Genomic DNA, 72,089 nt, shown 5'->3' with positions numbered 1-72,089 from the left:
GTGGAATTTCCATCTTTAGAGGTTTTTAAGCTGCAGCTTGACAAAGCCCTGGCTGGGATGATTTAGCTGAGATTAGTTCTGCTTTGAGCAGGGGGTTGGACTAGATGACCTCCTGAGGTCCCTTCCAACCTTCATCTTCTATGATTTCATGATTCTATAAAGGTAAGGTTAATTCCCTTCATTTCTTCACAGCACTCACATTCTAAGTTCTTCTTCTCTTCCTCCCTCCCCTCCTCACATCTGTTCTCCCACTCTCCATGGTGCATCTTGAGAACTGTAGTTCTTCAACCCACAAAGTGCTCCGCTCACCACTGGATGGCACCACTTCCTGGGGTTCTGGAAATTAGCTCAGTCATGCTGATGCCCCTTCCAGCAGTTGCACGCCATCACTCCATCTCTCGCTCTGGTCTGCAGCACCTCTCTCACTCCAGGAACCACAGTGCCCTCTTTGTGACTTGGCCCTCGCCAGGTCCCTATTTGTGTTTCCCCTACAGTCCATCAATTCTCTATCACTCCCACAGTGACTCAGGCAGTCTTCCCATTCACTGCCCCATGCCTGGTCTATGCCATGCCTGCCCTCTATTCTGGGTTCTAGTCCAGGGACTCTGTGCTTTCCTCTCCCAGCCCTCACTGAACCTTCCCTGGACTGCTCCCTACAACACCTGGTTCCCCTCCTTGCTCTGGGTGTACCGGCGTGTAGCCGGGAGGGGTGGTCCCCCTCTGAGGAGGACCCAGAGAGGGAGCCAGACCCACCCTGGCTGATAGAGCCCTCCCCCAGGGAAGCCCTGACGGAAGCAGGTGGGCGGGTCCAGGCCTTTAAAGGCCCCAGTATCCCCACCTGACAGGAAGCGGGGGGGGGGGGAACTAGGCCTTTAAAAGCCAGGCCGGTGAGCTCAGTTAGAAGAGAACAGCTGAGGGGGAAGGACACATCTCCTCCTGAGCTCCTAGTTAAGGCCGGGCCAGGGAGCTGTGCTGAAAGGGAGCATCAGGCCTTAGCCCCAGCCTGGGGATCCGCGGAGGCCTCCCCCGAGTACCCCATGGCCTGGGAGTTGGAGGAGGGCCCACCAGAGGACCCCAAGGCCTGGGAGCTGGAAGAAGGCCCATTGGGGCCCCCCGCCGACTACGAGCCTGAGGAGAACCCCCCTGAGACACCTGGGGCCTGGAAGCGGACCCGCCGGAGCAGTACAGATCCTGGGACCCCGAGAACTTACCAGCCCTGCCTGAGGCCTGGGGGCCACAGGACCTGGAAGAGCTGCCCTCCGAGGACGAGTCCATGGAGTTGCCCGAGCTGCTGCCCGTGGATGAGGAGGGCCTAGCAGGCCTACCACACCCCAGGGACCCAGAGGAGGCAGGTACCGGGGGTTTTGGGGAGGAAGAAGCCCATGGATAGCCGCAAGTTAGTGGCTGAGTCAGGGGCAACATGGGCGGCATGTTGCGGCCGGAGCCCCGCCGACCCCGTGGCAAACACCGTTGCCACTGCCAGGGCCCTGGGCTGGGACGCAGTGGAGACGGGCGGACCTGCGGACCTGCGTCCCCCTCCCCCCTTCCCTACCCACCTTGAGGAAGCCTTCCCCGCCATACTGCTCTAGAGAGCGGACTGCTTGCCTGGCCAGCCCTGCCTGAGGGCCCGGCGCTAGACTGCTTGCCTGGCCAGCCCTGCCTGAGGGCCCGGCGCTAGACTGCTTGCCCTGAGAAGGGCACAAGACTGTTCCCGGTGAGAGGTAGCCGGGAGGGGTGGTCCCCCTCTGAGGAGGACCCAGAGAGGGGAAAACCTGGACGCTGCTCCCCGGTTCCAGGAGCACGTCCACATGGCTCCAAACACTCCACCCTCTTCCCAAGCAATGACTACCCTTTCCCAGCAGCAGCCCCTGTCTGTTGCCAGCTTCCTGGCTCTATAGGCCCTGCCTGTTTCTGCACAGCTGAACCTGCTCGCAGTGAGCTCCCTGGCTCTTCCTCCAGGTGCAGCCTATGGCATTAATAGGCCAATCTGGCCACCTTAACCTCTTCCAGTCCTGTGTGGGGTGGTCACCCATTCACGGATCCAAAGCTACAAGAACTATGTAGAAACATACTTACAAATGCAAACTGGTAAAGGTATCTTCACCTAGCTAGATACAACACAACATTTCCTGAATACCAGCCCCATTTAGGCCACACTGCCTCCTCTAAGCATGGTCTTCAGAGCACGAATGCTCACAGGATAGGTGTTCAGAATTCTTTTTAAGGAAGAAAAGGACAGAAGGGTTTACTTTAAGGCAGTGGCAGTCAGACTTCAGTGGTTTAGGAGCCAAATTAGTTCAAGATGATAACTTAATTGGTTAATAACATAGTAAAAGCATCCTGACCGGTTAATAATTAAATCACACAGTGTTTTAATATCAGGTGCTGCAAAGAGCAACAGGAAACATATTAAAGAGCCACTTGCAGCTCGCAAGCTGCCATCTGAGCATCGCTGCTTTAAGGGATAATGAAATATTACCCAATAGGAATGTTCATTGACGCCCTTTTCTCCCTATTAGAAAAGGAGGGGGAGGAATAAAACCCAGACCCAAAAATGAAACAAAAAATTGTAATTTTAACTGAAATAAAGTTAAAATTTTGTTTGGTTTAACTGTACAAAAAACATTTTAAAACCCTAAATTTTTTTAAAATTCTAGTTTTCCTTTAAAAGGATTGATTAATTATTTTTCAAACTGCATTCAATATTTTTGAATTTGGCAATTTCACGCATGTGCACTAAAATATTTTCATCCCAATTTGTCAATCCCGCTGTCTTAAATAGGTGTCTTCGCAGGGTTTGTTACAGATGTCTGAGTCAGGGAGACCTTTGTTAGCGCCAAACACCCGTCAGATCTGCAGCTCCTGAGCTCCACACAACCAGGGCTCTATTGCTGCCCAGTTCTATAGCTATGCCAGTCTTCAGCTCAGCTGTTGTTCAGTGAACTTTCAAACACCACTGCATAACGTGGATGGAACGTGGCATTTCCTTACTTTTCACCTCTCATATGCAGTGTCCTCTTTACTTGCAGTTAAACAGAGATATAACTGTAGTGGAGGCGGGGTTATAAAATATGACATTAGAATTGACAGCACTCAGCGCCTCTATGGATCCTCCCAATCATTCAGTAATTAATCTTCATAGCCCCAGAGTATGTCAGTTTATCTCAGTGTTACAGCTGGAGAGAGTGACGCAGAGAGGTTAGATGACTCCTGACTCCTATTTTACAATTAGCCCATGCTCCTCTACGAAGAAGAGTTCATTTCCTTTAAAACGGTGCTTTAGTAGCATCGTCTAGAGAGGGGTTCCCAAACTTTTTTCTGAGGCCCATCTGTGGAGCTACAATAGGCTCTGCAGCCCACTACTAACACTTCTTGAGGAAAATTATTAATTTTAATTACATACATATAAATTACAATACTGTAAATAAACAATGTACACGTCCCTTTTTCTTTTTAATGTAAACCATTGTCATGATAGAAATCCCTAGCAATATGCATTAAAAGAAATGCTTCAAGATCTTTGAAACCAAACAATTTTAGTAAAACTACACTTTAAAAAAAATGTTGATAGCAAAATGTGATATTCAGACAGGCAAAACAGAAATTTCTATAAAACTGAACAAGAAGCAAAACAACATTAACAACATTGTTAAAAAACACGTCATTATTTGTTGATTTTACCAGAAAATAGTTGTCCAACTTTGAACACTATATTGTGTTTTCAATTTTTTATTTTGTAGGGTAAAATCTGAATTTCTGTGCTGTGTAAGTAAAGACCCAACCCTACTCTCTACTAATTAAAAAGAATCAAATAGTGACAATAAAAATATAAAATAAGTTATATTGTAACACACTGAGGCAACAGGTACTGATCCGATCTGGTGAAGGAGACTCCAAGCATCAGGCATATGTCATCATATTTTCTTACCCCTTTCTTTGTTTTTGGTTGGCTCATTTCATGGAGCTGGTATGGGACTTTCAATATCTTCTCCCCCAGTGCACCCTTCTTGTTTTCGAAAAATAAATCGATCCATGTCAGATGGAAATACCGCTTGCTGTTTTTTACAGGTGTAAACGGTGGACTGTGTACATTGCTAAGTTACCTTGTAGTGAAACAGATGGTTGTACTCTTGAGAATTGAACTTGACATAGTGCAGCTTGTTTTTGAGAGAAAATAAATTTTTTCTCAAAACTTTGTCCAACATATTTAGCTCAAAACATTACATTTATGTTGCTTTTACTTAGATTACATGAGTCGCATGGAGTTAAAGATTTGCTAGGAGCTCCACTGGAGAATGTAGTTCTGCTGGTGGACGAGCCATGACTGCGTCGCGGCCCAATGTTTGGGAACCCCTAGTCTAGAGGACAAGGCTAGATATGAGGAGCATCTTAGTTCTAACCCTGGCTCTGACACTAACTTGCTGTGTGGCCTTGTCCAAATTATTTAATTGCTTCTTTGTAATCCAGCTTCCCACATGGAAACCAAGCACCATGATAGGGCATGTACCTAACTTCCCTGTGTGTCACATGCAGAGGCTGAATTAAGAGATGTCTGGGGAGGAAAGAACAGACAAGTTCTTAGGGAGGGGCTCAGTCTGAGGCAGGAAACTGGGACTCAGACTTTATGCCTCTGTTTACAGCTCCCAGTGAACTCAACTGCTCTGCATGGGTGGGGTCAGAGCTCTCTCCTTCCTTTCCTGCAGCATGTGAAGAATTTTAGGAGGACATATTTTGTCAGTGATGCATCTGAGGGAAATCTGCTCCCACTAGGTGGGGTGTCCAGAGGTTCTGACACCTGAGAGGCACAGCATTCTTGAATGCTGGGTGACCATGGCTACGGGTGGATGGAATGCTGCGAGAGAGATCATTTAGTTGATGTTCAGCCTCTGGCACAGAAATCTCTTCTTCTGAACACCTTGGTGGGTTTGTAAAACCCTTGAGGTTCTTGAAGTTCAACTGTGGGCTATTACTGGTTTATTTTGACATTTTTCTCTCTTTCCTGTCAACAAATGGTTGATTTTACGACATCCTGGATTTTAAATTTACTTAAGCAGGTGAAAACCTCACTGACTAGCTCATAGGACTATTCTAAGTACTTCTCGAAGGTGTGTGGAGAATTCTCTGTTCATGTTTATACAACACACGAAAGATGCTATTGTTACTTTGTAAAAAAAGATGTCGGGAAACCATCCTATAGAATTCTTTTTACACAGCAACTTCATTATATTCAGAAAAATTATTTGCATGCTACAGGGATCCGAACAATTCTATTTTTTCATAGCACTCTGTTTTACTCTATTGAAGTTCACTATAAAACTGCAGGTTCCACTGAAAGTTAGATGTAATAAACTAAGGAGGCATTCATTGTTCAAGACCAATACCACAGTAGTGGAGCATATATTCAGCTAAGGTGGTTTTATTCTGAGGTTTTGTACATCAGCCTTACGGCATGCTTTATGTGGAATCTTTACCCTGGAGGATGCCAAACCTTGTAACATACACATATGCATACTGGTTCACCTCTGCATTCCTTGAAATGCAGACACTTGTGTTACTGCCCTATTCTGCTGCTGTTACATGACAGCATTTGTTCCCTGATTGGTCCCTGTGTACTAGAGCTGTGCAGAGGGTGGAAGTTCTGTTTTACAAAGGATTTCAAGATTTTAAAGTTCCTATCACCAAGAGACATACAGGGAGATTTCGAAATCTACTGACTGGGGAAACGGAAGGGAAGGCATTAAATTGAGGAGCAGGCGACTTAAGCCATAGAGAAGAGGGATGGGGTCAGGATAGGTCTTCCACTACCTCACTAAAAAGACAGAGGAAAGGACACCCGCTTACCGACAGTGTTCCATAACCATAGGGGATGCGACCAACACCAGCGAGAGACACTTAAACAGCTCCTAAGAACATTATGAGTACCGTCTACTCATTAATTGTGCTTGTTAAAACAGTCGACGGGGACCACAGGTGAATGCACTGAGTGTGGTGGGATGCGGCAAACAAAAATGAGAAGACACCTTTCCTGTGTTTTTTTCCCTTTAGAGGCCAGCAGAGGGTTATGCTGCTTTGTCTCCTTCCATTGTGGATAACCAAAAGGTGATCGTCAACAAGCACAATGAGTTTCGGATTTGCCTCTGACTTTTTCTTTGATTATAAAATGAATGTAATTCTGCTAAATTAATGCATTGTTTAACTCCACCATTGCAAAATAATTCTTCCCTGTAATTCTTTGCCACAGTGCATGTAATATTCCACAAAATATTTAAGCCAAAGAATGTTTTCAGTTTCCTTTCAATTAAGCTTTGTTTATACAAATTACCTCCCTTTCACATGAGCAACAGATTAATCAAAATGTGATGTGAAATCACTGAAAAAATAACAAACAAGGAAAGATACATGTATTACCCTTACACATGTAATTATAATAATAATGAGATTGCAAAGTTTCATGTTCCTTCTGCTCCTCCTAACAATATTGTAGTTGGTCATTAGATGGCGATAGTGTTACACCTGAGCAATGGTTACAACCTACACAAGGGTATGAAACACATTGTATTAAAGTATGAAGAATTCCAAAAGCATTATCATTTAGGGTCTGGTGCCTGATATGCAGGGTGTGTTGCAATGGAGTGCTTTGTATTTTGATGAAAGAACAACATATCATAAGATGGGGGGTATTTAGATCATGCTGTAATTAGCGCCTGCCAATTGGAAAATACCCCCATATTTCAAATTCTTTGTGCACTATGTTAGGTGCATGGGGATGAGTTTTGAAAAGGGGGCAAAGAGGAGAAAAATGAAGTTATTCCACCCACCTTTCCATAGTACACCTACACAGCCAAGATCAGGGATGTGCATTGATTTTATCCATTGTTAGATCAGTCTTAAGCTTAGGCCCTGGGCCGCTGATGTGCCTTACAAGCTTTCCAAGCTGGTATGAAGGGGGCCATAACTAAGGTTTTTGCTCCTCTACAAGATTTAGCTGAGAACTTAATCCTCACCACCATAGTATCTGAGCACCTCACAACATTCCCTTGAGGTCAAGAAATATCATTGTCCCCTCTTTATCAATGGGGAACTGAAGGCTAGATAAACTTGTGGGCCAATTCTATGGCCATTGAATTCAATGAGAACCCTTCTATTGATTTCAGTGGGAGAAGATCAGGCCCTCAGACACTGAACCAAGGCCATGATAAGATTGAGGTGACATTGGGAATTGAATAGGGGTCTCCAGATCCACAGATCAGCCTTTGAACCTCAAGACCATTCTTCAACACCATGCCTGGCCCATGGACAGGCACACAAGAAATAAGTCCTTCTTGTAAAATATTGATCTGAAAACAAAATGGATTCCAGAGAAATGTCAGCTCCATGCTAAATAACATTTTCTAATTGTCTGCTGTGGAAAGGAGACAAGCACCACAATGAAGCCCAAGATAGAATCAAACCAACAGATGGTGAGAGGATTTTTGTCTGTTTGAAGGGACTCAACCCTTAGGCTTGATTTACATCAGTGTGGGTCAGGAATAACACCACTGAAAACCCATGTAAGTGAGAGCAGAGTAAGGTCCACCTTCTCTAAGCAGAGGCCAAGGTTTCCAAAAGCAAGTAGCGATATGGAGTGCTTCAGCATTTCGCACCCAACTTCAGTTGCCTTCAAGGGTTTGAATTTTCAGAAAGCGCCAAACACCTCTCCTCTGAAAATCAGACCCCTTCAAGGTGACTCAGATTGGTGCAATGACCGATGTACCCCAAATTGCTAGTCACTTTTGAAAATGCTAGCTAGAGTGTAAGACTGATAGCTTAATTCAGATGGCAGATTTGTCCCTCCAGCTGGCTTTAAGTGATAAAAGGAGAATCAGATGCAGTCATATGAAAAATCTCATCCCAACTTGATCGGGGCAAAGATCATGCCCAGGCTCTGAGGAGGAAGACACAACATTTAACATCATCCACTTTCCATGTCAAAGACAGAAGAAGAGACTTGATCACTAACATAAAAAGTTCACATGGAAATTTACTGAGAACTAATCACAGACTTGCAAAAAGCTGGGCAATGGGAACGAGAAAGGTGTATTCAACCCCTACAGCCTGTTCAATCCAAAATAGACACAGAATATTACATTGGGACCAGTCTAATTCTCTTTATTACTCAGTTACTTCCTGCCCAGCTCGCCACATCTCACTGAGGAGAGTTCTCGGTAGGGTAGAGTACAGAAGATATTCATAGATTTTAAGGCCGGAAAGGACCATTAGTTCATCTAGTCTGACCTCTTGTAGCACACTCTGACAAACCCTGAACCAGACAGGAAAGGGTTAAACACCAGCCATGGACTCCGTTAGCTCTGCTTTGCTACACCTGTGCTGGGTATTAGGCCTGGCAGATGGACTTAAAAAGGAGAGAAGCCCACTAGTTGGGGCTTGAGGGGTAAGGAAGTAAACAGGCTGCTCCTGTGTGGGCCAAGAAGCCTGATTGAGTGTAGGAGGCCTCTGATGATTTGTAGGAGGGTGGGGTTGGCCCAGATCTACTAGAATCCAGAAACCTGTTAGGTGTTAGGACAGGCTGTTGCAGCTGGGGGCCTGCCTGCTAGCAAGTGGGTTGAAAGCTGAGCCTGGCTGGGCACAAGATTTTTTTTTTCTGGTGTTCTGGTGATATTTGACTAAGGGACTCTGTAAATCTGCAATGGATTGAACTCTCTGAAGCAACTTGGCCAGAGGCCTAAGCCACATCTACAGTGCAAGTGGGCTGAAGACCATGTAGGGAAACTGAAATAGGGTTGAATACAAAATATGGCTGGTGAGTAGGAAATACTCTCTCTTTTCCCACCTCTGTTCATATGTACTATCTCTGAGAGTGTGAATTTACCACTAGGATCCCTAGAAATTCAAACTGGGGATTAGATTCAAAAGTGAGGGTCTGGTGTGTGTCTTAAATACTCTGGCTTTAAAATATGCTTCCTTCAGTGTTCACATAAATGTTGTGTAGGTTTCTGGTGGAGTATGGGGCATGCAGCCAATCCTAACTCCTATCCTTTTATTCCCAAATATGAAACTCCTCCATTTCAACTCAGTGCCAGTGACTGATGTTCTACAAACTAGGGCGCAGGTGAAATGAAGGAATAATACAGGTAGAAATCTGCTTTTCTGCAAATATTTCATGCTTTAAAATGGCAGTTTTTCCCCAGAAAATGTATTGCAGAAGAGACACACTTTAAAAATCAAGTTAAAGTTAATTTTAAGATGGGGAAACTTCTGTAAGCATTCCAGAGGGGTAGCCATGTTAGTCTGTATACAGTGAAAACAACGGGAGTTCTGTAGTACTTTAAAGACTAACAAATTTAATTTCAGCAGGCATAAGCTTTCATGGGCTTCAGCCCACTTCCTCAGATGCAGTTGGTAGAAATAATACAGCAAATATTGGCAACATATATAGGAGGCAACATATACATTCCAAGGGCATTGACAACAATGGGGCAGGTGTATGAAAGCAGGGTACTTGAGGCCTAATGACAACCATTGAGTAGGAGGTGAGAATGGGTGATCAGAGCAAATTACTACTTGTAATGAGAGAGTCATTCCAAATCTCTCTTTAAACCCAGTTTGAATGTGTCAAGTTTGCAGATAATTTCTAACTCAGCAGTTTCTATTTGAAGTTTTTTTGTAGAAGTATAGCAACTTTCAGGTCAGAGACAGAATGTCTTCGGAGATTGAAGTGTTCTCCGACTGGTTTATGGCTGTTATTATTTTTTATGTCTGATTTGTGTCCATTTAATCTTTTGCGAAGTGATAGTCCAGTGTGGCCAATGTACATGGCAGAGGGGCATTGCTGGCACATGATGGCATATATAACATTAGTGGATGTGCAGGTGAATGAGCCCCTTATGGTGTGATTGATGTGGTTAGGACCAGTGATGCTGTCACTAGAGTCGATGTGTGGGCAGAGCTGGCAACGGGGTTTGTTGCAGGGATAGGTTCCTGGATTGGACTTCCTGTAGGGTGAACCTGAATGCACCTTGTGTTGAACAGCAGCCCCTCCAAGGAACATGGGCTTTCTGACTCCAGTTCCACTGAACATTGTACTTGCTGCAGCAGAAGGAGCTCTTGAAAGTCTGCAGCATGCATTCTCCCTCAGAGCCAGAAATAATTCTCCCAAATGCATCTCCCATGAATTTCTGCAGCCATAAGATGATTCCTTGCCACATCTCCAGCATAATCAGCTTCGGTTGGAAGAGCCATGGCCCCAATTGTTTTGTGTACCACATGCTGGGTAATAACATGAGAGGAATCAGTGTTTACTGACTTGAACTGGCCCTTTATTAAAGGAATGACTTACTGAGCTGCTGCAGCTGAATATTCTAGCCATCTGCATGCAGACTGATTTCCTGGTGCCTTTTCCAAACCCTTCTATCCAAGCTCCATGCAGGTTGCTACATCTTTCCATTTAACAAATTTACTGTTGTGTCATTTGCACAACTGCTTAATTACTTTTCTGGGCTAGAGGTTACTAATACATAGATTTCCTTGGGGATGTGTCCTGTGCTGGCAGCCCATTTCCGCCTGTTAGACCCCATATTCTTTCACGTGTGCTAGTCTTCAAATCAGTCTCCCACTTCTTACTTGGGCTACCACTGTTGTCGGAGAGAGTTGTTTCCAAATTGTTGCCACCTTCCTTTGGTTGAGAAATGTCCTGTTGCACTTATGTATTGTTTGTAATTTTCCTGCCAGTATCTATCATTACTGAGAAGGTGGAAGGTCTGACACAGGACTAATAACACTGGGAGCAAATGGTAAAATGCGTTCCTGGAGTAGAGCTGGCTGAAATTTTTCAGACAAATAGTTTATTTGCTGAAAAAATGCATTTTTGGCTCACCCGAAATTATTCAGATTTTTGACACAAATTTGCAAAATATTTTCAGTCCCCCAAAATCTGTTTAGGACTGAGATGCCATTCATAAAATGAGGGGAAGTAGGATTCATCCTCATAACTTTTGGCTGTGGTTAGGGCACTCATCGTGGATATGGGAATTGTCTGGGTCTGAAAAAAGCCAAGTGAACAGGAGTATAAGTCGAAAAAACCAAGCTAACTGAAATTGGCACAGAAAAGTGCTGATACTGCAAAACATATATATTGCCAAAATATTATTAAAATGAAAACTATGTAGTAGGTATAGGAGGTACCAAGATACTAACTCCCTAACATGACACTTTGATGAATAGAAATGACTAAAAGTGATAAATGGAGTTGTTTTGCCCAAATCAGCCAATTAACGGAAAAAGGTGGCATTAGACTATGTCAAGAGGGTAGCAACTACCTATGTCAAAGGGGGCAGAACGAAATTGTATGAAACAATGTGTAAAAGAGGGTGTCAGAGGGAATAATATTGTCCTGTCTAGGGGATAACGGAAAGTCCCGCCGTTGGGCCATGGCCATTGTAACGCCGCCTATACGAAACTGACCCAGAGATACTCTGTAGGTCACTTCTTATTGTGCGGCAAGCAATAAACCTGGCCTGGGTGCCTTCATTGCTCAGCTAATCCGTAGTCGTGTCGATTCATTCGATCGTGAGAGCCGTCTCGGTTTCCTGGCCAGAGATGGGACAGCATCTACACAGGGACACACGCACGCAGCGTACACTAATAAGCATCAGTGACCAGCACACCGTACCACAACAATGTGTTGCAATTCCTACTACAAACATGTGGGGGCGGGGCAGGTCAGGCACAGAGAGTGAACTTTGTTTGAATTCCCTGATTTTGATACCTTAAAGAAGGCCCTTCCTGTTATTTGAATTGAAGTTCTGGGTCTGTTGCTACCTGATCATAATACTTTGTTGCACTGAATTGCTTAATAAAAACTAAATAAGTACAGCATAATCAAGTCAGTGAGGAATCTTTTGTTCCATTTTATTTTCATCCCCTCTAGTTGATCAAATTTAGCTAATTTTGAAGTTTGTGTATTTTCCTGCATGTTGTTTACTGTATAGTAGCCAGAAGAGACTGTACTCTATTCTCCTACATACTGCTGCTGATACTTAATAGCAATGTTTTCCTATCCATGTGTAGCTCAGTTTGAACCTCGAGACTCCTATGCAAGAACTCAGTTTCAATAACAATTGCAATATTAACTTGTATATAGGTGGGCCTATGGGGGGGTCCCAGTGGTGGTGTGAAAATGTTTACATTATGAGGCTGCTTTTACTAAGTGCAGAGGGCCAGTCTGGACTAATTAACAACAGTACTGTTGCGTTATGACTTTTGCCTCCTAACAGGGACTTTTGCACATGGCAGTATTCTGTGTTGTCAGTTCTTCTACTACTGTCTCATGGATGTTTGTGCCTTGTGCTCATTTTTACATGGAGGAGAGCATCAGAGGCTAATGCTCTCAACAAACTATGAAACACTTCTGCCAAAAGAGAATCTTGTTTTCCTTTGTGAAGTTCCTTGAGAACTGTCAGACCAGAATCAGGTGGTCTAATGTCTGATAATATTTAATAGTACTAAGTGTCATCGTCTTCTCCATTGTCATGAGGGTTTTGGACATTTAACTTCCACCTCAGGAAAAGGAATCCTTTTGGATATGACCTTTAACTTCTTATAACAAGTGATCCAGAAAACAGTTCAGGCCATACCCACCTCATCTATCACTTTATCTGGCTCATACCCCTTAACAGTTTCTAAAATTTATGACTTCTTCCCTACAAGCTCCTTAGGTATTTTTATATTTCCTTTGCATTCTGTTATCTATAAACAAACAAAAAAACCTAATGAACGGAGAGACGTCAATGCCATTTACTCATTTTTGGCATGAAACATTTAGCGTTTTTATTTTGAAGCCACTCTTTTGCTTGGAATGTGGTAATTGTTTTTATTACCTCATCTGTCCCTTTGTCTGGCTCATGTCCCTTAGTGGTGTCTAAAATGTATGAGTTTTTCTCTCCAAGCTCCTTGGTTATTTGATCTTCCATCTGAACTCTATAATCTAGTGTTTCATTTCTGTCTCTTCCATGACCCAATGACAATAAGTGATCAGGGTGGAGCTCTCTTCTAATTACCTTTCCTCTGCTTTTGTATTGTGACTTTGCATTCAGGGCTGTTCAGATACAAGTTTTTTCTTTCGTCCATTATGGAAAAGAGGCACGACTGTGAAATCTGGGTGTGAACATTCTGAAACTCGGCAAGCATCTGTGTTATCCTTCTTAATATTATATATGACCCTGTTTCTCTGTTAGATTTGGTATTGTTACCTGTCTGAATGCACACTCAAAGCAAAGAAGGCTGTAAAGGGGAGTTGTGAAGAAACCCAGGAAGGGTAAACAATGACGCCATTTCAAAAGAGTTAAGATCACGTCTTGCCCATCAGGGAAGAACCTACCTGACTGGCACCATCCAAATTAGGATATTTTTATCTTCCCAAGATTGCGTCTGAGAGAAAAAGACCCTGAGCAGTTTAAAAGGTGCCTTTGCAGAAAGGGAGGGGGAAATGGTCAGCTCAGCTGGAAGCTGACAGAGACAGTCAGCATACACTGAGGATGACACACAAACTGCTGGACTGAGGACCTGGTTCGGCAGCAAGCAAGCTGTAACTTGGTGCCCAGAGAGACCAGGAGACACCAAGATTAAGTCATGTCTAAGTAAGGGCTGGGGGGGAATGCTAAGCAGAGGTAAGACAATATGTTCAGAGGTGTCCTTGTTGTGTTAAATCTGCTTTTCTGAGCTCTGGGTACCATTTGGGTAAAATAAATCATAATTTATTTTGGAGAAACTGCTTGTGTGTCACTGCCTGCTATTACGGACCATGGGGTCCCAGCCAAATTGGACCTGCTAGGTAATATGGTTGACACCCAGATAGGTGTAACACAGACACCCAGTTGGGGAGTGGTGGGATTGCACTCTAGGCTCCCCCTCCACCAAAGGAAAATGGCAGTACAGGCCTGTCAATGGAAGGGGATGCACTTGGGAAACAGAAAAAGGGTCTCAGAAGGGGCAGCCTGCCCAGGGACCAGGACAAATATAGGTTTCATTTCAAAACATTCCTCCCACGGTGACATTCTCAAGCACCCCATGGTATCCTAGGAAGATGCTTAAAAGGTGGGTGTTACTGAGTGCTTCCTTCTACCAATGAGTTCATAATCCCTAAACCAACAATCAGTTGCATCTTTGTTTTGAAAAATTTAAAGCAAAATGGACTGTGGATGGGATTTTAAACCACCTTTTACACTGAATGGCCTTACTACATCCTTTGAAAAAAGCAGCTGTATGAAAACCACTTACTATGAATCTGCTGTAAAGTTAAACATATCCACTTAACAGGAGTTGCTTGTACACCAGAAAAGGCTTAAATATTTTTGAATATGAGTTGCCTGAAGGCAGGTAAGGTGAAAAACAGTCTTTGAAACATTATATCCAGTATAACATCTTGAGAAATGGAGTGTCAGGGATTTTTTTCTCTGTTCATAGAATGTATTTTTATGTACTTACCTTCTAAATAATGGCATGCATGTCATTTTCTGTGTGGATCTGTGATGTATTTATTGGTATGTGTCAAAGTTATAATGACATAATTCTGCTTCCTATGAAGCCCTGATTCAACAGGAATTAATAGCACGAGACTTTCCTTTATAGTTCTGCTTTGGCCATAGAACAGGCACATGGGCTAAGAGATAAAAGAAACTGTGGCAGAAAAGTGTCTTATCTGTGGAAGCTTATGTAAGAGCGCTTAAGTTTTGTGGACCCAAATGAAATAAGTAACTAACTTAAATGATAAGAATATTACATGTCATGTTTTGAACATATGCCTTAATGTAAACTACCAGTCTGATGGCTTATGTCTAATTAAGAGCACTTGGAATTTTTAAAATACACCAAATACTGTATCAACTCCCCTTCCAAAAAAACAAACAAGCAAAAAACCTAATGATCTGAGAGAGAGAAACTATATTTTTGTTTCATATTTTCCAGTACTAGTTTGATCCAAAACTTGGGAGCCAGGAATTATTGAGTTCTAATCCCATCTCTGACTGGGATTTCTGTCCTCATGTCCCATTCTTTTTAGTTGTTGAATCAATTAGAACTTTCAGTTTGTACATTGGTGTCAATTTCGACCTGACTCTTATCCCCTACCATCCCTATGTAATAGTGCACAGAAAGCTTTTTGGTGGTGATAGCAGTGTTTAAGAAAATGGAATTAAAACTAGGATTTTTGTCTGCATCATCACCTGCTGGTTCCTCACTGCCACTGAGAAATGCAGACGTAGTATCACAACAACACACTGACTCGCTGAGAGTAACCCAACAATATTGATATACCGTCTAATTACCACATATAGTATCAGAGAGTGCTCAGAATCCACTTTGAATACATGTGAGCACATCATGGTAGACAGAGCTGGAAAACTGTCAATGATACCATATTCCATTGGAATAGGCAGGTCTATTGACGTCATAATGCTTTATGATATCAGGTCAATGTGCCAGAATTTGCTTTTAAAAAGGGCAGGGGCAGGAGCTGGAGAGGAATGCTGATAGTGTCTAAATGTCCAGTTAATCTTTTTTGGAATGCAACTTTTAAAATGAAGCTACATTTTGTTTTGAATTTTATTATTTTCTTCCATCACATTCCATTATAATATCATGATACTAAATTAAAAATGCAAAATCAAAACAACATACTTTGATTTTGTCAAAGAAACATGACCCAAAAAAAATTGGGAGGCAAGGAAGGGCGCGGAGATTTTTTGAAATTTCCGGTTCTCACTCTGGTTTGGAACTAACCCAAACATTAAAATCTTGAAATCCTTTGTAAAACAGAACTTCCATCCTCTGCACAGTTCTAGTACACAGGGACCAATCAGGGAACAAATGCTGTCGTGTAACAGCAGCAGAATATGGCAGTAACACAAGTGTCTGCATTTCAAGGATGGCAGAGGTGAACCAGTATGTATATATGTATGTTACAAGGTTTGGCATCCTCCAGGGTAAAGATTCCACATAAAGCATGCTGTAAGGCTGATGTACAAAACCTCAGAATAAAACCACCTTAGCTGAATATATGCTCCACTACTGTGGTATTGGTCTTGAACAACGAACGCCTCCTTAGTTTATTACATCTAACTTTCAGTGGAACCTGCAGTTTTATAGTGAACTTTCATAGAGTAAAACTCAGTTTTACTATATTAAAAAATAGAATTGTTCAGATCCCTGTAGCATGCAAATAATTTTTCTGAATATAATGAAGTTGCTGTGTAAAAAGAATTCTATAGGATGGTTTCCCGACATCTTTTTTTACAAAGTAACAATAGCATCTTTCGTGTGTTGTATAAACATGAACAGAGAATTCTCCACACACCTCTAAGAAGTACTTAGAATAGTCCTATGAGCTAGTCAGTGAGGTTTTCACCTGCTTAAGTAAATTTAAAATCCAGGATGTCGTAAAATCAACCATTTGTTGACAGGAAAGAGAAAAATATCAAAATAAACCAGTAATAGCCCACAGTTGAACTTCAAGAACCTCAAGGGTTTTACAAACCCACCAAGGTGTTCAGAAGAAGAGATTTCTTTGCCAGAGGCTGAACATCAGCTAAATGATCTCTCTCGCAGCATTCCATCCACCCGTAGCCATGGTCACCCAGCATTCAAGAATGCTGTGCCTCTCAGGTGTCAGAACCTCTGGACACCCCACCTAGTGGGAGCAGATTTCCCTCAGATGCATCACTGACAAAATATGTCCTCCTAAAATTCTTCACATGCTGCAGGAAAGGAAGGAGAGAGCTCTGACCCCACCCACACAGAGCAGTTGAGTTCACTGGGAGCTGTAAACAGAGGCATAAAGTCTGAGTCCCAGTTTCCTGCCTCAGACTGAGCCCCTCCCTAAGAACTTGTCTCTTCTTTCCTCCCCAGACATCTCTTAAATTCAGCCTCTTCCCTGTGTGTCAGGTGCAGTTAGGTACATGCCCTATCATGGTGCTTGGTTTCCATGTGGGAAGCTGGATTACAAAGAAGCGGTTAAATAATTTGGACAAGGCCACACAGCAAGTTAGTGTCAGAGCCAGGGTTAGAACTAAGATGCTCCTCATATCTAGCCTTGTCCTCTAGACTAGGGGTTCCCAAACACTGGGCTGCGACACAGTCATGGCTGGTCCACCAGTGGAACTGCATTCTCCAGTGGAGCTCCTAGCAAATCTTTAACTCCACGTGACTCATGTAATCTGAGTAAAAGCTACATAAATGTAATGTTTTGAGCTAAATATGTTGGACAAAGTTTTGAGAGAAATTTATTTATTTTTAAAAAAACAAGCTGCACTATGTCAAGTTTAATTCTTGTGAGTACAACCATCTGTTTCACTGCAAGGTATCTTAGCAACATACACAGTCCACCGTTTACACCTGTAAAAAACGGCAAGCGGTATTTCCATCTGACATGGATCGATTTATTTTTCGAAAACAAGAAGGATGCATTGGGGGAGAAGATATTGAAAGTCCCATACGAGCTCCATGAAATGAGCCAGCCAAAAACATAAAGAAAGGGGTAAGAAAATATGATGACATATGCCTGATGCTTGGAGTCTCCTTCACCAGATCGGATCAGTACCTGTTGCCTCAGTGTGTTACAATATAACTGTTGTTTTATATTTTTATTGTCACTATTTGATTCTTTTTAGTTAGTAGAGAGTAGGGTTGGGTCTTTACTTACACAGCACAGAAATTCAGATTTTACCCTACAAAATAAAAAATTGAAAACACAATATAGTGTTCAAAGTTGGACAACTATTTTCTGGGAAAATCAACAAATAATGACACGTGTTTTTTAACAATGTCGTTAATGTTGTTTTGCTGCTTATTCCGTTTTGTACAAAATTCTGTTTTGCCTGTCTGAACATCACATTTTGCTATCAACATTTTTTTTAAAGTGTAGTTTTACTAAAATTGTTTGGTTTCAAAGATCTTGATGCATTTCTTTGAATGCATATTGCTAGGGATTTCTATCATGACAATGGTTTACATTAAAAAGAAATGGAGACGTGTACATTGTTTATTTACAGTATTGTAGTTTATGTGTATGTAATTAAAATTAATAATTTACTCAAGAAGTGTTATAGTGGGCCACAGAGCCTACTGTAGCTGCACAGATGGGCCTCAGAAAAAAGTTTGGGAAACCCTCTCTAGACGATGCTTCTAAAGCACCGTTTTAAAGGAAATGAACTCTTCGTGAGAGGAGCATGGGCTAATTGTAAAATAGGAGTCAGGAGTCTTCTAATCTCTCTGCATCACTCTCTCCAGCTGTAACACTGAGATAAACTGACATACTCTGGGGCTATGAAGATTAATTACTGAAAGGTTGGGAGGATCCACAGAGGCGCTGAGTGCTGTCAATTCTAATGTCATATTTTATAACCCCGCCTCCACTACAGTTATAACTCTGTTTAACTGCAAGTAAAGAGGACACTGCATATGAGAAGTGAAAAGTAAGGAAATGCCATGTTCCATCCACGTTATGCAGTGGTGTTTGAAAGTTCACTGAACAACAGCTGAGCTGAAGACTGGCATAGCTAGAGAACTGGGCAGCAATAGAGCCCTGGTCGTGTGGAGCTCAGGAGCTGCAGATCTGACGGGTGTTTGGTGCTAACAAAGGTCTCCCTGACTCAGACATCTGTAACAAACCCTGCGAAGACACCTATTTAAGACAGTGGGATTGACAAATTGGGATGAAAATATTTTAGTGCACATGCATGAAATTGCCAAATTCAAAAATATTGAATGCAGTTTGAAAAATAATTAATCAATCCTTTTAAAGGAAAACTAGAATTTTAAAAAAATTTAGGGTTTTAAAATTTTTTTTGTACAGTTAAACCAAACAAAATTTTAACTTTATTTCAGTTAAAATTGCAATTTTTTGTTTCACTTTTGGGTTTGGGTTTTATTTCTGTTGCTTTCATTCTTCCCCTTCCTTTTCTAATAGGGAGAAAAGGGCATCAATGAACATTCTTATTAGGTAATATATCATTATCCCTTAATAAAGCAGCGCTGCTCAGATGGCAGCTTGCGAGCTGCAAGTGGCTCTTTAATGTTTCCTTTGGCTCTTTGCAGCACGTGATATTAAAACACTGTGTGATTTAATTATTAACTGGTCAGGATGCTTTTACTATGTTATTAACCAATTAAGTTATCAACTTGAACTACGTTATTAACTCATTTGATGTAAGAATAATATAATTATGATTGATAAATATTTCCCCTGCCATACTTAAATATGAATAGTACTACAGTAAATGAAGCAATGAATGCACACTACGGTGGCCGATCAGTGGTTCAGAAGCCAAATTAGTGAAGTCTGAATGCCACTGCCTTAAAGTAAACCCTTCTGTCCTTTTCTTCCTTAAAAAGAACTCTGAACACCTATCCTATGACTTTGATTTCCAGACAGTGTATCTTCCAGGTGCCAAGAACACACTGCAGATTGTCTGTCTTGCCCATACCTTGTCATGATGGTGCACTAGAGAAAGTTGATGAAGAGAGTACCATTGCACAAATCACTTCTACAACTCAAGGAGTGATCACTATCTCAGAGGAGCAACAGCCATGAGAGAAGTTAAGGTATTTCAGGACCTAAAGACTTAGTCAATTGCTGGCTTTACAAGACCCATGACACCAGAAAACTTGTTACCCTATAGACTTGTATCACATGAGCTGTCCCTTGTAAATGATCAGGTTTGAGAATTTATAGTCTTGTGTCTACACTTCTGAGAGAAAGATTGATTCACCTTGTGCATGAAGGACATCGAAGGACATCTGGTGCATGAAGGGATGTATCTAACCAAAAGATGATTGTGACAAGACTTCTGGTGGCCATAGATAGATGAGCATGTTGAGGAAGTAATCAAGAATTGCATGGCTCGGGCTAGTCGTAATAAGTTACAGAAAAACTTCAGCATCCTTCTCATACCAGTTGACTATCACAACTGCCATGGGAGAAACTGCCTCTTGACATAATGAGACCATTTGAAGATCATTTTATTATGCAAATGTTTGCCATAGTAATGGGAAGGTGGCCAGAATTTACATTCGCTGGAACGGTTATCACTGAGATACAGATTAAGTTCATGTTGTCAGCCTTCTCCTGAGAAGGATTTCCCAAGGAACTGGTAACTGACAACGGAATGCAATTGATGTCTGCTGAAATGCAGCAATACCTCAATAGCAATGGTATCAAATAGCAAATGGTTTCTTTATAACATCCAATAGCTAATGGTCTAGCTGAGAGAATGAACAGACCAATGAAAAACATTTGCAACTTAGCAGTTTGCAAATGATACCATGGAAAGTTTTATGTGAAACACTGTTTACAGGACCACCCCACACTCAGCAACAGGAGTATCACCCTTTTAATTGTTAAGAGGGTTTGGGCCTATATATTACTTGTTACCTGTCAAGGGCTTACCAGTTTCCTTTTTCAACCATACCTTCCAATGAAATTACTCATGAACGTGTTAAGAAAAACAAGAGCAATACAGACAGAATGAAGATTTCAAGAAAGGTGCTAAACCTCACAAGTTTCAGATTTAAAGATTTTGTTCATGTGAAGCTGCCATTCAGACAAAAGGACATTCAAGATATTCATGTCCTTTACAAATAAGGGAAATCTGAAGAGATTCTGCTGTGTTAATAGATGGAAATAAATGGAACACTTCAAGATTGTCCACAGCTCATCAAGGAGCAGCTGAAGGAGAGAATGCTGATTTCCACCTTGGACCAGAGAATATTGATGACTCTGATAGTGATGATGGCCAATCTATAGTAGTGGAAATTGCTCCACAGCCTACTCTCATCACTGCCTTTTCAGGTGTTAGAAGTGTGAGACAAAGGGGACTGCCTAAAATATTGGAGGACTTTGTTACTGAACTCAAGTAATGATTTGAAAGTGACAGTTGAAAGTTATACAAGTCTGTTTTAGGTGACAAATCTGAGGAACTGTCCCAGATTGAGGTATCAGAAGAGGAGGTTTTGGAACAAACTGTTTAATTAAACAGTAATAAGTTACCCGGACCAGATGGTATTCACCCAAGAGTTCTGAAGGTACTCAAATGTGAAATTGCAGAACTACTAACTGTGGTATGTAAGCTATCATTTAAATTAGCTAGCCTTCAGTCAACTGATACAGAAGCTGATGTGATGCCAATGTTTTTAAAAAGTCTGTTTTAAAGAGGTGATTTCAGCAATTACAGGCCAGTAAACCTAACTTCAGTATCACACAAATTGATTGAAACTATAGTAAAGAACAGAATTATCAGACACCATAGATAAACACAATTTGTTGGGGAAAAGTCAACATGGTTTTTATAAAGGGAAATCATGCCTCACCAATCTACTAGAATTCTTTCAGGGGGTCAACAAGCATGTGGACAAGGATGATCCAGTGGATATAGTGTACTTACATTTTCAGAAAGTCTTTGACAAGGTCCCTCACCAAAGGCTCTTCAGCAAATGAGGGAAGGTCCTCTCCTGGATCAGTAACTGGTTAAAAGATAGGAAACAAAGGGTAGGAATAAATGGTCAGTTTTCAAAATGGAGAGAGGTAAATAGTGATGTCCCCCAGAGGTCTGTACTGGAACCAGTACTGTTCAACATAGTCATAAATGATCTGGAAAAAGGATAAACAGCGAGGTGCCAAAATTTGCAGATGATACAAAACTACTCAAGATAGTTAAGTCCAAAGCAGACTGCGAAGAGTTTCAAAGGGATCTGACAAAAGTCAGTGGGCAATAAAATGGCAGATGAAATTCAATGTTGATAAATGCAAAGTAATGCACATTGGAAACATAATCTCAACTATACATATAAAATGATGTGGTCTAAATTAGCTGTTACCACTAAGAAAGAGATCTTGGAGTCATTGTGGATAGTTGTCTGAAACGTCCACTCAATGTGCAGTGGCAGTCAAAAAAGCTGACAATCTTAGGTATCACTATATGTAGATCTGGTCTCCCCGTCTCAAAAAAGATGTATTGGAATTGGAAAAGATACAGAAAAGTGCAAGAAAAATTATAAGGAAAAAAAGGAACAGCTTCGATATGAGGAGAGTTTAATAAGACTGGGGCTTTTCAGCATAGAAAAGAAACAACTAAAGGCGGATATGATAGAGGGCTATAAAATCATGACTGGTGTGGAGAAAGTAAATAAAGAAGTGTTATTTACTCCTCGTAACACAAGAACTGGGGGTCACCAAATGAAATTAATAGGCAGCAGGCTAAAATGAACAAAAGGAAGTATTTCTTCACACAGTGCATAGTCAATTTGTGGAACTCTTTGCCAGAAGCTATTGTCCTGGCCTTCACTATAACAGGGTTCAAAAAAGAATTAGATAAGTTCCTGGAGGATAGGTCCATCAATGTCTACTAGCCAGGGTGGGCAGGGATGTAAAACCATACTCTGAAGTGTCCCTGGCCTCTATTTGCCAGAAGCTGAGAATGGCCAATGGGATGAATCACTTGATGATCACCTGTTCTGTTCATTCCATTCTGAAGCACCTGGCATTGGCCACTGTCAGAAGACAGGATACTGAGCTAGAGGACCATCGGCCTGATTCGGTATGGCCGTTCTTATTTCTTAATGGTTACTCTAAAGGTGGAGGTTGTATTGTATCTAGCTAAATACGGATAGCTTCACTTGGCTTCTGTTCTTGCCATTGGCCTACTGGGTAACCCTGAGTAAGTCTCTGTACCTCAGTGCCCCAATGGGGATAATGATACTGACCTCCTTTGTAAAGGTTCTTGAAGTCTGTAAATGACAAGGCTATATAAGAGCTTGATATTATTATTATTATTTATTTTAGTTTATTACTTTTTGTTCTTTATTGAACTGCATTTGTCTTTAAAATGCAAGCTCTTTGGGGCAGGGATTTGCTATTGCTTGGTACAGGTTTTACAGCATCAGGTACTCTTGTTAGACTGTATTGAAAAAAGCATTATCAGTTCATACAGTCTAGGTAATTTTATATTCCATTCATAGTTCTGAAAACTGAACCAAGGGGAAAATCTCTCTTTAAAATGTCTACTGTACAATCACAGTTTCTCTAAAGCCTATGGTGACTTCTAAAGCTTTGACATAAATAGGGGAAGCTAGTGACCTGTACTCTGAATCTCCAATCCAGAGAAACATGCACTAGTTGGGATTATGAGTGTGAAGCATTTAGCCAGCCTACCTGTGAAACTGGCTAGTATTCATATTCCATACAACCCTGGAAGGCATAAGAATTCTGGTTAACCTGCTGTTTGCTAACGAGTATGCTTATTGTGAGCTATGCTGTATTAGAGAATTATTATTAAAAAATTAAACAACTGATAAGAGTTAAAAGTTTATATATTAAATGAGGTTCTCAGACATTTTGAATCATTCTTGTAAGTTTCACAGGTAAAGTAGATTCATAGAATCATAGAATATTAGAGTTGGAAGGGACCTCAGGAGGTCATCTAGTCCAACCCCCTGCTCAAAGCAGGACTAACCTCAGCTATATCATCCCAACCAGGGCTTTGTCAAGCCTCAGCTTAAAAATCTCTAAGGATGGAGATTCCACCACCTCCCTAGGTAACCTATTCCAGTGCTTCACCACCCTCCTAGTAAAAAACTTTTTCTTAATGTCCAACCTAGACCTCCCGCCCTGCAACTTGAGACCGTTGCTCCTTGTTCTGTCATCTGCCACCACCGAGAACAGCCTAGCTCCATCCTCCCTGGAACCCCCTTTCAGGTAGTTAAAGGCCGCTATCAAATCCCCCCTCACTCTTCTCTTTTTGCAGACTAAACAAGCCCAGTTCCCTCAGCCTCTCCTCATAAGTCCTGTGCTCCAGCCCCCTAATCATTTTTGTTGCCCTCTGCTGCACTCTCTCCAACTTGTCCACATCCTTTTTGTAGTGGGGGGCCCAAAACTGGACACAATATTCTAAATGCGGCCTCACCAATGCCGAATAGAGGGGAATAATCACTTCCCATGACCTGCTGGCAATGCCCCTCCTAATGCAGCCCAATATGCCATTAGCCTTCTTGACAACCAGGGCACACTGCTGACTCATATCCAGCTTTTTATCCACCGTTACACCGTTATTGTGTGTTATAACCACAGGGTCTGGACATTTTGGCACACATGAATTTACTTACCTTGGTTTTGTGCTGTTTTCTACAACACAAACTGGATACTGGAGTTGCAAAAAATCATGTGCTCATTACTGTGTGTTTTATTATATAAAGAAAACAGTTAATCCAGTGTTTGAATAACAAAGTCAATTAGGTTTCCATCTGCTTTTTGGTTAAAATTGAACATAAGGTTTCTATTCTTTCTTTGTTTTTCCTGCCTTTCCCTGTAAGATGATTGATTTACTCGTAATTTCCTAGCTTTGGCAGTCACAATGTTTAGAGATACTCCTTTCCTCCCCTGTGGTCTGGGTCCTGCAGTGCTTATGCAGAAAAAACTCACAAGGGCTTCAACTCTCCCTAACTGAACTAATTTTGATCATCCAGTCATAACTTTGCAGAAAGCCTTGGACATCACAGAACTCAATTCTAAGTATATCTATCCCTAATGAAAACACAGCACAGATCAGTATACATGAAGTACACTAGATTTATTAACGGTATCCGGAGGATATTGTACTGGGAAAGGAGAGCAATGCCCTAACCTATTCCCATTGAAGTCAGTGGAAGCATTGACTTCAGTAGAAGCTGGATTAGATCTGACCAGCATAATTAGGAGTCCCCATCTGAGACTGAGGCCTCTTTATATTAAGCACTGTACAAACACATAGGAAAAAGTGAAATAATACAGTGGAACCTGTCTTAAACTGCCACTCAGGGATCCAGCAACAATCAGTTGATGCACTTCAAGTAAAGAAAGAGTGCTAAGTGTGGAGTCAGTCCTGTTCCCAGCCAAGTTAATGGGAATGCTGCCATTGACTTCAGTAGGTACAAGACTGGATCCTAAACTTAGGGACTTTTTGTGAAGGGCTGCTAAGATAACTGTTTGCCCTTATACAAGTTTCACAATATTTCTTGACAACAGAAGTCTTACCACCTTAAAATGTTGCCTCCCATGTTACTGTAAGAGACTGTACTAGTTTTTTCCACTATAACAGAGGTCATGTTTGTTCAAATCCGTGCTTGATTTAAGGGGAAAAATATAAATGAAGAGGTTGACTTTATTGTGCATATTTAGTGGCCTGAACATTATCTATAGTAATTTACTACACCAGGCAGCTTAATAACTCTTAAATTATGGATATGCTTTATAGCCTCATTTAAGAGTTCATAGGGTCCCCATCTGCTGCAGAGAGCTAAATTAGAATGTTTCAGAAGATTAAAGCAACATGACCATCCTGGTTAGAGGAGAGAGATATCTAAAGGGATGAAGGTTTCAAAACAGTGGGTCAAATACTTCTCTCACAATGGTGCAACCCCATTGATTTAATGGAACTGTGTGGGTGTTACAGATAGCATAATCTGGCCATATAGGTCTCCAATAGGGATGAGGACTCATTAATGCAGAGGTTAGCTGGAGGTAGTGATGGTGTAGGCCCTTACAGTTGTTTTCCTCCCTGTGAGTGGGATTGTGTCCCAGAGTTGGTAATCTGCCAGATTTTTGCAACATTCTACCCCATGATTATCATTATAAAAGATCTATTGTTACTGCAGTGTGGCAAGTTTTTTATTTACTGCTTAGCACACTGAGAAGAACTTTGAACCCCTGACCTTTTCTATTTCCCAGAATCCCAAGTTAAGTGGTCTGCTCACAGTAATGAACAACAGTAAGTACCATCCTACAATCTTTGCTGATCTCTGTACCTAGCAGTCAGACCATCCAAAATACAGCCTCTTTGGACTTTCAAGGGATTCTACTGCACAGTGGGTCTGACCTAAAGCCAAATGAAGTCAATGGAATGATTGGATCTCCCCCAATAAGACTATACCCATATGTGAAGCTGTTGAATGTCAAGACACTCAGCTTTTTAGACAAGTGTTCTAATGTTGTGCTCTAATAGTTTTACTCTGCAGCAGCATTGGTTAGTGTGGTGTTTTTTAACTTACACAAATCCTTGCTCCTTAACTGGGGTCTTTGCTTTAAATCCATGAGACTGCTTGCATGATTAAGGACTCCTCTATGAAGGGCTGGGCCCTTGGCTCCCTAAGCAATTATTCTTTTAAAAGAAATACAGTTGCAATCTGACAAACCCTAAAGAACACTCTTTTCCATTTTACACACACACACACCAGTATATATTTTCTATTGTGTACAACCAGAAATAGAAACGTTTCTGCCTTCTCTTCGCAATGAAATTTTCCCTTGAGGGTGTTTTATATTTCAATGGAGCCATGACTTCAAGAACTTAGGAGTAGCTGGAGTCTGATATTGGCATGACGGTATTTCTTGCAGCTGGAGACATTTCAAAATGTAGAATGGTCCTTTCTAGCCCATTTATCTCTGCAGAGGAAAGATGGCCTTTTGGTTAAGGCACTGAAGTGGGATACAGGAAATTAGGGTTCTGGTCCTAATGGTCTGATGTGATCTTAAGCATGTCACTCAATGCCTGATCTATGGATTAATGAAGTCAATATCTATCTGTGCTTCAGTTCCCCATCTGTGAGATAGGAATAACGATACTTCCCTCTCTCACAGATGTGTTGTGAGGCTAGATTCATTAATGCCTGTGAGATACTCAGATGCTATAGAATCATAGGAATATAAGGCTGGAAGGGACCTCGAAGTAATCAAGTCCAGCCCCTTGCATTCTGGGAGGACCAAGTAAACCTAGACCTAGACCATCCCTGACAGATGTTTGTCCATACTGTTTTTAAAAACCTACAATGATGGGAATTCTACAGCTTCCCTTGGAAGCCTATTCCAGGATTTAAGTACCCTTATAGTTAGAAAGTTTTTTTTAATATCTAACTATAATGATAGCAGCCACATAGAATTAGGGCTCAGGGAAAAGTAGTAAGGTCCAAGAGGGAGCAGACCTTGACTCCTGGCTAGATGGTCCTTAAGCCGGAACCTGGAGTAGAGGATGGGCCGGGGTTCCCCTGTGAGCCACTGAGGGAGTGGCAGTGTGCAGCAGTGAATGAGAAGACCGCTTAGGATGGCTGAAGGAAAACTTTGATGCCCTGGAAAGGTAAAACACATATAGTGACCTAGGCAGAAGGCTGAGTCATGAAGAGGTGGCAGCAGGGAGGAGGCAGTGGGGAAAGGCACAGCCTTTCCCAGCTGTCTCCCCCAGGTCAGAGCCTTTCACTGACACGTGTTGCTACACACTGCAGTGTGCACACAGTTTGTTCACTGCAGTGTGTAGCTACACATGCTCTATGCACTGCCACCAGTGGTATGTAGTGTAGAGATAGCCAAGGCATAAGCGGTTACAAACAACTTTAAATCAGGACGTAGGCTGTTCTGAAACTATTAATACCAAGTATATTCTCCATTAGTGTCAGAAAGAAGCACAGTCTAACACAGGAGTGTCAAAGTCCTTTTTGGTGGCGGCTCGCAGCATCTTACCCTTCAGTGGCAACCACCAGGGGCCAGAACAAAAATGATCGTGGGCCGTATCCATCCGCGAAAGACTCTCTAACACATGACTACGAGCCAGGAGCACCTAACTTCTTACCCTAATACTAACTCATGTGGCCTGGAGAAAGTCACCTACCCTCTCTGCCTCAGTGGAAAGGTGACCTCCCCATAGGTTCCCACTAAGGTATGGGATCTGTCTATCGATAATACGCAGAATAATAAATGTACTATCGTTGGTGGAGTTGCTAGAGTTTAACCTTTACAAGATTTACGGGCCTGCTCCTGCTCCCCTTTGAGCTTTGCAATACAGGTTCTATGTTAATGAGTTAATGTTTACAGTCAGAACAATGTCAGCAAGTGACCCTACACAAAGTAGAAGGGAACACAAGGAGCTCATCTTCCCTCCTCACCCCCCACCAAATGGCTGGCCCGAATTGTAGTCACTGCACCTTCCTGACTCTCTGTGGTGCAAGCCATGGCAAGAGGGGTAGAGAGGTGGTGGGTTTATGGCCTACCATAAAAAGAAGCACATGCTGCACTCTAAGGATAGTGCAGCCAGTAAGCTCCTTTTGAGCACCAGAGAGCTTCAACAGATGTCTTGACACTCAGGTCCTCCCATTGCTATTACTGGGCAGCTGAGACTCTCCACCACTCTCAGGGCAGGGCAGTGTCTCTAAAGTACAGTCAAGGCTTAAACCTGTAGTTTAAATAACAAAGAGCAGGATAGACGCCTGTTCCTTGCCTCTGGCATCATTCTCCCATACCCTCCTGAGGATGATGATTCTTCATGTTTATTACACTAGTGTCTGCGGGCCAACCAAAAATGGAGCCTCACTGTGCTAGGCAGTGTACAGACAGAGTAGTAGACAGTCGCTGCCCTGAAGAGCTTATAATATAATAGACAAGACAGTTACAAGGTGAGGGGGAAAGAGAACACACAAGCAAAGTGAACACTGTGATGGTGGCAAATGTCAAGTTAGTTCCACATTGTTGTGTTGTGTTGTGTTTTGTGGGGGGTTGATGGGTCAGTTAGTTAGGAAGGAATCAGGAAAGTGAAGTGAGAGAGAGGACATGGAAGGAAAGGGGAGATGGGGGACACGCAAGGGCAGAACAGAAGAAGGGAGCGAATATGGAGTGAAGCTCAGGTGAAAAGGTTGTGAGGGAGAGGAAGAGTTGGAGAAAATTTGTAGAAAGTTCTGTGAATGTCCAGAGGTCCCTGCGGGGGCAGCTTCTGCTCCTACCAGCTGGAGTTTGGTTGGCCCTTCCCTGCCGTATTTCCTAAAAGCTATAGGGAGGGGGGAAGGTGAGGCACTACCTGGGTCCTAGTGCCACCACAGTGTGTGAGATCTCACCTGCACAGTTAAGGGTCAGAGATGCTGTGGAGAAGATGACTCAGCTAAGCTCTATTTCACCCCCTCCTGCAGGTGCATCTGCCCCAGCTTTGGCTGCTTCTGCTCCTATTTGCTGGACTCTCTGGCTGGTTTCCTTTTTGTACTTTTCCCTAAAGGTCACATGTGTAAGCAAGGTCTGAGTATCTGAGTAAAGGGGGGCACATTATTTGCATGGGCTTTGTATCTGCATGAGTACAATTAAGTACTTAGCATAATTTACCTAGGTGCGGAGCATAATGGGAAATGGTTAGCAGGGCTGGGTTTGGGTTACAAACCACTTTTGTGTTAACTCCTGGGGTAATGAAATGTTGTCCTTCAATTGTATGAACAGATGTCAGCTAAACTGTGCTTAGTCTGTGTAGGAAGCCGCTGTGGCCTCCCCCGGAGCAAGAGCCCGAGGAAGGGCGCGAGCGCCCTGATTGGACCACCCCACGTCCTGCCACGGAGTCTGCCCAGCAACAAGGGATCCGGGCCATGATAGGACCACTCAGCCAGTCCAATCAGCGGCAGTGGGGCGGAGCCCCGACAGGAAGGGGAAGTATAAAGGCCAGGCCCCTGAGCTCAGTAGGCCCCAGACTGCTGCCAGAGACAGACGTGCGGCCCTGCCAGCAGAGGCCTAGGCCAGAGCCGAGCCGCCGACGAACCCCGGCCCCGCCTGGGGACTGGATAGGGCCTTCACAGAGTTGGACCAGGCAACCCGGCCAGGACGACTGGGCCGAGCTGCCCCGACCCCGAGCCTGGGCCCATGTTCCGGAACCCCCGGACTGGGCCGAGATCCCGGAGCAGCCCGAGTGGCGGGCACCACCGGAGCCGGCCTGGACCTGGAGGAACTGCCGACCGCTGAGCCCCTCCCTGAGGCGGGGCAGGACCTGGAGGAACTGCCAGAGGCCGAGCCTCTCCCGACCTACAACGACCTTGAGGAGCTACCCCCTGAAGAGGAGCTCCCTGCCTCACCTCCGGTCGACGAAGAGGGACTGACGGCGCTACGCCAGGCAGACTATCTTTCCAGCACGGAGGAGGCAGGTACTGGGGTCAGTGGGGAGGAAGTAGCCCAGGGACAGCCACTGCCTGTGGCTGAAGCCACCATATAGTCGGTGTGTTGCGGCGGGAGCCCCGCCGACACAGTGGCAGCCGCTTCTGCCACTACTAGGGCCGTGGGCTGGGACGCAGTGGAGACGGGTAGGCCTGCGTCCCCCTCCCCTTCCCCTTGTCCCTAGCCACCCCAGGAGAATTGCTCTCCTGACCTCTCAGGAAGCCGGTGCCTCACCGCTGCTCACCTTGCCTAAGGGGTGGAGCAACTGACTCCTTGCTCGCTCTCCCTGCCTGAGGGCCTGAGCGATTAACTGCTGCTCACCCTGCCTGGGGGTTGGAGCAACTGACTCCTTGTTCGCTCTCCCTGACTGAGGGCCTGAGTGATTAACTGCTGCTCACCCTGCCTGGGGGTTGGAGCAACTGACTCCTTGCTCACTCGCCCTGCCTGAGGGCCTGAGCGATAGACTGGGTGCTCACCCTACCTAAGGACGAATTGCGAAAACTGCTCACTCGCCCAGCGCGAGCTATTTTCCCCGTTTGTAGGAAGCCGCTGTGGCCTCCCCCGGAGCCGAAATGCTTACAGTCTGTTATGATAGAACACTTCACCCCAAACTAGACAGAGCTCCCCAAGGGTGGCAAGCCGATGTTTCAGCCTGGAAAAGGTGGAGGTGGAGGAGTCTCCCATTGGAATTTGCAGGGGCCAAGCGAAAGGGCTGCCCCCAGGCAGGGAGTGACTCTCGCCTCCCATTGTTAAAAGGTAGACTTAATGACTCACCTTGGAGTCTTTTGTTTCTTGAAAGCAGGGACATTTCCTGTATGACAGCAGAAGTTTACCTATGAGCTGAAATCACTAAGAGCTGAACCAGTAGAGAAACTGGAAAACTTTGCCTGACCACTAACAGAGCTGAGTGGGCAACAGGCAACTCTGGCGGAGGGGCCGGCACAGTCGGTGCCAGCCCAGTCGGCGGAGGGGCCGTTGCCAGCGGTGGGGGACTCAGTGAGGCCCACAGGCAATAGGAGACAGCAGCAGAGGGGGCCTGGACAAGCCTGTGTTGGACTGGTGCGGCATACGTGGCGGAGCCACACCTGAGAGGTGGCTATTGCAACTACGACGGTCAGTACAGGCGCAAGAAGGAAGGGAGAGGCGAAGGACATGCCTGTACTCTGGGATGGGTTTGGGCTCATTGAGTTCATGAACTCTGTTTGCACTGTTTCCCAAACCAGTGAGGTGTTATCTCTGTTTTGCTATTAAAAGGTTCTTTCTACACTCAGACTCTGTGCTTGCGAGAGGGAAAGTATTGCCCTTTGGAGGGCGCCCAGGGGATAGTGTGTAATTTCCCAGGTGACTGGGTGGGGGCTCGAGCCAGTTTGGTGTTGTATCATTTACAGGGACCCCTAGATATAGAACCAGGCCCTTGCTGCTGCCGACTTGGTCTGGCAGAAGGGTTACACATGGAAGGGGGCAGGGCACAACCCGGGGCCTATATTTCCCCACATTGTCTATACAGTGCGAGTCCTCAGATCATCACTGGGGATTGGACCCTGAGACCTCCAGAGATAAGAGAATGAGCCTTAAGGACTACCTCTTCCTGGTAGATGTAGCTGATTTTTTTGTCTTGTGCGTATCAGGTACGGGGAAATGGGGTGTAACCCACAGTGAGCTGTGGGTTACACCAGCCTGCGAAATGAAATCATTGGGCATTTTGCGTGAGGAAGAATGGCAGGATTTAGCTCTGTCATTAAATCTGCATCCATTCCTATACCATGTACCATGAAATACGTCCCCCTTGTGAACTTTCCTAATCCCAAACTGTAAACTAATGTCAGGGCTGCAGCTTCATTTTATGAGAAACAGTTGGCTGGTTATCAAGAAGCCTTTCTGAGATAGGCACAGTTCCAGACAAGCAAGAGGTCCCAGCCTGAACTGAAGAAGGAGACGTTCAAATAAGCTTTAGTCATCTTTTTTTTTTTTTTTTTTTTTTTTTTTTTTTTTTTTAAATGAAACCACACACAGGGCAATTTGCAATGCACAGCAAAGTCAGTGATCAGAGACATCAACTCAGGAGGGAAATAGATACACCTGGGTGAAGGAAACAGCACTTACCACTATTAACTAGCAGTCTGAGGTAAAATAGGTTTTGATTAGGATTTGGCATTATGAGGGTTGAGGCACCCTAAAGAACCTGGCTCTTGCTGATCTTTCTGGGAATACAGAGAGCCATTAATTTTCCCTCATGTTTTTGTTTTCTTGCCTATCTGTATAAAAACAGATAATTGCCCAAATTCAAGTTATTTTCCATTAAAAAATAATTTTGTGGCAGGACAGGGCTGCCTGCTTCCACAGGAAAACTCATGGGGCACAGGTCTCATGGAGAGGAATGATCTCGCGTTTCCTCTCTATTATTCCTTTGGGGGTTATGTTTGTCATTTCTCCTCAAGCAAAACTCCCTCTGACTTCATGGATGGCAATGTGAGTTTTGTCTGAATGAGAAGTGCAGAATTTGATACACACATCTTCAGTCGGCATTTCTTATTCACCCGTTTCAGTTGTCTTATTCCATCCAGTGCCTTCAATCCCATTTTAAAACGTGCTAACTGGAGGGAAACACAAGGCATCCTGAATAGTAATGTGTCTCCTAACCTTTCGGCTTTCACTTCTTCTTCCCACCACCTCTCATCATTTTCCTGTGTTAATATTTTTTGTTCAGCTTTTATTTGGCACATTGTGTGTTGAATTGAAAAAAGCTGGATAACTGAGAGGTCTCAAAATATGACTTATGAATGGGGAATCGTCATCGAGCGGGTAGTTTCCAGTGAGGTCCCACAGGGGATCAGTTCTTGGCTCTATGCTATTTAACATTTAACCTATCAATGAACTGGAAGAAAACATAAAATCATCAATCATAAAGTTTGCAGATGACCCAAAAATTGGGAGAGTGGTAAATAATGAAGAGGATAGTCACTAATACAGAGCAATCTGGATCACTTAGTTAGCTGGGGACACAAGCAAACAATATGAATTTTAATACAGCTAAACGTAAATATCTATGTCTAGGAATAAAGAATGTAGGCCTTACTCTACATGATGGGGGGTTCTACCCTGAAAAGCAGTGACTCTGAAAAAGATTTGGGGTGGTAATGGATAATCAGCTGAAAATGAGCTCCCTGTGTAATGCTGTGGCCAAAAGGGGTCAATTCTTGGATGCATAAACAGGGAGATCTCACATAGGAGTATAGAGGTTATTTACCACTATATTTGGCACTGGTGAAACTGCCGCTGGAATACTAGGTCCATCCATTTCTGGTGTCCACAGTTCAAAAAGGATTTTGAAAAATTGGAGAAGTTTCAGAGAAGAGCCACGAGAATGATTAAAGGATTAGAAAAATACGTTTTAGATAGAGTTCCTTGAATCTATCAGTCAGTAGAACTTCAGAGTTATGAACACTCCAGGAATGGAGATTGTTCGTAACTTTGAAATGTTTGTAACTCTGAACGAAATGATATGCGTGTTCTTTCAAAAGTTTACAGCTGAACATTGACTTAATAAAGCTTTGAAACTTTACTATGAAGAAGAAAAATGCTGCTTTCCCTTTTTTTTAGTAGTTTATGTTTATCGCAATACTGTACTGCATTTGCTGTTTTGTTGTTGTTATCTCTGCTGCTGCCTGATTTTGTAATTCCAATCCGAAATGAGGTGTGTGGTTGACTGGCCAGTTTGCAACCTTGGTGTTCGTAATTCTGAGGTTCTACTGTATTTAGCTAAACAAAGAAAAGGGTAAGTGGTGACTTGATCACAGACTATAATGGGGGTGGCAAAACTTACTGATTCCCTGAAACTCCCCAGGCCCACTGGGCAGAATCCTCTAGCCCCACCACCCTGCCACAGGGCAGAAGTGTTCAACTCCACATCCCAGTCTGGTAGGCGGAGAATGGGGAAGGGGAATAGGGGGCTCCGCGAGCCACATTTTAACTGTAAAGACCTGCATGAGGTTCCTGAGTTTGGCCACCCCTGGTCTATAAGTACCTACATAGGGAACAAATATTTGATAATGGGCACTTCAGTCTATCAGATAAAGTATAACATGATCCAAAGGCTTGAAGATGAAACTAAATGAATTTAGACCAAAAATAAGGCATACATTTTAACAGTGAGGGTAATTTGCCTTTTGGAACAATTTACCAATGGTCATGGTGGATTCTCCATCACTGGCAACTTTTAGAAAAACATCCCATCTTGATTTAAAAGATTTGTTCTAAGAATAATCTTGGGGGTAGTTTCTCATGCCTGTTTTTTACAGGAGGTCAGAGTAGATGATCTGAATGGTCCTTTCTGGCCCCGGAATCTACAGATATATGCCATGTGAGGTGACTACACGATAGACTCTTGTGGAGGGTGATGGAGTTCATGATCATAATTCATTTTTTATCTTTTATGTCATTCTGCTGAGTGTTGTCACTTTTCAATACATTTATAATGGAAAGATAAAGACACTAGTCCCACATCTACTAGCTGCATCAGTCAGTTCTGGTTAATTATGTGACAGCTAATTTATCCTTTTTATAATCAGTAAACCCTAAGAAATGTCCTTTTTAAACAAACTAGTAAAAAAACAAAAACAAAAAAAGCCCACTACCATTAGCTCTGAATTTTGACACATTAAATGATAACATTAGTTTTACATTATGGGCCAGGTGCTTAGATGGTGTAAATCTATGATGCTTGAGATACTTTGGTGGGGCCACACAGATTTTCACCCCTGGAGATCTGGCCAAATATACCTACCTAAGTATCCAGTCTGATAGGCTTTTGTTCAGATTTTTATAAGCTGTTTAATGTTAGTGAACTTTTACTTTTGAGGCATCTGGAAGATGTCTGAAGTGGATGTGGGTGGGATAGACGGTATCTGAAAGGATGTGGGATGGAAACTTTGTATCTTTCACAGAGTGGTGCAATGTGTTCAGAAAACAGATTGTTCATCAAAATAATGTTGAAAATAATGTATGTCAGTGTATGCACGTACCCATTCACAAGGAAATGCAGTACATGCATTCTGCTGTTTGTTTAACTTAACTTTCCAAAATGTGTTTTTTCTCTGTTCTGAAATGTCAGTTCACTGTAAGAAAATTTTGAACGGCTTTGTTGCAGGTTTTAAGCATATTTGAAAGCAGTGAGGTTAAAGATAAATAGAAAAGTTGTCAGGTTACGTTTCAGTTGACAATCCTCTCCCCATTTCTGTATGGCTTTCTGGAGTTCTGATATAAACTAAAAGGTTCCATGCCAGTCTTTTTGCTGAGGTGGGAGTCAAATATGGGGGTCACACATTGTTTTCTGTAACTTTCAAGGATTGTAACAAAAGTATTCTACACTGGAGCTATTATTAAATATTATTTACATATAATGAGCCAATTCTACCATCATTTAAAGTAATTTCAGACTGCTAAAAACAGATCCTGTTACCAGATTTGCCCGTCACCTTGGGGTATGCTCATTTACTAGGGTTACCTTCCTGGAAGGGGGTGTGATTCTACTAATGTACTGCTTGTGTTACTTGTGTGTTCATATGGCTACAAGTCCTCTCCCAATGGAGCTATCCTGCAGGACCTAAGGTTTCCAGGGCTGGGTTCCTCCAGCACCAGATTCAAATAAACCACACACACACACTCACTCCAGATTAACCGAGTGAGTCTGAGCGGACCGGGCTATCAGCACTTTCAGCTGATCCCTTATGTCCCTGAACTCAGCAGGCTGGGTGACACAGCACTTTCAGTGGCCATCCTTATATGTCCCTTTGCCATGCACCAGAATAGAGCCCACTTCTTGAGCAGGCTGGGTCCAAACAGCACTTTTCAGCTCCACCCTTTATTTGCCCCTGGACTCCGTAGGCTAGGCAGAGCAGCACTTCTCAGCTGTCCCCTTCATATGCCCCTTTACACCACAATTGTTCTAGCAGTAACCCCCTTGATGAGCAAACCCCACAGGACTTTTGGGCACTCCAGGGATCTTTGGCTTAGGTAAAAGAAGCGTTACTGCAGAGCAAGATAGGGACCAAGAACACAAAGGAGTAAATGCAATTTAGAGAGAGAGAGAGAAAGTGGCAACCAGCTTGATTATAACAGTTATTTTATTGCCAGGGATATAAAACTTATGATACTACTAGTAATACCATTCAAGGAGAGAAAAATAATCAAATGCTTACCGTACTACACAATTACAGTTGGGGTACTGGAGAAAGCTAGCCCAAGTTTGATTACAAAAGTATAAAGATGTACCTGGACTGAGAGAGAGAGAGAGTTGGGGGTGAGGAGGGGTCTCACCACTCCGTGCAGCTCAGAGGTTCCTAGGAGACAGGCTGGTCAGCTTAGGGTCTGGAGCGCTTGGGACAGGCAGAGCCCCCAGCACGATCAGTCAGGAAGAAGGGACGTTCCAGTGAGACTGATGCAGAATTTGGATCCAAGCATCAGAACAAAAGTTTGAACTTGGGCAGGGGTTTTTGTATGAACCAGGTTTGTTTATGGGTAAACAACGTCTCAAGGAAGTGGTTTTCTTTCTCAAAGAATGGTTTTCTTTATGCTGGATAAAAGGAGCTGATCATTCCTGGCTATGGACAATGTTCCTTGAGAGAGCTCACAATGCAACCAGGGTTCAGTGTTTTGCATATCAATAACTAGAATGGTCTGATAACTGTGAACCTGGATGTGCACAGGTGTGAGTTCATTTACATCAAGAGCAGAGATCTCCCATCATGCAGTGCATCCCTGCTTTGGCAATCCCAAAGTTCAGTGCGGTCCCAGCTTTACCAATCCCAGAGTTCAGTGCATGTTCCATATTCGACGTAGAAGAGGCTTCTGTTCTCCTTTCAATGTGCTAATTGAGATGCCTCCTTTTTACATCTTTGTTGTAGATGAGGCTAGGGGAGTTGTATCACCCTTGATGGGAGGGTTTTAATTGTGTCCACTGCCTTTTCATATTGAGATGCCTTTTGTTTCTGCTTCAAGCAGCCATTGGTTTCTGGTTCAAGCAGGGGCTGGAGGGGGGGGAGGGGTATTCAGGTGAGCCAGAGCGAGTCGGAGTTTTATGCCCTGGTTCCCCAAGAACACAGAGCTGCCAGGTAACAATCCTGAGACAAATCTCCAAAGTGAACTTTAAGCTGTCTGTATATGTGTTCCTGTGTATCAAGCATCCTCTGGAACATTAATAGCTTGTGATAAATCACCAGTTGCATGTCGGAGCAATTGACCCCTTCTTCTAAGTACCTTTGGATGTAAAGGGGATAGCGCTGATGTAATAAAATGAGTTGTCTGTAAGGCATTTGTCTTGGCACTACGCAATATTTTGATTAAAAAACTAGAACTATTAAAAAACTCAACATGGCAGACACTAAGTAGATTAAAAATTGGCTGACAGGTCTCAGAGTGTAATTATAAATGGTGAAACATCAAGTAATTGTATTTCAAGTGGTGTCTACAAGGTTCATTCTTAGCCATACATTATTTAACATTTTTATCAGTGATATGGAAAAAACATAAAATCATTACTGGTAAAGGTTGCAGAAGACACAAAAAAGGACAGAGTGGTAAACAATGAAGAGGACAAGTCACATATACAGAATGACTTGAATTTTTTCATAGGCTGGACCTAAACAAACAATATGCATTTTAATATGGCTAAATGTAAATGTGTGTACATCTAGCAATAAAGACTGTAGGCCACACTTACATAGGGAACACTATCCTAGGAAGCAGTGACTTTGAAAAGAACTTGAGTTTCTAGGTGGGTCATGGTGGATAATCAGCTGATCATGAGCGCTCAATGAGATGTTGTTGCCAAAAGGGCTAAGGCAATCCTGGGATGAATAAACAGAAGAATCTCAAGTACTAGTAAAGTCAATTCAAGAAGGATGTTGATACCAGGGTTCAGAGAAGAGCCACAAGAATGATTAAAGGATTGGAAAACATGTTTTATGGTACTAGGCTCATGGAGTTCAATCTGTTCATTTTAACAAAGAGAAGGTTAAGGGGTGACTTGATCACACTCTATCAATAGCTACACAGGGAAGAAAAATTTGATATTAGAGGTCTCTTCAATCTAGCAGATAAAAGTACAACAAAATCCAATGGCTGGAAGTTGAAGGTAGACAAATTCAGAGTAGAAATAAGGCACATGTTTTTAACAGAGAGTAATTAACCATTGGAACAAGTTACCAAGAGATGTGGTGGATTGTCCATCACTGGAAATGCTTAAGTAGAGATTGGATGTTTGATTAAAAGGCATGTTTTAGTTCAAACCGGAATTAATTCAGGATGGTCCTATGGCCTGTGATACAGGAGGGCGGAAACGATGATCACAGTGATCCCTTCTGACTGTATAATCTATGAATGCCAACGTCAGATATTCAATATCACTCTATATAATATTCTGCTTGCAGTGAACCTTTGTAGGGTTTATCAGTATTTTATTGTGTTAGCATTTAGATGCCATGCTTTCAGTTTTACTACCTAGCTGTTGTTCCGTTACACATTTTGATTCCAAGTGGGTGATAGCAATGTAGACTGTTATAACAACATTCTTAGGAGGGGGTCTTCTGAGATCCACTCTTTGGCCCCAAGCCTTATGGTCACAGCATGAAGAAACCATTTTAGGAACTAGGTTCTAGGGGCGGATTATTCTCCAGAGGTAATATCAGCCACAGGAAGCTATATGAAGCCAGACAAGCTGAAAGCAGCATGTATCCCCCTACCCACCTTGACTCCTCATGAATGCATTGCAATTAGCACTTCAGAATTAGGATTATTTAGCTCAACCAGAACATCAGCGTTCTTAGCGCACTCTGTAAAACACCACAGACAGGAGTTGAGAGAGATGCTAAAGACTTTCACATGGGAGGTGCAATGCCATGGCTATGATAAGAACATGCATTATCACTAAACAGCAAAAAGATGTAACACAGCTATAACCATTATTCTAGCCAATTGCTGTAGCTAATGGAGCATACATGTACCTATGCAGGAAGGTTGTGGTGCCGGATTGTATTGATTGAGAGGCTTGGCTGTGTGATTCCCCAGAAAGCACCCATGAAAAGAGAGGAAAAATAAACCAGGATGAGGCTGCCTCTGTGGCCAAGGGAGGAATCTAAGTAACCGACAAATGCAAACTGGCTCCCTATTTTGCACAAAGGTAGCCTGAAACCTAGAGAATTTAAGTGATGTGCCCAGTGCCATGCTGCTTATCTGTGGCAGGCCTGAAGCTAGAACTCAAGTGTTCCTGGGCCGAGCCCACTAAGTCACATTGCTTCTCACAGGTGTTTTCCTTTGCTTCTAATCCTCCTAGATCAACAGCTCTCCAGCCCCAAAGTTAATTAGATAGTAAAAGGGACAATCTTGCATAGGGAGAGAGCTGGGCTGGAAGACCTGATCGGTTTTTTTCCACCCTTAACTTCTATGATTCATTGTCTGTCACCCATGAGTAACTCACCCATCCTTGCATGTGTATATATACCTTCTGAACTGAAGTTTCCCCTTCATGCATCCGATGAAGTGGGTTTCTGCCCATGAAAGCTTATGCCCAGATAAATGTGTTAGTCTTTAAGGTGCCACAGAACTCTCACTGTTTTGCTAAAAACAGACTAACACGGCTACCCCTCCTGGAACTCATTGTCTGTCATATTTCACAATGCATAAAAGCACTCCTCCATCCGCAGTTTCTTACAGACCTGGCTGCGGCTGCTTGGCTGTGATTTTCACTGCCTGTTTCAGAACGGGACTTGACTAGGGTGCTTGCCACTGATGACGACACAGAGAGTTTCCCTGTCACATCCAGCTGAAGAGTTTAGCTAAGACTCAGTCTGGAGGAGCGGTGGGTAACTAAGTGGTACAGATGTCGTAACAAAGGGAAAATAAGCCTGTAATTTTGCGTGAGCACTTATGGCAAAGTGCATGCTAGACTTCAAGCCTAATTCTCATTTACACTAAGACCATTTTACACTGCTCTGGCAGTGTAAAGGGGCCCTCGTGGGAGTCAGTTATATTGAAAACCACTATGAAGCCCCTTACCACCACTAGTGTTGTAAAGTGGCTCTGGTGTAAATGAGAATCAGACATGTTATCTCTGGTGCACAGCTTGCTATAGCTCTCCCAGCAGCTTTGCGATATGCCTCTGACTGTTTTTGTTCTGTCTGCACAGTCCTAACCCAGCAAAAGCAAAATACGGGGCAGTGACCTCTTTTAATGTTTGGCAAAGCCTTAGGATCAGGTATCCAAAAAACAGTAACAGTGAAGGAGGCTTGAAACACCAGGAGCTTCTTTTCCTTGATGTGAATAAACGTTTTCTATAACTGCAGTGTCAGGATGTAATACTCATTATCAATATTTTTCAGCAATAAAAGAGACTGTTTTTACTGCCAGTGGAGTCAATGGCAATTTCCCCTGACTTCAGTGGGAGCGAGTTAATACCCAGCTCTTACATATACATTTTCAGCAGTAGATTCCAAAGTACTTTGCAAAGGAGATCGGTATCATTATCCCCATTTTACAGATTGGGAAACTGAGGCACAGACGAGTGACAAAATGTGCCCAAAGTCATCCAGGATGCCAGTACCAGAGCCAGGAATAGGTGATGCTGGTAGAAAGAGAGAAGCATGTGCTAAAGGGCACTGTAGTCTGACAGAGGCAGGCATAACAATCACCAGTGGCTGGAAGTTAAAGGCAGACAAATTCAAATTAGAAATAAGGCACAATTTTTTTCACAGTGAAGGTGACTGAATAGTGGAACAAACTCCCAAGGGAAGTGGTGGATTCTCCATCTCATGAAGTCTTCAAATCAAGCCTGAATGACTTTCTGGGAGAGATGCTTTAGCCAAATTCATATTATTGGGCTCAATACAGAGTAACTGGATGAAATTTTTGGCCTGTATTATAGAGGAAGTCAGACTAGATGATCTAATGGCCCCTTCGGGGCTTAAATCTATGAGTTTCCTTCAGATTGTTGGAGGAAAGCCCTTTTACTCTAATCAAGAAATTACTTCTACAGGTTGAGAATGGAAAGAGAGATTATTTCTGTTTTTAAATAGGAAGCACTCAGATACTTCCATGATAGTGGCTCTATGTTACTTAGAATAGATAGCAGTGTGTGTTTATGGAGGCCATGATTTCTGTTTATCCATCAAACAATAGCATTTCTCTCCATTTGTGCTGAGGGTTTTGATGTTGGTGATATCATCCCTATTGGAAATATATACTGGGGAAGAAAGGGTAAATTCCCCCTCAATATGCTCACTACTTAGATATTGGGTTATGTGTCAGGTTGAGGAGGGTGGTTTGGTACTCATGATTCTGAGGAAACAGGAATCCAGATTCAATACACCTTCCTTTCCAGGCCAAATGAGTTCAGGGAAGCCGCTGAAGTAAGTGCGTGAAATAATTGCCCTTGATCTATTTAGCTTTGTATCTTAGACTAAGCAGGTCTTTGCTGACTCTCTGGCTGGTTGTAGAGTTAAAAAAAATTGGAAAAAGTTATTGCTATGATAAAATATCTATTTTCTTCTATTATACAAGAGAGAAATGAGATCAGGGCTTGAGTCATGCCGGAATGCTCCGAAAAGCAGTTCTGGAACTTTCTTTGGGAGCTAGAATGGCGTTCCGGTACTTCTGGTACTATCGCTCATGAGTGATAGTACCGGAAGTGTGTTCTGGCACTTCTTTTTTTATGATTCAAGCACTGAATGCGATCAGCGTGGAGGTTTCCTCTAATACGAAAGACTCTCTCAGAGGATATGTTCAGGGTGATCCAAAGAACCTGTGTGTCACAACTGCAGGGCTAGATGCACCTTAACCCCTTCTCTACTCTCTCTGAGAGCACCCACTCATGAGTTAGGCCTCTTGCCATTACCTGTCTCAGGCATTATTCCACTCTCAGACCAGGGCCTGGTTACAAAGTGTTCACTTTCTGTAAATATCGTTTCTATCTTGTTTTATTATCCAATAATGTTGTTCATATGAAGCCTACCTCTTAACTTTTAGACTTAAGAGTACGCTGCCTTCACTTCCCTTGCCTTCTGGCTCGTGTTTCTTAAATAGGAACAGTCTTGTTAGGAAGAGGTAACCCTAACATGACTGCTGTCTATACGTGCAACAATTCATCGTATCATATAGATGGCTCATAGAGAAAGCCCTAAGCATTTCATACAGATAGGTGTTATTTTGCAGAAGGCATTGAAAATGTAGACCATCCCAACTATCTCCCATTTCTCTTATTCTGGCTAGTTTGGGGGTCTGGAGGAGCCAGCCATCACATACTTTTAAATATTTCAGCTTGGCTGCCAATGTTTACATAAGGGATATTTTCAAAGGCAATTACACAGCATGCAATGTGAAAAAAATATTCTCTACTGCTTTACATTTTACGGAAAGGAAAGATACTGCCAAAGTCTCAGCTTGACAGCTCCCACAGCTAAACTGACACAGAGCAAGTCACTTGGATGATCCACTTTGAGCTTAACTTTTCCTCTTTAGAACCCCATCTCTCGCTACCCTCTTCCCCACCTGCCCCCAAGTACAACAGGGTCCCAGTCAAAAAGCCTATGTGATGTTGCCATCATTTTGTTACAAGACTCCCAAAAGAACCTTGAATCATTCTGGTAGCACTTGGCGGAACCCTTTCCAATTTATCAGCACTCTTTTTGAAGAGTAGACAGCAGAACGGGACAGATTATTCCAGTAATTCTATGTGCAGATGCATATCACTTTCCTACTCCAACTCACTACTCCTCTCTCCATACCTACAAGAATTGTACTAGCTTTTACATTGCATCACCATTGCACAGGGAACGTGTTCAGTTGGTTATCTAAATATTTTTCAGTCACTCCTTTCCAGGATACAGTCCTCTTTATGACCTGCATTTTTTTGTTCTTAGATGAATTATTAAATGCATGTTTGATTGTCTGCAGTTTATAGAGCAATTGAAATCACTTTGACCAGGGAATTCTCCTGCTCATTATTTACTACATTAATGTTTGCAAACTTAATCAGCAGCACTTTATAAAGTAGTCAGATTTTAAGCTTGATTTCCTCTAAGCTTTAAAAAGTTTGCAGAGAAGCAATGGGTATTAATGGAAATACTTTTCTGTGCAACATTACATATTAGATTATTAAATAATATTCTGCAGAGCAATTAGAGCTTTTCTATTTTCTTGCTGATTCCGCTGCTTTGGTCTTGATTCTGTAAAACGCTTAAAGGCCTGCTTAGTTTTAGGCCCACATGTGTAGGTTAAAGCTCAGCACATGGTTAAGTGTTTTGCTGGATCAAGGCCTTTCTGTCTGAGGAGCTCAACTTGAACATCTGCACAGTGCAGAGTAAGAGGAATCATCTAGTTTTTTAAATGGGCATTATTTGGTTAAGACGTATTCTGCTCTTGGTCAGCCAAATGCTAAAAACCACACGGGCTCAGTCCTGCAACCTTTACTCATGTGGATAATCTCCATTCACAATGATGACGAAAAGCAATAGTGCCTAAGAATCGCAGGACAGGATCTTGCATTTCATTAGATGTTACCAGATGACTTCTCTCCTGCTAAATTACTACTCTAAGATGCATTCCCTGCTCATTTCCAGAATAACAAATGCCCTTCCCTTTCTGAAAATGTCAGTGCTCATTCAGTGCCATGTGATACGACTGATCTTTTATCAGTGTTAGAATTTCAGTGGTTCAAATCAAGTGTTAGGCCTAACTCCCCTTCCTCCCAAACAGATTGCTTAAAGCAGTGGTTCTTAACCTTTCCAAACTACTGTACCCCTGAAGCCTGAGTCCCACCCCCACGGGGCTGAGGCATGTAACTTAGTTTCATGGCGCCCCTGTGGCTCCAGGCAATTACCTTTCTTGCCACCCCCAATACCAGCTCTGCACTTGCGACCCCTCTAAAACTCCAGGTTAAGAAACACTGGCTTAAAGGGATGCTCAGAAGTGTTAATTTGGTCCAAAACACAAATTTTGAATAAAAGAAAAACAGCAAGATTTTTTACGAAATGAAAGACCAGCAAAAACATTTCCTAAAGTATTTTTTGTGTGTGTGTATTTAAAAATTACAGATGGCAACGGGAAACCCCATTCCTTTGATGTGATTGCAAGCCAGACATTGCAGAACTGTGATAAAGCATGAGACCCTGGACGTATAATGAACTGCTATCAAAATATAAAATGAAGTAGTAGAGCTACTCAAACTACTTGTTTCAAATTCTGCAATAGGGCTTCGCTCAGGAGAAGCAGGGAATCCATGCAGACACAATTGTATGATCAGGGCTGATGTTAGCTACACTGGCGAACTGATCCAGACTTTCTTCAAATGTATTGACTGACATTTTCAGCCTATAGATTAGTCACCAACTGTCACGTACTGATGCACCCTTATTGGTGGACTGAAAACAGGAGACTCATGAATAGCAATGCACAAACAGATCTTTCTGAGCTGAATTTTCATCCAAATTAAAGTTTGTACTAAAATCCATAAAACTTTCGGAACTGTCAAACAGTTTCACATATACTCTGGTGGCTTTCTGAGAACTCGTAAGTAATATTACCCCCTCAAATCTTAGTGAACCCCAAACTTTTTATGTTTTTATTCATGAAAATAGTCACAAATCAGTATTTTTACTATTCCAACAGCTTTACTGACTGGTCTATTTTCTCTGCCTGAGCTAAGAGAAATGCAAAGACCAAATAACTATAGATTCATACATTCCAAAGCCAGAAGGGATCATTGTGATCATCTAGTCTTAGTTCCTGTATAACACAGGCCATACAACACCTCCAAAATAATTCCTGCTTGAACCAGAGAGTGATAGAAACCTAAATAAAACCTAAATAGTGAAATGTAAAGAACAATGTTAAAAATATTTTGGTGTTAGTAATCTAAGCTTTACTTGTAACAAATAAGGACATTGGTGGTTTTTTTTAAAAATATGATGTTTAACCTCTTCCCCTGTAAATAATTATTCATTAAAAAGATTTTCTATTTTATTCTTGTATGCGTTAGAGAGTGTAAAACAGAATCAAGGGGTGGCTCTTAGACTTAGCAAAACAAATTCTCTGTACCAGGCTTGTTCTAGTACTAAGGGTTAAGTGATTTCTCATTCTTCATACCAGCTTAAAGGTTATTTTTCTTTTTTAATTAGAGAAAGTTACATCTTGGGGAAATGACTAAGTGTGACTGCTTTTTGGAGTTAATATTTATATGCACTGGATTTCCAGACTGCTGTTTTCCTTTTCTTTTCTTTTTTTCAAAGTATCATAATGACGACATTATCTATCACTAGAAAAGGACTAAAAGAGAAAAGTTTCACTGCAAAGTAAGTGAAACATGTAAGTCCCCTGACTTGTTTTAGCTTTTAATAACATTTCATACACAGAAGCAGCCTGTGGAATAGGAATCGATTGACTGAACCATACTACTCCCCTCCCCTGCTGGGTGTGGCACTTCGGCCAGTATCTCTTCTTGGCAGTATCATCCAGCCCCACTGAAGGCAAACAGCAAGCCTCTCTCTTTATCTAGCCTTAGCAGCCTCAAGCACTCTCACTATGCCTTCAGTCTTTGCTACCAACATGAGGTTCAAATTCTCTTTCCTGGCAATTTTTCTGGAAGTGTTAATTATCATTCTATTTGGGATATTTGTAAGATACAAGGAGAACAAGCCCATCTCAAAGGATAACTTATTTCTATATCCATGTAAGTACTATTGTTTGTATAGCAGATTAAGATTTGGAGAAGCTGAGGTTGCAATAGTCCTTTGAGGGATCACGAGCGTTGTGCAGGGATTCAGGCTCATTTGTTAAAATGAATTATATTGCTTCTCATAGACCCTTCTGTTCTGTTTATTCTATAACTAACGGTACCAGGAACTGGGCAGGGTATGCAGTTACCACTAACCAGAATTCTAACCTTCATTCTGCAAAGGATACCACTTGCTGAATCATGGCATTTGGGAGAGTTATAACATACAGTCCTTAGGCTTTTTTGTTTGTTTGTTTGTTTGTAAAAATTTGAAGAAGTCTTGGGAGGTTCTTGTGCATGGAAAACAATATTGCTGTTCTCCTTCTCTTTCTCTCGTCTCACAAAAAGCTGATCCATGAGAAGGAATAGCAAGGATATTTTACAAACGGGGATCTTGTGATTAGCTGACATCAGTTGAGATACTATTTTCTGAAACTGCAACAGAGGAACAGAGCCCTGAGCATTCTGGGGCTTGCATACCTCCCTGGCTTACAAATAGTAGCACTCTCCTACTGCCCTTGCTATATCACAATGTATTATTTCAACTGCCCTTTTAGTGACTGTTATAGGAAGAACATGACTATGGGCTCTTTTCATTGATTCCGCTTTAGCAGTCATGTGCTGCTATTATGATTTTCATATAGTACATGGTACATTCTCCATATGAGAGAGCTGTGAAAACAGTACATGATTCAGATTTAGATGTGAATTGACTAATCTGGAGGGCCCAAGACAGCTACATCAGGGCAGCCCTAATGAAGTTAGCATGGCTCTGTTCATGCTATTATTTCTGCATCACTCCTCTCTCAGCTGAAGCCCCTATTAGTTACTTTACATCCCAGAGACTCACTATGGGACTGACACATTTCCTGTACTGAGATCAACAAATATGCAGGGTGACCCAGCATTGGACTGCACTGGCAGAATTGTGCGTGACGGCTTCGAACAGCGCCTGCCTGCCTCGTGCCTTTCTCAAGATACTGCTTACTAGCTCTGTATTTCACAAGCTCCTTAGCATGCCTCCAGCACAGCACAGGGCCCTGTACATACCCCAGATGAAGGTCTACATGAAAGAAATGGGCCAGACGTATGGGCTGGTGTAGGTCCTCTTAGCTCCATTGACTTTTAGGAGATGTTGGCCGCTATCAGCAGCTTGATGGAACAGTGGTCCAGCCCAGTTTAGTTTTAAATTATGCTGACCCTGGGCTTCCTACACATCCCCAAGGGGAAGAAGCAAGTGGGGGCAGTTTTGAGGTGGGGACTGCCCCGATATCTCAAAGACCTAGCCAATCACTGCAATGGCTTTGTGTCTGCGCTAGAAAAATAGGGAGTGTTTCAAAGCGTGCTAACAAACACATTTTAATTAACACCTTTGAATGATTGTGCCTGTCCATATTAAGGGCCAGGAGGAAATTTTTTTAAATGTCTACATCCCATTTTCAAAAGAGACTTAGGAGCCTACGTTTCCATGAAAGGCAATGGGACTTAGGCACCAGGGAGCCTAAGACCCTTTTGAAAATGGTGCTTAGGCTCTTTTGAAAACGATACCATAGATCATGTTTAGCATCGTTTTCATGCACATTCAGTAAAACCCAGTGCTTTTTCTAGTGTAGACATGGATTCAGAAATGTAGGGCTGAAAGGAGCTTGCAAGGTCATCAAGTCCAGCCCCCTGTGCTGAGGCAGGATCAAATAAACTTAGATCATCCCTGACAGGCGTTTGTCCAACAAGTTTTTAAAAATCTCCAACGATGGATTCCACAACCTCCCTTCCAAGCCTGTTCCAGAACTTAACTACCCTGAGAGTTAGAAAGCTTTTCCTAATATCTCAACTAAATCTCCCTTGCCAGAGATTAAACCCATTACTTCTTGTCCTACCATCAGATGACATGGAGAACAATAGATCACCATCCTCTTTGTGACAGCCCTTAACATGTTTGAAAACTGTTATCAGATCCTCCCTCAGTCTTCTTTTCTCAAGACATGGTCTACTGGGATGCTATATATAGACATAATTGATTAAACAGACTTCTTTGTTTTGTTTCCATGATGAATTAAGTAACAGACTGCAAACAATAGCAAGTAACAGTCTGATAGAACAAACCATAACCTCCACCAGGAGGAAAAAAGTGCTATATGGGGCTATTCGGGACACAATTAGTGCCCTGACTGTTTCTCAGGGAACGTACATGGCTACGTTGACTAGAAGGTCTACACTATCGCTTAAGTCAATCTAATTTATGTTGCATAGGGGTGTGAAAAAGACACCCCCTGAATGAAGCAAATTACAGCGACCCAAGTGCTGTCCACACTGGTGCTATGTCGGTGTGAGATGGTCTCCTAGCGACATAGCTTCCACCTCTTGCAGAGGTGGAGTAATTCTGCCGATGGTAATTTTGCCAATGGTAATTCTGCTCTCCTGTCAGTATAAAGCGTCTTCACCAGACGCGCTACAGCAGCGCAGCTACACTTCTAGTGTTGAACTCCCCTGAGAATAGAAAAAAGTGAGTATTCAATCATGTTGTGATGCTACTTTCCGCTGCGGTGTCTCAAATTCATGTGTGGTGTAATTCTATTGAAGTCAATGGAGTTACCCCCAGGGTTAAGTCCCCTGTATCTTGTTACACCCACAATGAATTTGATCCAAAGGAATGGAGAGCTGCATGACATGTTCCAATATTTACTGATAGAGAAGCTTCACATTCGTTTCTGTCGAAGCAGAACAAATAGGCTGTTTCTCTGTAAAAGCCACTGTAGATGTTGTGACCTGTCCGTTGCCCAGGGTAGCCACCTGATAATGCCAAGATCACGGCAGGCTGCAAAAGGAGAGCAGATTCTCCCACCACTGGTGGGTGGCACTCAAGCCAGACTTCCCAACCAGCCACAAACTGCGCTTCTGAATCCCCACAGAAGCCAGTATACAAATGCACACAGCCCCTTTCACTGCATTTCAGCTTCTGATATGTGTCTGAAGCTGAAAAGGAACAAAAGACAAAATGGTTTCCCAGGCCATTGCCTTATATACCTTCTGGCCCTGGCCATGCTGTCTGTGGAGTTTTACAGGAATCAAAATGGAGTACAGAGTCACATGAGCAAGTTCTGCTGACTCATTGGTGATGCTGGCTTCTCCCCCTGGGCCCCTGGCACCTGGGAATGTCTTAATGGCCCATTAAGCAGGCTACTGTTCTGCAGCCATTCTGTCTGGGGTGTGTCCCAGGCAGCACACTTTGAAATACAGATATCTCAAATATATCCATAACTTCCATTTCCCATATAACACATGAATATAAACATCATCATCTTACTTAGCACATTATAGCCTTTCTAACAGTACCTGACATGGCATATCCCACGTGGATTATTATGATTTTGACATACTGACATATTTGACATACTTCCCCCCATCTAACCACATGACATGTTTTCATACAGATTTTACAGATGTGTCCTCTGTACAGATTTTATGGAATATCTTTGCAAGAATCATAACACTTAATACATTCCATGCATTGTTTTATGGCTTACAATTTCCTGATCCCACAAGCTGTTGCTTGCAGGGGTGGAGAATTGACAAGAATAATAATAATTAATAATAAATATATCTGTAAAGCAGATATAAGCTTTTTTCCTATTGATTTTGATCCTTGCTTCTCCAAAAGAGGGGGAAACAGGAACTGTCACTTCATTTGATTATCTGGGAATATCATTCTGACATGAATCCAGAACCCATCAACTTACCTTGGTCTCTTTCACTCAAAAGAAAAGGTCAGTGGCTGTCTGTGACCGAGCCCATCTTGGCAGTTGTACCTTCTGAATCTGAGGGAAAGAATTTCTGGTGGTGGTTTGCTCTGAAAATTGCTGCTAACGTCATTTTAACTGAGGGACTAAGATCATATCAGGGAGGTTTCTAGTGCTGTGTGTGTTGTTTAATTTATTATTCCTAATACTGGCTACCTGGAGGCTGCCGATACATTTCCTATAAACAAGTGGGGAAAATTTCTCTAGGCTGTTATTCAGCTATGGAAAAGTTTCTATTGGAGAATAGGCCTGAAATGGTAGCTGCAGAAGTACAGCCAACTATATGCAAAGAGTAGGGAGGATGTCTGCTCTGTCTTTGCAGTGGGACATTTTGAAGATGGAGATCAGAGGGAACTGTTTGGTGAAAACACTTGGTGAAATTCTGTGGCCTGTGTTATGCAGGAGGTCAGACTAGATGATCATAATAATGGTCCCTTTTGGCCTTAAAATCAAGAATTTATAAGATTAATGTTTTGCCTGTAGGAGGTTAAGAGTCTGACACTGAAAGGAGAGGGACTTCAAAAGGATTATGAGCAGGAGAAATAGGCTTGATGAGCCAACTCATTCACACTGAGGCCACGGAAGAGTTCTTATTCCACATGATATAAAGCATCTGGATCCTGTGGTTGAGATCCTGGGGCTGAGTACTAAGGGACTTAGCCACATAGCTTCCATTGAAACAAATAGGAGTTTTGTAGTTAAATCTGCCAGCCATCTTAGAGAATAACAACCTGTCTCCAGTCCTGAGAGGAAAAGCATCCTTTAGGGTTTGTCTGTTTTCCATTGTGGTTCACATGTATGTGTTAATTCCTCCATTTCAGTTTGGTGTAATATTTTAATTGTGCAACTGTATTTGATCTTCTTCCACAATAACCAAGACCATCACCACAGCCACCCTATCAAGCAGAGAAATTGAACAGAGAACCTGTGCTTTAGTTCTGTGAAACACAGAATGGATAAATATATTCCACTGACATAACCATAAAAGGAAAGTTATTCACACTATCGCTGAATCCTATATATGCTTTAGATTATACACAGTTATACCCTCTCAGGTCATTTCAACTTACCTTCTTATAAGGAAGGAAAATGTTTTGAGAGCAAATCAAGATGAGTATTTTCTTTTAAAATCGCAGTCAAAAATGTATCTGTAAAGCAAATCACAAGCCAAAATAGAAAATCTAAGATTATTGTGTGGCCCTTAAAATAAATAGTAACAACAACAGTGATTGTCAGAAAGGTTGGGGAAGCAGTTCTGGGGTGGAAGAGAGGAAGATCCCAAAGTGATGTCAGGAAAGGATCCTATTTTAAAAATCTGAAAATGTCCAGTCTGAAGATAAGGGTCTGTGAACAGCCTGCATATAGATCCCTCCCGCATCCTATGGTTAGAAGAGTCCAGGTCAACACTTGTGCCCCATTGATTTCAGTGGGCTCCCTGCAGATGCTGGAATCTACCTGTGTGTCTTCCATTGCAGGATCGAGGCCATAATATGCCAGTACAAATCAAATACATAGAGCAGTTTGATTAGGGATCTCATCTAAGTTATTTATAAATAGTTTTGATTTTAAGTGTCCACAAATTTAATGTTGGCTAATCTATGTAAAGGCATTAGAGCTTGTTGAATGCACTTTGTGCCCTCTTGTGATATAAGGTGGTAATGCAGTCTCATGGTAGTTCTAATAGAAATGGTATGCAAATAACACTCGTGGAGAATTAAACTTCAAGCCACATATTCTGTTTACTATGTCCACTGTCCCTGTTGCTGGACACTTTTATATGAAGAGTTTTGGGGAGACTAAACGAATGAGTTGTTCCCTAGTAATTTTCTTACTGGGAAGTCAAACTGAGATTGAAAAATATGTTGTTTATATTCATAAATGGACCCAGATCTGTTGGACACAAAGCTCACCTTGAGAGGTATGTAAGGCACTGTGAAGAGTGAAGATCTAGGGGCTTTTGTTTGTTAATTGGCAAATGTCCAAATTAAGATAATGAATTTAGGTTGCACTTTTTAATGACATTTTAAAAATGATTATTTTAAATAATATTTTCATTAACTGTAGTACAAAGATCTCCCCATCTTTCAGACAGCAGGAATGTTTCGGTGGGTTCTATCTATATCTTGACTATCAGCATTGGTTGGGCAATGTAGTTCTCTGCCAAACAAAATGATAGCGAGATAGTGAAAGAATGGCCTCTCCTTTCCCCAAAAAACCTCCTATTCATGGCTCCATCGACTTTTCAGTCTTTCAGGATGTCCACGTGATGATATTTGTTGGGTTTGGTTTCCTGATGACCTTCCTGAAGAAATATGGATTCAGCAGTGTTGGTATCAACATGCTCATTGCTGCATTCGGTCTCCAGTGGGGCATCCTGATGCAAGGATTTTGGCACATGAAGGCAAAAAAAATTAATATTGACGTCCAAAGGTAAGTATAACTCTCTCCTAGGCCCAGTGGAGTACCCAGTTAATTCAACACCAAAAATCCCCTGACTGAAATGGCTCAGGATCAATGACCCAATGCCCATTAAAGGGAATGGAGCCTTCCCTGTGACTACAATAGGCCTTGATTCAGCCTTATTATAAGCGGAAAACTGCAGTGATGATAAATTGTAATAATAAATATTTACACAGAAATAAGCTTTCGTAATGTCTCATTTATGGGAATCTTTTAACCTGCCTCAGACATAAGGCATCTCCCAGGCCCACCCAATGGATCTCACCTCTGACAGCCTGTTTTTGTTGTTGCTTTGCCCTGAAGAGTGTGCAAAGAATAACTAGGAGAAGCTAAAAGATACAGCGCCCAAGCTTTATTGAAGGAGAGGCAGAAACAACACAACAAGCCTCTAAATACTTGCAGGTTCTTCCCTAGCAGAATCCACTGTGACTGTCTCCCCATACAAAAAGGTCCTTGGTGACTTTGGGGTTAACATTGGAGCTGGGCAAAAATTTTTGGAGTAATAATTTATTCATTGAAAAATGCCGTTTCAGTCAACCCAAAACTATTTGCAAATTTGACCCAATTATTTTCAGCTGGGAAAACATTTTTCAGAAAAGTTTTCAGCTTCAGAAAAATCTGTGTTTCTATATCTTCCTTACAAGCTTTAGCCCAGGGGTTAGGTACTTACCTTGGATGGGGAGACCTAGATTTGAATCCCTACTCTGGAGCAGTGGCTTGCACTTAGCTTCCCCCCTCTCAGGTGAACATCCTAAACACCAGGCTATAGGCTACTCAGCAGGGAGGGTGGTCTCGATCTTTCCACTTTGTACAAATAATTAAATATTCATTGGAGCAGAGACTTGAACTCAGCTCTCTGTTCTACCAGCTGTGTCTTAATCACCAGGCTTAGCTATTTTTTTTCTCAAGCTCTCCTTTGAAGCTGTTCCACTTTGTATAAGTATATAACGATTCACTGGGCCAAAAAGCAAGAACGACTGTGGAGTGGTGATTAAGGCCCCTGTAGCCTGGTTTTGGGTGTTTTAGTCATTTGAATGGGGTTATAGGTTCGCCAATTGATCTGACCAGAAGATAATGAGGTTCCTGTCCCGGAACCAGGCTCCAGAAGAGTTTTATAGAGACCCCAGGATGCACGACAGGAAGGTTCACAGTGATAGCCAAATCTGTATAATTTTATTAAGATAACATAAAATGATAGACAAATGTCTGATTAAAAGAAAATGAATAATCAAATGGGTAATGGATAATACAATCTTAATTCAGAGACTCATGTGATATATATATTTATGGTATGTTTTGGATTAATATACTCACACCCTTCCCTGATGACCTGGTTGGAGAGATGTCTCATTCCTCAATTCTTGAGTAGTGGGATGGAGAGCTAGGCGATGCTTGAGAGCTAAGAGCTATAAGACTAACACTACAAATAATACTACGTATAAACGAAGAACAAAATCTTAACACTAACTAAAAGAAGTTTCAAACAGGAGTAGCTGACAATCGATCCAATTAACACGATTTGCCCCTTCTTATACCCTGAGCAATATGGGTCCTCCTCCTAAGTCCAGATTTGGATTCTTCACCCCCAGATAATTAGGGTACACTTATTCTATAGGCTGGCAGGTTCGTGCGTATTCATGACATATCTCCATCCTTTCCAGATGGTTCATTTTTCTCACCTTTGTTATTTCTGTCCCTTTTGTGTGTTCTGTGGTGTATCTGTGAAGTTTACTGGAGGCATAACCTGTGACAGCCTCCCCTGTTTTGATGCCTCCTGACTTATCTAGGGTAAAGGTTATAACCATATATGTCTTATCCTTTAACTCATCATTACTTATCTGGGCCAAAGGTCCCGAACCTATGTATGCTAACTGTGTTAGCTTTCATAAAGGATATGGCCTGTAAGGTACCTTGTATTACAGCTATTATACTTTAATATAAATCTATGACTCTATTATAATCAAACAACCATACTTGAATCTATAAATAAAGATATATGTATGTATATATGTATATATATATGCAAGCAAGCAGGCTAGTCCTGTAGGCTACACCCTCACCTGGGAAGTAGGAGACATAGATTCAAATTTTCTCTCTGCCTGATTCAGAGGAGGAATTCGAATCCCCCTCATCTCCCTGCCAGGTGAGGGCCTTAATCACCTTGCTACAGAGTCATTCTCACTCTCTTCCTCTTTGCTCAGTGAATATATATGGAGCAGTGTTAACAGGAGAAATTGAATGCTACCCACTGCAGAGAAGTGGTGGAATCTCCATACTTAGAGGTTTTTAATGTGCAGTTTGACAAAGCCCTGGCTGGGATGATTTAGTAAGGGTTGGTCCTGCTTTGAGCAGCGGTTGGACTAGATGACCTCCTGAGGTCCCTTCCAACCCTAATCTTCTATGATTCTATGATAAGGAAGACACTTTTCTGAAGTTTGCCTTTTTCGATTTGCTGACAAATTCCAACTATTTTTGGAACCAAATATGTTTTCTGATTGTTGTGTGTCCTGGCCAAACTCAAAATCAAATATTCACCCTGCTTTAGTTAACATACCTTTATTCCATCCTAATAACTAGTTAATACTACCACCCTCTGAACACCTATCCATGCAAATCTATCCCTGATGAAAATGGGAGGGAGGCCCATATGGGGGGGAATAGAATTTCAGAGCTGAGCTACCCCATGTAACCCAAGAGGAGAATTTTACCAGAACAAGGGAGTTACTCATCTTACAATTGCCTTTGGAAAGATCAGCAATACCAATTCTAGATCACAACAACCAGATAATTACAAGCTCCTTGTATGTCCTCAATAGCCTTATTTCTGACTTTTCTTTATGACTTCATCCTGCTTGGCAAGAATGCTGTCTGTGCATGTATGTAATCTTCCTTGGGACCCACTTTTTGTCCCATGGCATGTTTTGGGTCCCCTATGCTGAAAAAGTCCCAAGGAGATTTTATTGTTTTTTTATCTGCCACTAGCAGAACACAACCTGATGATATCTCACTCCTCGAGCGTGCTAGCTTTGTAGATTGTATTGATACGAGTTTGGGATCCTGTTTCATTTCTGGTCAGATTAAACTGGTTTTTGTTTTTATTAATTTTCTTATATTCAGTATGATAAATGCAGACTTCAGTACAGCAACCGTCTTGATTTCATTTGGAGCCGTCCTGGGGAAAACAAGTCCAATCCAGATGCTGATCATGACCATTCTAGAGATCACAATCTTTTCATGCAACGAACATCTTGTTGTGGATGTATTCAAGGTAAGAACTATACATTTACTGAAGAAGGAAAGCTACTATTATCTCTATTAAGTTATAGCAAAGAGTTCTCTGTGTGTGGAGAATCCTATTTCCCATTCATTTGCTCTGTCCTAGGGTGAATCAAATCTCTCTCCTTATTCTTTTTCACTTCTCCATTTGGCTTCTCCTCTCTGGATATCTTATTGCGTAGCTTCAAACTTAGATACCGCTTCAATCTGTATGACACAACTTTATATCTTCCTCAACTCACTTGCCAATTCCTCTATCTTTCTCTTTGCTAACTCCTGGCTACAGCATAACTTGTGACTACTGAATGCTTCAAAGTCTTCTCCTGAAGTCCCTCTTTTGGGGAAAAGGCACATGATTGACAAATGTCTTTCAAAGAGCAGTGAAGAGCAGCTGACTTCTGAGTCTATAGGCATGATTCTGGTTATCTGCATCAGAGAGCCCAGAGAGCTGTTTTGAAGGTAATAGCACCATCTACTTTTTGAGAGAAAGTCTCATGCCCAGTATGAAACTTGCTCATTTGGATTTCTGGAGCTCTCCTGACTCCTTTTCATTGTCTTTAACTCAGACCTTACTTTGCTTCCAAGACCAGAAATCTTTGAGTCATCCATCCCTGACCCTAACTAACTTTTTCCTCCCATATCTCCCGTGTCTGTATATATCTGCCCAGTAGCTCCTGTAGAATACAATACTGACTGCCTGGTTTGGAACAATCTCTGTTAAACAACTGAATCATGCAGCATCACTAAAGATGGCCACTAGGAAAGTGCCTTGTTTAAATCCGGGGTCAGAGTTACTGATCCCCTTTTCATCCTTACTTGTGTCATGGGTTCATTCTGTAGTTCCCTGGACTTCTAACTCTGGCTTCCACCATGGAAGGTACACAGCCAAACCCAGCCAAATTCCTCCTTTATTAGACTCCTGACCCCTTCCTCTCCCCAGTAGGGATGGCGCCAGCTTTAGGATTCACATTTTTTCCTGTTGCAGGCCACTGATACGGGAGCATCAATGACTATCCATGCTTTTGGAGCCTATTTTGGATTGGCTGCAGCCCGGGTCTTGTATCGTCCCAGTCTGAAAGAGGGACATAAAAATGAAGGGTCAGCCTACCACTCAGACATATTTGCCATGATTGGTAAGTAGGAGAAGTGTATTGTCAAAAGAATGGAAAGCACTGGTCATCTGTTCCTTCCTTCATCCAATACACTGTAAATACTATTTGCTATACTAGAGACTTGTTCTTTCTCACAATCCATGCAGCATGCTTCTTTTCTTCTGCTGCAGATGTTGTGTTTTCAAATAAAACCAAAATGTTTTGGTTTTTCATGAAAAAAACCCCAGAAAATTTCAGTGATGGGTAAATTTTTTACAAAAAAATTCATTTTAAGGGGGAAAAGTAATTTTTTGTCCAAAAAACAAAATGTTAATGGAAAACTATCAACCAGCTCTATTTAATGAGTTAAGCATCCTGCTAAGTAGGTAAGTATTAGTATTATGTTCATTTTACAGATAGAGAAACTGAGACAAAAAGATGTTGCCGGCCTGATTCTCCCACCTTTATTCATGTTGAGGAATCTCACTCTACAAGTATTCCCAGTGGTTAATTTGGAAGTAAGGTCCTCCTCAGGGTGACTGAGCATGGCAGAATCTGACTCTAAAAGACTTAAGCAGGGCCACAGAGTGAATCTTTGGGAGAACTAGCACCCAAGTCTCCTTTATTCCCAACCACTTCATGGGAATTTGGAGAAGGGAGCTCATATGTGCTCGGGTTTTCTTTTGTCTTCTCTTTCATTTCTGGGGTCAAAAGTTTCTGTGTCCATCATTTTTCCAAATATATGATCATTTTGTATTGTACTTCCCCATTCTCCTGTTCTTGCCTTGTTTCTTCTTGTAAACAAGAAATCTGACACTGAAAACCTACCTATGATTTAATGTCTTTTTGCATTCATGCAGGTACCCTTTTCCTCTGGCTGTTTTGGCCCAGTTTTAACTCAGCCATTGCAAACCCTGAAGATCTCCAGCAAAGAGCGATCATTAATACTTACTTTTCTCTGGCTGCATGCACACTCACAGCCTTTGCCTTCTCAAGCCTGCTCGAACACAGAGGCAAGTTAGATATGGTAAGAGTCACGGCAAAACCCCACTTCTACCATGAAATCTAGCACAGAATTACAATGACAGAGTCACCCTGTCGGCGGGAGGGATGAATGGGCTGGTTCCGAAAATAAAAGAGCTATCTGGAGCCTTTGCTCCAAACTCAGACCAAACTAGGACCCTTGTTTGTGGTTCAAAAAGTTTAGGGTTAGATTGTGCCCCGGGTGTGTAACCCACTCTGCTCTGTGCATGTTTCCCATCCCCCTCTAGGATTTAGTCCATTGGCTCAAGCAATCGTATTGAAGGGCCAGCGTCAAAACCCAGATGTTGGTCCAAGTGGGGTTGCCTGTTGGCTACAGGGGTGGGACATGGGTGGAGGGGAAAGCAAAGACCACGTTGGGCTCCGTAACAAAGACAGTCCCTCCTCTTGCCCTCTAGGGGGCACATGCCACCTTCCTACCCCAAATCAGGGAGGCAGTTGGCGCCTGGGCCTACTCTGCCCCGTCCTATTCAAGTATTCTCTCAAGCGATGAGTTTTTTTTCCTCTGAAAAGAAGCCAACTTAAATCAAGTCGGCTGGTCCTGGACACACTAGTGCCCTAGGCCTGTGCTACTGAGTAAGGAAAGGGCTCTCAAAAGGGACAAGCCACCTCCCAGAAGCTGACCATTGGGGAGGAGAGGGAGTGGCTGGGTTAGGTCCACACTGGAATGATGAATCCTGGTCCCTGCTGCTGTCCTCATAGCATGCATTGGAGGGGCTGACCTTAAAGAAGGGGCTCTCCTTCTGCCCCACAATATCCTGGCTGATGAGAACAGGGCAGTCAAATCCTGGCTAGTTTTCCAACTCCTGCTGCTGCTCCACGTAGTGGGAGGATGTCTTTAAAGGGTAACAGAATGTGACCTCCCTCAAAGCTGTCCTGCCTGCTGGGTGGGTTGGGCAGCTGCATATTGGGCAGCTGCAGCTGAAAATTAAGCAGCCTAATTAGCCATGTAGCCTACCCTTAATGCCAATAGAATGATTTATTGTGGATCCACAAATCCACCAGATCCACATATCTGGTCCCTGTATGCAGAAGGGGACCCTACAGAGCAGTGATTATGCTGTAGACTCAAAACCAGGCCTCTGATGTGCTTAGTTCATTCTGTGACAGCCTCAGTCTGACATCAGTGTATTGGAGACACATTTTAAGTTTCACTTTATAATGTAAACAGCACATGTGAAGATACAGGAGGCTTGTGACGTGAGTCATCCACATACAATCCTGGCCTCTGTTCCACAGCTGTCATCTTACTCTTCATTGTTTTACGTCCTGCACAGGTTCACATTCAAAATGCCACCCTAGCAGGAGGAGTCGCAGTGGGTTCTTGTGCGGACATGGACATCTATCCTTTTGGTGCGATGATAATTGGTAGTGTTGCTGGTCTCGTCTCTGTCGTTGGGTTCAAGTTCTTGACTGTAAGTATTAACTGAAGTAAAATATGCAGGAGCTGATGCTGAGCTCACTTACATCAGCTTTACGACACTGAAATTTTGTTGATTTCACTAGAGTTAAACCTGATTTACTGGACAGAAAAGTCAGAATCAGGCCTGTACTGTAAATAGAGACAGCAAGACCTAGTCAGCTGGCTACATGGAAGCCAATGGGACATAAGCATGTTCTTGCTCGCCATCCGAAATCAGGATTCCAGACCTTGGGGAGATGAAGGGATTGGATAGGCATTAGAGCTGGCTGAAACTCAGCATTTTCACTCCATAGGTTTCTGAACGTAATTTCATCAAAACTGTTACATTCCACAGAAAGTTTTTATTTCGCCGAAACAGCATTTTCCAACAGAAAAACATTCTACTGGAAAATTCTCAACCAGCTCTAGTTGGCATGTGAGCCTTCAACTTTCACATCTGTGTCTGAGTTGTTATGAAGCATCACAGAGCAGCTGTGTTCTGTGCCATAATGCAGCTTCTTGTCCCTTTTGAGTGTCCTTTCCTCACTCAGTAGCACGGGCCTAGGGCACTAGAGTGTCCAGGACCAGCCGACTTGATTTAAGTTGAGATTTGCCCCTTCATAACTAATATAACAATGATGTTTCATATGTATAGATAAGGATTACGGTGAAGACCTCAGGATTATGGTCAAATCCTTATCTATACTTATGAAACATATTTTACTATTTCATGTTCTCCCCAGTTAATTTGTCTAACAAATCTGCTCAACGAAACCTGTAGGCCATACCCTGACATGAAAGTATATGTCCCTCTCCTTTTAGCCATTCTTTTCTTCTAAACTGAAAATTCAAGACACATGTGGAGTCCATAATTTACATGGATTACCTGGTGTACTGGGAGGTCTTGCAAGCATCATTGCAGCTGCAGCACGAGTCAAATTGAGGTAAGTGAAATAAATAAGGTGGAAGTTAGGCTTCTTTAGTCAAGTTGCAATTCCGCTTTGTTTTCTTTCCATGTTTTATTTAGAATCCCTTTATTTAGATCTAGAATTACTAGACTATGAACCAAAACAATTCCCAAGAATGCCTTCATTCCCCTTCACCACTTTAATTTTGGGCATCAGACTGAATAAACTGCATGTTCTTATGTAGCCCTATATAAGAATTTCATATAATAGATTTCATACAGTTTATATTAAATATAAAACCGATGGGCCTGGTGTTCCCCTCACTTACACCTCTTTTACATCCGGTAACTCCACAGACTTTCATGCAGCTACTGCTGATTCATACCAGTGTAAATGAGAGGAGAATCAGTCATTGTCCCTGTTGCAAATACATGGTTGTAAATTAAGTACTAAAAAGTCAGGGATTGTGAATGTTAAGGTTGCATTCACAGCCTTACCTCTGCCCCCTAGGTACATGTCCATTCATAGATAGTGATCCTGTGTTATCTATTTGGATTTTTGAATCAGGTTTCTAGTGCAAATCCTTTGGATTGCCAATTTGAAATACATTTTTGGTCAATGTTTTACAACAGTCACTTAAAAAATTCTGTTTCAAGGAACATTCCTGCCAGAAAACCCATTTGTTAGAGAATTTGCACAAGACAAGCACGAAAGGAGCATGAACACACATGAAGTAAATATGCTTCAAGCTGAGAGTATTCACCTTTTGTTGCCTAGATCCAATCACTATTTCTTTTCAGAAGATGCCCCTCAGATTTCAGTTCAGATCTTTTAAAATACTTTCTCTATTCTGCAGTTAAAACGTGATTCTTAGTGGGGCAGTGATTCTCACTGGCAGCTATTTTGTATTCAATCCTGAATGCTCAAAAATCATGAGATTGGTTTAAAAATCATGAGGTTTAAAAAGAAAGAACTGGGGAAGAGGAGTTCTTTTTATTTATCTTCTGGTTTCTAGGGTGGATCAGGTCACATTTTCATTCTTTTCTCTGCACCCACAAAGCTAGAAACTTTCTAATGACCAAGGAGGTTCTCACGAATTCACCTGAATCTAGGAGCTGGGGCCTGAATTGGTAAAACCTACTATTGCAAGACTCGCAATAAAATTGCAATACTTGACAACACTGTACACTGTGATCTCTTTCTCTCGTGGAAACTTTACATGAAAATATAGAGCCGCTCTTTTTTTCATTGAGGAACTTAAACAAACCTCTCAACAAATCTATGCCGTGCTTTGATTTTGAAACAAAGCCTGAAGCGAAGTCAATTTTACTGTTTTTGTGATAAAAGCACAGCTCTCCTGCATAGCAACATCCCTAAAAATTCCATCCATCCAGCAGGGCATGGTAATAAACAAGCATATAAGCTAGCAGAGTACCAGCTCTGGAAATGTAGTGACATCTTAATCTTTTGTCATTTGCCTTTTTCTCATTGTCAGGGACTCTGCCTCTCCTTCTGCTCCCATGCAGGCTGCTGCTCTGGGTTGCAGCATTGGGATTGCTTTGGTAGGAGGAGCACTTGCAGGTCAGTAAGATGCAAACAGCCCCCCAAAGTCTATGCAAACTATAGAGATATGCCCCAGTTAGCATTTTGTTCTGCAAACAATATCAACCGAAAAACAGATTGATCGATTTTAAGGCTAGAAAGGACCACCATGATTATCTGGTTTGAATTCCCGCACAACCTCGCCCCTGCTTAATGTTCAGTAAAGAATGTTAAAACAAAGATCACATTGGGAATCTTCTTGTTTTATTGAAGCTGATGCCATTGATACATGTCACTTAGAGGTTGGGTTATTTTTCGATCAATAATTAAGCAAATTGCAGTAAAATAAAAGCTTGGAACAGTGAATAATTTAATAGCTATCTACCCGTATGCTGGGGGGTGTAAATCAGATAGGTTACGTAAATAGTTTTAGACTGGAATGCCCTAACAGTGTAGCTGAATAAGCACAGAGAATCTGCACGGGCATAAAGATCTGATTGTGGAATTGTAATAAAAGCTTCTGGTTTGTTTTCCACTGTATTTGTGGGTGCTCAATAGGAGATATATAATATATCCCTTCCAAACCATCAACAGTTCTAAGAAATCCTTTGTGGGAATCCAAGAACCAAGCAGCAAGCTTACATGTAAAAAAGGTTAAGGTGACAAACTGAAGCACTCGAACGTTAGGAAATGGCAGGATTAATTAATTATACTTATATGCTTTTACTTTATACTTATATGCTTTTACTTAATTAATGAAGTACGCATCCCACTCCCCTTCCAATGGAGTGGGAAGTATAGGAAGTAGTGTGGGCAGGGGGCAGGGTAAGGACAGGAGCTAGGAAGGATGAGAGGGGAGAATAGAAGCCAGACCAACCTGACCTCCGTCTTTGAGAAGATAGCTGATTTTTTAGAGAAGGAAATGCAGTAGATCTAGTCTACCTGGATTTCAGTAAGACATTTGATACAGTTCCACATGGGAGAAGATGGGGATTAATATGAGAACTGAAAGGTGGATAAAGGGTGGACTACAACAGGTCATACTGAAAGGGGAACTGTCAGGCTGGAGGGAAGTTTCTAGTGTAGTTCATCAGGGATCGGTCTTGGGACCAATCTTATTTAACATTTTTATTACTGACGTTGCACAGAAAGTGGGAGTATGCTAATAAAATTTGCAAATGATTCAAAGTTGGGAGGTATTGCCAATACAGAGGAGGACTAGAATATCATACTTGATGGTCTGGATGACCTTGTAAATTGGAGTAATGGAAATGGGATGAAATTTAATAGTACAAAGTGCGAGGACATGCACTTAAGAAATAAAATCAAGAATTTTTGCTATAAACTGGGGACATATTGGTTGGAAGTAACAGAAGAGGAGAAAAACTTGTGTGAATTGGTTGATCACAGGATGCTATGACTCACCAGTGTGAGTCAGCTGTGAAAAAGGCTAGTGCAGTCCTAGGATGCGCCAGGCAAGGTATTTCCAATAGAGATAAGGAAGTGTTAGTACCATTATACAAGGCACAGGTGAGACCTCATCTGGAATACTGTGTGCAATTCTGGTCTCCCATGTTTAAGAACAGTTACACAGAAGAGCTACTAGGATGATATGAGGAATGGAAAACCTACCTACCTCCTCCTAAGAGGAGACTCAAAGAGCTTGGCTTGTTTAGAAGGCTATGGGGAGATATGATTGCTCTCTATAAACACATCAGAGGGATAAATACCAGGGAGGTAAAGGAATTATTTAAGTTCAGCGCCAATGTGGACACAAGAACTAGTGGATATAAACTAGCCATTTGGAAGTTTAGCCTTGGAATTAGATGAAGGTTTCTAATCATCAGAGGAGTGAGGTTCTGAAACAGCCTTCCAACTGGAGCAGTGAGGGCAAAAAACCTAACTGGATTCAAGACTGAGCTTCATATGTTTATGGAGGGGATGGTATGATGGGAAAGCCTAATTTGACAATTGAGTGATCTTTGACTACTAGGAGTAGATATGCCCAATGGCCTGTGAAGGGACATTAGATGGGCTGGGTTCTGAGTTACTACAGAGAATTCTTACCCAGGTGTCTGGCTGCTAGGTTTTGCCCCCATGCGCAGGGTCTAACTGATCACCACTTTTGGGGTCAGGAGGGAATTTTCCCCTTGGCCAGATTGGAAGAGACCCTGAGGGGTTTTCACCTTCCTCTGCAGCATAGGGCATGGGTCACTTGCAAATTTAAACTAGTGTAAAGGGTGGATTCCCTGTAACTTGAGGTATTTAACTCATGATTTGAAGACCTCAATGATTCAGCCAGAGGTTAGGTGTCTATTACAGGAGTGATTAGAGGGTGATTAGCCCCTCGGTCCCTCTGCCACCCCCACCCCCGCTGCCTGCGCTGGGGTGAAATGGGCCAGCAGGGCCCCAGACTGTAAGCAAGAAGGTGCTGATGAGAGCATGCCAGAGCTGTGCCTAATGAGGCAAAGGGGAACAGCTGTTTCCCAAGCTGGAGGGGTATATAAGCCAGCTAGGGAGGAACCAAGGAAGAGACATGGCCAGGGAAGAGGGTGGAACCCCTGCTACTTAATTGGCCTCCTTAAGGAAAGGTGATTAGCCCAAAGCCTATGGGCCTGGTTTGGGAGTGAGATTAGCCTTTGTATACTGTAAATATATGAGCATGGGTGATTGCACCTGGTGAAGCCTGTGAGTCTGTTTGTTTTGGAGGGAGGAGACTGCCGAGAGGACCCAGAAGGGCAGGGGGCCCATGTCAATATGCCACAGGGTGATTGAGGTTCTGTGGCCTGCAATGTTCAGGAGGTCAGACTTAGATGATCATGATGGTCCCTTCTGTCCTTAAAGTCCATGAGCCTACGAAACAGGTGGTTGGAGGGGAGGGGCAGAAGGATCTGTAGTCACTAGAGAGCACTTCTCCCCAGAACCTGGAGTTGAACACAGAATTCCTGAGCTTCAAGGGGGGGCTGTGTGAGGACAGAGCATGCTCAGTAAGTATGAAATCCTCAGAGAAGTTAGCAGCCAGCCTCTACTGAGCATGTGTAAACTGGATCTTTCCAAGGTTTACAATTTGACCAGATTTGGGCTACCTTTCAAAAGCACAGCCAAAGGCACACCCCTGATACCAGGGCAAGCCCATGTCAAATTTCACGCTCCTGCTCCAAAGCATGGAGGTGCTAGAACATCTCAATGAACCAGCTGTATAAAATTTTTAACATGGCGGGAGGTGGGGAAAGAAATGTAATTTCCCAAACCTTATTCTCAGAAATGGCTGAATCCTGTTAACTGATACTTCCCAAAAACAATTCAGCCCAAGGCAGACACACAGCATGGAAAAGTTCAATCCAAACTGTTTTAAGTTGGGGAAAGCTATAAGCAACTGAAAACAGGGTCTTGGAGTGGAAAGTGTTAGCCTGCACAGCCTAGACTATTGAGTGGCTTGATATTATAGGGCCTGGTGCTGTGTGTTTCTGGAGTGAAGTCAGAACTCTCAGGAGGTAGAAAATCAGAGATGTAGATAGGGCAATAGGATTTCCTCCCCGAGGCCATCTGTTATGGCACGTTTGCCCATTGTAGTTCACTGTATTTGCTCTCTTGCAGGTTTAATTCTAAATTTGCCTTTCTTGGGACAAGCACCTGATGAGAACTGCTTCGACGACTCAGTTTACTGGGAGGTAGGGTATAACCGTGGAGGAATCGGACCATCAGGAAGTGAAGCTTTCATTTCCTTTTGTTAGCAGATTACAATACAAAACAACTCTTGTTCCCTAGTAGTAGAGGGAGGATTTGTTGAATCTTTGTTAAATGGGGGAGTCACTTACACATTGGAGCCAGGCTTCAAAAATCCTGCTTAATCTCAGATTTAGGATTTCTCAGGTCTGCCTCCAAAAATGCAAGGCTTTTGGCGCTGCAGCTGTGAAAGTGAATGGAGGAGGAACAGAGAGAGGTAGGCAGGCTGCAAAGGAAACAGCTCTTGAAATCCACTGTCATCAGAGGGCAGGAGATGGTTATTGTTCATGATTTTAAAAAACATTTCTATGTCCTTTATTTTTTCATCTGATAAAGAGAAACCTTAGACACAGGGCCTGGAAGAGGGAGGGAAGTCAAAACGAAAATCTCAGGCTTGCCAGTGTAGGTGGAAGGAGGGCCTTGTCGTAAAGGCACTTTGCTAGGACTCATCAAATCTCGGTTCACTTCCCAGTTCTACCTTTGTGATGCTGGAGAAGTCATTAATTGCCTGCATACCCCAGTTCCCCATCTTTAAAATGAGGATAATGTAAAAGTCACATTTTCTATCTTGTCTTTATAGATGATAAAATCTTCAGGGCAGGGACAGACTCTTGCTATGTGTTTGTACAGCACCTAACACATTGGGGCCTCAATCTCGATTAAAGCCTCTTGGCACTGTAATCTCACAAATAACAATAGGTAGTGTCCTCCCAAGTCAAGAGTACACCAAACACTCCAGTTAGCTTTCAGGGAGAAATGTTTAGGCTCTAGGAAGCTCCTGGCCTCTTAAAAGCTGGCATTGTCTTCACCCTGTCATGCCCTGGTCATGAGCATTTGTCCGAGCTAAGGTCTCCAATAAGTTATGTTTTGGGGAAAGGGGAGCACCAGCAAAGTCAGATGAAAAATGTGCTGGAAGAAGATGGGAGAAGATAAAAATACCTAAATGTTTTGTGCTAGTGGGAGCTCATAAGGTACAACATCAGAGGAAAGAAATGAGGTAAGTTCCATGGGATGTAAGCCCATGTCTACTCTATGGGCACTAGAGGGCACAGCTCCTGCACTGCAGCTATGCTATTGTAGCACCATAGAGTTAGATGTGTCTTGCATCAGCAGACAGAGGTTTTCCATCTCCGCCTCCCTGAGGGCAGTGGTAAGGTTGACAGAAGAATCCTTCCGTCAACCTACCCACATCTACACTACGGGCTATGTTGGCTTAACTACAGTGCTCAGGGGTGTGAATTTTTTATGCCCCTGAGCGATGTAATTAGGTCAATCTAACTTTTAAGACCAGGCCTAAACTATTTGCACTGTATGTGAACCATGGCTATTTATTTGGTGAGAGGAGGAGGATGCAGTAATGCGCTGAGAAATACAAACCCCTCCAGTGTTAGAAATGCAGCTTTGTTTCAACAGTGGCCCAAGGAAGCTTAGCTGTGATAAAAAAGGATAAGGCATAGGGCTGAGTGTCCAGAGACATGGGTCCTGTTGAGACCTCTGCAACTGATTCTGTCAGATCTGGGGGAGATCATATTGCTTAGATGGCAGACGTGCCAGAAACGTGTGTCCAGAATATAAGTTTTTAATCATGACAATTAGAGCAAGTAGAAAAGTTTTGAAGTGTTGAGGAAAAATGCAAAAAGAAATAGCATTATTTTAACAATAATACCATCCTGCTCACCTCACCACCACAGAGTCCCATGAGAGCCAATGAATCTACTTGCGTAAGGCCATGACACTAATTAGCCCATAACTCTAAAAGGAGGCTGGTATTTTTATAGGCGGTTAAGGGAGTTTGTCACCCAACTCCTGCTGAAGTTCAGTGGCAATTAGGCACCAATCTCCTTTAGACTTTTTTGAAAATCACGGATGAAGCCTTTATGCTATATTGATAGATATAGCACCTGTTATGAAATCCATCCTTTCGCAAGGTTTTGGGTCAGTCTTCCAGTTTAAATAGACAATAAATAACTCAGAATTGCTTATTTAGTACAGGAATACGTGAAAGACTAGGTCATCTTGTTAATAATTAAAAGCATGAGCCCTATCCGAGAGCTTCAGTACATGATACCTGATGCAACATCTTCAGTTGTGATCATTCTAGCTGGCCCAGCATTCCTTAGTTAGACTATGCATGTTTGATGATTGATATAAGTAGAAAGAATTGCATTTGTAACTACTGGGGGGAAAACAGGCCAGATGTCATTATGTTGAATTAACCTTTTGTCTGGTTTTCATGCTAGGTTCCAGGAGAAGAGGCAGAACTTGCTGGTCAATTCAGTGACCCTGGGGATCACAGAACACTCAACGTCAATGTGTAGGATGAATTCTCCATCATTAATTCCTATCCTACTGGTGCTGTTTCCAGTTTCTAATCGAAAGAGACGACATCTAACTACCCTCCATACCACACATTGTTTTCAATAAGTAAAGGCAGGTGTAAATAGCTATAACCTTTTCAAAACAAAACAAACTTTATTTAGAATATGTCATCACTAACGTGGTGTACACAATGCAAACTCAGAACTCAGTTGAGGACTCTTGACATACATTTGCTTATATAAACTGAAAGATCCTAACTGGTGTGCGGTGTTCTTTGTATTTTAACTATCCATAATCAGTGAGATTGTTAACATACAGATTTCCTGTTTCTAATGTGCTCTTCAACTTGGTAACATATTTGACTGCAAAATTTTAGATTTAGGACCGTTTCTTTTTACACACTGAACATACCGAGTCACAATGAGCTTAAACACACCCTCTAAGCTACAAGATGTAATCAATTAGCGGCTGAAGGGGAATCTATTGATAAGATTTCCAAAAGGTTTTTGACTAAATTGTCCTATGTAAGGCTATTAGGAAACCTTGCTTACCTAACTGTGGGTCAAGAGGTGAATCCTACCATGGAATAAAAACTGGATAAATGACAGGAATCCAAGTATTGGGAATGTATAGCTAATTCTACCTATGAAAAAGGGGTATCAGTGAGGTATCCCAGGCAGCAGTATAAGAACCAGGTTGTGACACTGGCAGGTCAAGTACCAGCTCTTTCCAAGACTTCAGGCTTTAGCTAAGAACCGACACACTCATAGCTGGAGACCAGACCAGTTCACCTGTATGTTAGTTTTGCTCAAAATAGATATTAGTCATAAGAATGTACTTAGTGTTTAGACTCTGAAATGCTTTTAAATTGCTGCATCCTTAATCTCACTTGTAATGTCTGTATTCCATCCTGTAAGAAAGTATGTAAGTTTTGCTTTACAACTTTGAAAATGTTTGCTCTCAACTTGTGAACCCAGGCAAGGGAATTGTCACCCACCCTCGGCCCATCCAGGAGGACTATCAAAATTTAAATGAGCCATTCTAAGATAATAACTTTGTTAATTGCCCCATCCGCCCGTGGGGAAATACATGCAGAAGAACTCATCCCATCGCTTTGAATGCTGGAAGAAATAAAAATACTAGCTGAAGATTTTTCATCTCTCTTGCTATTTGAACTCTCACAGGTGCAGAGAAACCAAACTGAAGCCAGAGATCTCCAGGGGTTACCTGCTGGGTCCTCCCTGAGAGATACTTTGAATTGACAGATCACTACAGCTTTGTCACTCTCTTAGGCTCTAATGATAAATCATTTGTGTGTATATGTTTGCTTGCTTTAACCCATAAATAATGCTCTTATTTCTTTTTCCTAATCAATAAACCTTTTGATAGTCTGTTACAGGATTGGCTACATGTGTTGTCTTTAGTGTGAGATCTGGGGTAAGTGACTGGTCTCTTGGGACTGAAAGCTACCTGAATGTGTGTGTGTGTGTGTGTGTGTGTGTGTGTGTGTGTGTGTGTGTGTGTGTGTGTGTGTGTGTGTGTGTGTGTGTGTGTGTGTGTGTGTGTGTGTGTGTGTGTGTGTGTGTGTGTGTGTGTGTGTGTGTGTGTAAGAGACCATTTATCACTAAGTCCCTTTTATCTGGAGGGCAAGATAGACTGGAGAATCTAAGGGGACTGTCTGTGACTCCAAGGTAAGACTGTTATAGTGATCCAGGAGTTCACATTTGTTACTGGCTTGATAAAATCTACTTATAAAACATACCGCCAGATTGAGGTATCTACCCTATTTTTGACACTGTCCTGACGGAGGCGCTCACAATTGTGAGCCACTCCATACAGCATGACAATTGGCATAGTCTAGACCGGATTCACTTGCCACAGGTCAATTGGGTTTATAGATCATAACCCCAGGACTGTAAAAAGTTTAAATGTTATGAGTTTTAAGGGTTAAAGGTGATTCACAATGAGTGAATCGCAATAATATGAGGGTCTTGACACAAAACACCTTGAAAAACTATGTAAAAATAGGGGAATATCCCATAAAAAGAGAACTTAGATCAGGAACTGAGAGCTTTGCTCATAGATTTTGACCAAGCAGCAGGCCCTCTACCTCAGACACCACAGAGATTGCTGCAATGGAACTGGTTCCACTAAAGCTCCTGGAAGCCCAGAAAGAGTGTGAGCACCAGATACTGATGGTGAAACTCCAGATCAAGGAGAAGAAAGAAACCAAGGAGGCTGAGGAGAGAGCTTACCAAAGACACAACCACTACTGAAATTGAGGAGGAAGACACGTAGAACAACTAGAAGCTGAGGAAAGAGCACAGCAGACACAGATGGACAATCACACGCTGCAGCTCAAAGTCTTGAAGCAACAAAAGGAGCAGCCTCAGACTGTAAGTACATCCACTCTCAACAGCGAGGAGTGGGAGAAAGCCTGCCCAATTTATCAAGAGATGGGACTGCATTGAGGAGTTCCCGTCCACCTTTGAGACTGTGTGGGATCCACAAGATCCCAGAAGATAAATGGATGCCTATCCTCTGAACCAAGTTGACTGGGAAAGCCAGATAGTGTGATACATTGGGGGGGAAAAAAAAACCTGTATCAGTTATTAATGACCTGGAGATAGAAGTGAATAGGAAGGTGACAACATTTTTATTGGCAGAAAATGATTTAGGTTAATCAGGTCCAGGCAGGATTTGATGAACCAGTTCAGAAGGGCCTACCAAGACCAGGTAACAATGCAACACTGTCTAATGAAATCCAGTATATACAAGTGGAAGATAACATACCCTGGAGGGAAAAGCTGAAGCCTATTCATGTACATTGGCTGGCTGGTTCTGAGCTAAGTGCAGCCTCGATAATAGGATCTGTACCATGAAGGCAAGGTCAGTGTGGGCATCTGTTCAAATTACAGCAGAGTCAGAGACAGAATATTAGAATGTCAGTGTGTTATGTCTCCTCCTTTTGAGGACACCACATCTCAACAGCCAGAAGAAAAAGGTGCAGAGAACATCAAAAAAATCAATCAGAAGCATCCACAAAATCCTATACGAAAAGAGGTATATAAAATAATACTAGAGAGAAGGGTAGCTCCTGTTCACTCTGTGTCATAGTCCTCTGACACGAGTGCCTGATGAAAATGAAAAGAAATTAATTTTAAAATGAGAGGAATTGTGTAAGATTAACCTACGGAACTCATTCCTTCAAGATGCAGGTTAAACAAAGAGTGGTACCAGAAAGATTTTGAAAAGGATAGAGCATGAAATTAAAATGGCCATCTGTCACCTTGTTTTAGGGCTTGCCTCTGAGGGTCAGGGAGAAAAAGCCCCGTATAATGTAGAACTGCATAAAGTAAATATCCCATTGAAGGTTTTGCATGTTCTTGTGACGTATCTACCATTGAACAATGTAAAACAGGAGACTGGGCTAGGCAGACCAGAATGGCAAATCCTATGTGTACTGTTCAACATCTTTATTAATGATCTGGAGGATGGGGTAGATTGCACCCTCAGCAAGTTTGCGGACGACACTAAGCTGGGGGGAGTGGTAGATACCCTGCAAGGTAGGGATAGGATACAGAGTGACCTAAACAAACTGGAGGATTGGGCCAAAAGAAATCTAATGAGGTTCAACAAGGACAAGTGCAGAGTCCTGCACTTAGGAAGGAAGAATCCCATGCACAGCTATAGACTGGGGACCGACGAGCTGGGCAGCAGCTCTGCAGAAAAGGACCTGGGGGTAACGGTGGATAAAAAGCTGGATATGAGTCAGCAGTGTGCCCTGGTTGTCAAGAAGGCTAATGGCATATTGGGCTACATTAGGAGGGGCATTGCCAGCAGGTCACGGGAAGTGATTATTCCCCTCTATTCGGCATTGGTGAGGCCGCATTTAGAATATTGTGTCCAGTTTTGGGCCCCCCACTACAAAAAGGATGTGGACAAGTTGGAGAGAGTGCAGCGGAGGGCAACCAAAATGATTAGGGGGCTGGAGCACAGGACTTATGAGGAGAGGCTGAGGGAACTGGGCTTGTTTAGTCTGCAAAAGAGAAGAGTGAGGGGGATTTGATAGCGGCCTTTAACTACCTGAAAGGGGGTTCCAGGGAGGATGGGGCTAGGCTGTTCTCGGTGGTGGCAGATGACAGAACAAGGAGCAACGGTCTCAAGTTGCAGGGCGGGAGGTCTAAGTTGGACGTTAGGAAAAAGTTTTTTACTAGGAGGGTGGTGAAGCATTGGAATGGGTTACCTAGGGAGGTGGTGGAATCTCCATCCTTAGAGGTTTTTAAGGTGAGGCTTGACAAAGCCCTGGTTGGGATGATATAGCTGAGGTTAGTCCTGCTTTGAGCAGGGGGTTGGACTAGATGACCTCCTGAGGTCCCTTCCAACTCTAATATTCTATGATTCTATGATTCTATGTTTTACATATGAGCTTTTATCTCTGAATAAAATGCCTATCTGTTGGAACACATTTTTACACTATTTTCAGAACTACAGAAATGTTCACTTGGTAGAGATGCCAGGTCCCAAGTTTTATTCCTTTTGTGTTTGGATGAAATACTCTAACAAATTCTGTTCCTTAAATCAGAAAATGCAAAAGGGATAATATAAATGTTGAACATGTCAAGATCTTATCAATATTCTGAGTATACGTTAGAAACACAAAGTTGCCATTACAAAAAAAGAGCATGAGAATAGAGCCAAACTTTACTGAAAAAGATCCTAAATGTAGACCACTTCTGCAGACCTCACACACAAAGGATGAAATCCATCTGTGGGCAGAGAGACAGCTCAAGGCTGCCACT

The 72,089-nt window shown here is 42.4% G+C and overlaps 1 protein-coding gene across 2 annotated transcripts; it reads left to right on the top strand.

The window, feature by feature from the left end:
• The first annotated feature begins 45,519 nt into the window (after window positions 1-45,519).
• Window positions 45,520-68,676, top strand: RHAG (Rh associated glycoprotein). 2 transcript variants are annotated; one of them, XM_067544570.1, is made up of 10 exons: window positions 45,520-45,680; window positions 51,769-51,952; window positions 55,100-55,250; window positions 56,244-56,391; window positions 57,210-57,376; window positions 58,668-58,805; window positions 59,615-59,736; window positions 61,196-61,281; window positions 64,840-64,913; window positions 67,209-68,676. In XM_067544570.1, the coding sequence occupies exons 1-10, from the start codon at window positions 45,533-45,535 to the stop codon at window positions 67,284-67,286; spliced, it is 1,296 nt and encodes a 431-aa protein (XP_067400671.1). In that variant the 5' UTR covers window positions 45,520-45,532; the 3' UTR covers window positions 67,287-68,676. The 2 variants fall into 2 exon arrangements, with proteins under 2 accessions (XP_067400671.1, XP_067400675.1); XM_067544574.1 differs by lacking the exon at window positions 59,615-59,736.
• Window positions 68,677-72,089: the final 3,413 nt, after the last annotated feature.

This window comes from Emydura macquarii, unplaced genomic scaffold (assembly GCF_026122565.2).
Source record: "Emydura macquarii macquarii isolate MOO-44397 ecotype Brisbane River unplaced genomic scaffold, CSIRO-AGI_Emac_v2 contig_189, whole genome shotgun sequence".
Taxonomy (NCBI): Eukaryota; Metazoa; Chordata; order Testudines; family Chelidae; genus Emydura; species Emydura macquarii.
The sequence above is the reverse complement of the archived record's forward strand: the minus strand, read 5'-3'. Positions and strand labels throughout refer to the sequence as shown.

Excerpts from the sequence above, each read along its gene's own strand:
- RHAG (XM_067544570.1), top strand. The coding sequence starts at position 45,533 with ATGCCTTCAGTCTTTGCTACCAACATGAGGTTCAAATTCTCTTTCCTG. Across the intron at positions 51,953-55,099 it reads ATTAATATTGACGTCCAAAG|TATGATAAATGCAGACTTCA; the intron begins GTAAGTATAACT and ends TCTTATATTCAG. Across the intron at positions 59,737-61,195 it reads GCAGCACGAGTCAAATTGAG|GGACTCTGCCTCTCCTTCTG; the intron begins GTAAGTGAAATA and ends TCTCATTGTCAG.